This window comes from Colossoma macropomum, unplaced genomic scaffold, assembly GCF_904425465.1.
Source record: "Colossoma macropomum unplaced genomic scaffold, Colossoma_macropomum, whole genome shotgun sequence".
NCBI lineage: Eukaryota > Metazoa > Chordata > Actinopteri > Characiformes > Serrasalmidae > Colossoma > Colossoma macropomum.
In genome coordinates this window covers 41,863,733-41,935,821 of record NW_023494803.1, presented here as the reverse complement: position 1 = coordinate 41,935,821, position 72,089 = coordinate 41,863,733, and the positions used below count along the sequence as shown (strand labels likewise).

General features: G+C 39.4%; 1 protein-coding gene across 1 annotated transcript; it reads left to right on the top strand.

The window, feature by feature from the left end:
* Positions 1 to 14,964: 14,964 nt before the first annotated feature.
* emilin1b (elastin microfibril interfacer 1b) lies at positions 14,965 to 70,809 on the top strand. The gene is made up of 8 exons (XM_036592539.1): positions 14,965 to 15,370; positions 52,223 to 52,345; positions 60,628 to 60,842; positions 62,600 to 64,780; positions 65,043 to 65,168; positions 65,440 to 65,457; positions 65,761 to 65,895; positions 66,641 to 70,809. The coding sequence occupies exons 1-8, from the start codon at positions 15,237 to 15,239 to the stop codon at positions 66,961 to 66,963; spliced, it is 3,255 nt and encodes a 1,084-aa protein (XP_036448432.1). The 5' UTR covers positions 14,965 to 15,236; the 3' UTR covers positions 66,964 to 70,809.
* Positions 70,810 to 72,089: the final 1,280 nt, after the last annotated feature.

Genomic DNA, 72,089 nt, shown 5'->3' with positions numbered 1-72,089 from the left:
CCAACAGTTCATATATTACGTCTTAAAAGCCTTTATATCATAAAGATCTGTCCTCAGAGCTGATTAACTCAGTAAAGCTTTTCTGAATGTTTACAGTTGTGCATGCAGTGATTTAAAGGGGACATTTTTTCTTGTTTTATATTTTCCACTTATAACGTTTTGTGTGATTTTATGTACCAAAAACAATTCAAACCTTAGAATTAAACAGGCTGTTTTTGTTACTGTGACTTTAATAGTGATGTATGCAAATGAGCTTTGTTCTGACTGGCTGGGCCTCGTTCAGAAAGTAGTTCAGGCTGAAACACTCCTTTAACTTCTGCATGAATGGGCGGAGTTAAAGTGCTGAGTTAAATGGGTGGAGTTAAAGTGCTGAGTTAAATGGGTGGAGTTAAAGAGGCTGTCATTGTGCTAGCTTTAGTGACATCACAAAAACTATGGATTAAAATACAGGCTTAGTTTCCATTTATGGACTGGAAAGTGAACATTACGTTATGAAATTTAACAATGTTTACCTGCATTTGAGAAAAATTAAGGACAGTATGTTTTTTTTTCTCTGATATGGGCCCTTTAACTGGAAACTAACAACCATTACCAAACTTTTGCTGGGCAGTTTGGACCTGTGAAGGAGAACAGCAGGACCTGGGAAAAGATAAACGACAAAAAATGACAAACAATGAAACACAACCAGCACCACTTTCACAACAACCGCATCCAGTGAGGAAATGAAGGCACTGAAGCAGAAGACTGGACTGCGTTAAACAAACGCTTTCATTTTTCCATCCTGCCGGACAAAACATTCCTTTATAATTAACTCCATGTGTGGGTCATCACGGGGGTCTACGCAGGGTCTTCCGCTGCACTATGATATTTACACCTACATGATCATTACCAGCATAGTCATAACACCCCATTTGAGGTGTCTGGAAGCTGCTGACGATTTCTCTCTCCGTTTGACCGCTCTCTCCATCTGACCGGTCTCTGCGCTCTCCTGTTGCATTCCTGGCAAGACTTCCATTCACTCTGAGGGAAGCGCAATTTGTCAAGGATTAGTGATTGTAAAGGCTTCAATTACCTGGAAAGAAAGCCCAGTTTCGAGGAATTCGGTGGACAAAGGAGATGATTCCACACGTCACACTAAACAGCTACAAATGACACAATACAGCTGAATTTTTATTTGTTTTTTATTGGTGGAAGCCGTGTGCATCATTTGAAAACCCACAGCGCATGAACTACAGCAGCTGCCGTGTTTGGACACACCTGCATCCAAAAAATGAACCCACAGGCCTCAAAACTGAAAGCATGTCGACCTCAAATAACTCATGTTGTCTTTAACCCTTTAAGACCAATGCAAAAAAGCAGCCGTATCTGCCCTTTAATATACAGTTTTCCTTTAAAGGGGAATTCCACCAGTTTTTAAAAATTACTCATCTCTGCATGATTAAATGGTTAAGAAGTAAACAAACTGGTTCAGAGCGGTTCAGAGTGGTTTGGTGTGAAACGCTCTGTTCTAGATAAACTTACCGAGTCAGAACTGTTCACAGTGGTGGTGATAGGAACCAGACGTCCACCTCTAAAAGCTCCCTCACAAAGTTACTACACGAAATGAAATCTATTCATGGTGAAGATGTACATACAGGGCCTTGTGAGGAGAAAACGTATTATTTCCAGATTTTACACTATTTTTATTAGCACTTTCAAATCAAAGCACTCTAAATTACTTTAACATTTCGATGATTGAATTATACAGAAATTTTGAAAAATCAGTGAATTTCCCCTTGAAATCAACAGTAATAATTTTTGTTTTCTTTGTTTTTGTTTTGCTTTTTGCTCTTCTCAGTTACATCTGCCTCTCAGTGGTGTGCTAATTGGCTGTTCTTTGTTTAGTAAGTTTTCTTTGGGGACTATTTTGCCTCATAGCGCCCTGCGTGTATCCCTCCACCATGAATGGAGTTTAAATTCTCCAAACTATCTAGAACAGAGCGTTTGACCCCAGACCACTCTGAACCACTCTGTTTACATCTTAACCACTTAATTCTGCAGAAATTTAGAAGAATGAGTGGAGTTAGAAGCTTTAAGATGCTTTCACTCACCAAGATATCATCTGCAGTGTAAGGGTGTCCAGACCTTTGACAATAAAGTATTAGAGTGTCCACTTTTATGAGTGTCCATATAAAACTTTATCATTTCCTTCACACAGGGGTCAGTGACCCGTAACCGTGGGGTCAACGGGTCAAACTCCTCATGGACTTTATTAGCACGTCCTCAGGCTAGACTCACTTTCCAAAGGACTAGCTCGGAAAGCTTAAAGAACTCCGCCGAATCGTAAATGTTCCTGACATTTCTGACAACTTTAGGGTGAGTGGAGGACGCCCATGGAAATTCAGACCGCAGTGCATGGAAATGATGTTTCTTTCAGATTATGACTCACTCCTCTGTTATTCTATTGTGCCAAATTACAGCCGTCCAATAACATTAATCATCTGTACCTGAAATCTGAATAGCTCGAAAAAAAGTCGAAAACTTTTGAAGCCCACTTCTGTTTCTCGAGCTGTTATCATGCGCACTGTTATTTGTTAATTATAGTCTGTGATCACCTGTAATTTCTGGTCAAACTCTCACTCCTGTGCAGCGTTTCACAGCGTTGTTTTCCTCTGCGGGATCGCCAGGTTTCAGTCAGTGCTGGAAGTGACAAAGTTTAAGACGCAGCGCAGTGCTGGAGGCACAGCTATAAAACAATACTTACTTCTAATTATAATGCCTGGGTGGTCACACATTCTCAACCAGCACTGCTGCAGGAGGGTGGGGGGGGTGAAGGGCTCTATCTGGCTGCTTGCAGTATGACCTTTTGTGACTCTTATTATTTTATATGGTTCTATGTAACCCCATATGACCCTTTATGATTCTGTATGACTCTAAATAAATCTATGTGCTCTGTATGACTATATGGTGCTGTATGTCTCTGTATGACTCTAAACGGTTCTATATGACTGTGTGACTCTATGTGACTCAGTGTAACTTACATGACTCTATATAGCTCCATATGACACTGTGATTGTAAATGACTGTATAACCCTGTATGCCTCTATATGGATCTATAAGACTCTGTTTGACTCTGCATGAGCCTGCATGACTCTATATGGATCTATATGATTCTGTATGTCTCTATATGACTATCACTCAGTGTAACCAATATGACTCTATATCTCTGTATGACTATATGACTGCTTGGCTCTATGACGCAGCATAGCCTATATGACTCTATTTTACTCTGTATGATTCTGCTTAACTGTATATAACTCCATAGGCGTGCCTAGCCCCTTTTTAGGGTGCTTTTCTCATTGGGTGCACCCCTAAAGCTCTGATCCTAGAATCGCCCCTGTATGACTCTGAATGACTGTGTGACACAGCGTAACCTAAATGCCTCTATATAGCTATGTATGACTCTGTCATTCTATTTGACTCTGTATGGCTTTTTATGACTTTGTTTGACCTTACATGACTCTGTATGACTCTATCTGACTCTGTATGGCTTTATGTGATTCTAATTGACCGTATAATTCTGTATTATTCTATATAACTCATTATGACTTCAGATATTGCATGAAATTAACTTTATGTGACTCTATGGTTGCATACTGTATATTTTCCATACTGAATATATAATGCAACAGCATTGCATGAAAACAGTTAGCATGTCTGAACATGCAATGTTTATCAAACAATACATGAAAAGTCCCCAGGGTGACGTATTTCATCAGGAGACATTTTGATAAACACAAAGGATTTGCACAGAGCTGCTTCATGCTACATTAACTACATTTGCAGTTTTTTTATATAATAAAAAAGTTATATATATATATATGTGTGTATATAATTGAAAAGTAACTGTGAGAAAATTCAGGTTTTGGTGGAAGGAAAGATCCCCAAACTTTATACAGGCAATGTTTAAAAGAAAAGCTGCATGAAATTCATCAGAGAAATGTAGTGGAGTTACTGCATTACTAAAACTGTTGTTAATTATCAGTGCATTGATAAACAATACACACACAGATCTATTACTGCTGCTGTGGACCAACAGTTGGTTCATTTTCTCTATTGTCCTGCGCTCAACAGTTGTATAGTTGTAATTATTGTGTATATATAGAGAAGAGAAGAGCCATATTTAACCACTGAAGTAAATCTAAAATATTTTTTTATTGAGTAAAACAGTAAAAACTGAAATTAACAATATATAGTCAGATGTCAATATTGCTTTCTGACCCTAACAAGATAAAGGTGAGTGTATGTAAAACCCACAGCAGCTTCTCTGAGGGCGGAAAAAATGATAAGTTTAAGTCGGCTTCTTATTCGCCAGCTTCTTGTTTGAATTTTCCCATTCTACCTTAAATAAGCTGCTACATGAAAAGCTGGAACATGAAAATTTAAAAACACAGCTGGCAGATAAGTAGCTGACTTCAGCCTTGTAAAAACGCTGCTTAATGTAGTTCTCTGTCTGAAAGTCGTTTGACTCGTTTGTGCGTCTCTCACACTCGAGCTTTAATGTCCGAGCGTCCGACGCTGCTGGAATTCATAGTCTCCATGCTAGGCTAAAGGCTAACAGCTAACCCCAAGAGACTGGCTTTTCCTTCTGCTCTCTTCCTTGTTAACTCAGTAACTTATTACAGTCTGATTTCACTCCTTTGACAATAAACTGGACTAACTGACCTCAGGCTGCAGCTCAGTGCATGAGAGGTGAGGGACTCGGCGTGTTCTGACCTGTTTGTACGTCACATTATCTGCATTAAGTGCATACCAGTACAGGGACGTGGGAAGGTGTTTTAAGTTGGGGGAGCTGAAATTTTAAGCAGTATATATGTGATGTGAACAGTGACAGCATGCAAAATGATTTGCCTTTTATTATTTGATTTTTTTTGATAATTTACAAGGAACAGAGTGTGTCATGATGTGCTACAACGTGGAGAGAGACGACAGTTTACACACACAACTGACACAAAAAACAACCATTGTAGACCCGATTTATCTGCTCTCTCTCCTTCTGGAATAACTTTATGCAAATGAGTTGAGTGATGTCCAATCAGATTGATGTGTGGACCAGTAACCAATTGTGCCACGCCCGCAGTCACACACTCGAACCCACACCAGCAGGAGATATAATGGTTAATAATAAAAAAATATGGTGATTTTGCCTTCTGGAACTGCGGGACAAGACCGTGGACGTTTGTATCGTGGTTTCAGTCTCAGTTTCAGAATCGTTACACCCCAAATATTAATCCCTACATGTGGAAGACGGCACTGCTGAGGAAGTGAGCTTCAGCTGCACTTCTATAAAAGCAGGGGGCTCTGATTGGCCCTGATTGAGGATCTGCTCTGTATTTTCTGTTATTTACGGATCTCCTTGAGGACGGTTGCTACAGCAGACCCCACGGGTTAAACACACTGTTTTTTACATGTGCCGCTGCTTATTGCGAGCGTTTTCCAGGAATTTCAGTACTGCATTTCTGGCTGGTGACTCACGGCAGAGAGAAAACAGAAGTTGACAGAGAGAGTGGTGTCACAGCGTGCACTTTGCAGTGGGTGATTTCTCCTTTTAATGCCTCCGTCTCAGGTTCTGCCTCCCTAGAACAATTAAACACAGACGTTCCTGGAATCCAATACATTTATCACTGGGAGCAGCAGTGGCTGATTGCGGTCTGCTGCCTGATTCAGTATCACATCACTGAGTCTTATGAAAATATAAATAAGACATTATGCTGCTGCAGGTGTGTGTCTCCATCCTCCCTCACTCTCCTTCATGGACTTTTGGCATGAAAGCAGCAATACAGGCCTTTTCTTACAGAAACTGGTGTGTTTATCCAGTTAAGCTTCTGTTGGGTAAAATATATTAGCAATATTAGCTCACCCACATAGGACCACTGGAACCATGGGGGGCAAGCGGACATTTGACCCACCATTTTTCTAAGTACTGGGGCAAAGACCCACTACTTTCTGATTGAGTTAAGGACACTTACATCAAAAAGAAAATCTCCACTTTGACCTGAACTGCAAGGAGCGCTAATTTGTAGACATAATCAGAATCAGAATGAAGCTTCATTGGACAGGTTTGCTGACACATACAAGGAATTTGGTTTTGATTACAGGAGCTCACAGTGCACAGTACCAGACAGACATTTACATGTAGTGAATAAAATAAAATAAAATAATACATGCATTCCTACCATCTCACACACACACACACACACACACACACAGTCATACCTGTAAACCTTACAAAGTATGAGTCTAAGTTAAAGTGCTGAGTGCAGCAGCAGTTAAAGGGTGTACAGTGGCAGAGAAAGGAATCAGTGAGGTAACAGTGAGATAAGTGGGGTAATAAGGCAGGTAAGTGAGGTGCTAGAATAAACACTATTCTGAGACGATAGTTTCAGAGGATGGAATGTTGAATGTGATACTATATACCAATAATTTATACCAAAAATAAGTTTTTAGCAAAACTAAAACAAAAAAACCATCAAAATCTCCATTTCAGCTGGGTGACGTCTCTCAAACAGTAACGCCTTCATGAGTTTGTGTTCAGTGAGAGGAGCTGCAGCTCACCGATCTGTCCAATACTTTTAGACATGAACTAATGATCTTGACCACAGTTTGTTACTGCACTGTGTGGATTAACTAAATGTCTATTTGAGTATTTCTGAACTAAGGCCTTCACACCTACTTTGTTGTTGACATACTGAACTTTTTTGCGCCCACAGGAGTTGGAAAAAGTGTTCTCTTACAGTGTTCTTACCAAAATGGACAGCTAACATTAGCTAATAATACTCAAGCTATCTAGCAAAACATTTACATTTACATCATTTAGCAGACGCTCTTATCCAGAGCGACTTACAAAAAGTGCTTTGTCTATCCAGAGAAAATATCTTTGCTAGTTACCAATAGGTTGGAGAGAAAGCCAGTCCTGAGTTTAACACAGAGCAGTGCAATACAAAAACACACTGCTCTGTCATACTAACAAGAAATTGTGCTAAAATTAGCCAATAATGCTACATTTAGCTAAACTTGTGCTCTGTCCTGTTAAGGAAAGCGAACTTTAGCTTATAATGCTAAAGCTAGCTAGCTAAATAGAGTGTCCTTTCCTGTTAATAAGTGCTAACATTGGCTAATAATGCTAAAGTTAGCTAAACACTGTGTTCTTTGCTATTAAGGAGAGCAAACATTAAAGTTAGCTAGCTAAATAGGATGTCCTTTCCAGTTAATGAATGCAAACATTAGCTATTATTATTATTATTATTATTATTATTATTATAATGCACAGTGGAGTCTAAAAGTCAGACACACCAGTGCAAATGCTTCTATTTTGTATTCCTGTCTAATTTAATACAAAAAATCAAATCATATTGTCAGCAGAACATCTGAGTGAAAAGTAGATTCCTTAAATTTTAACATGAGTTTAAGAATTTAGTATTTGGTGGCGTGTCCCCTTTTTGCTTTCATGAGCTGAATGAACTCCACAAGTTTGTGTAAAAGTCTCTGATCAGCAGGTTTAATCCACCTGAGAGTCGCCTGAACTCGAGCTTCACTGGAAGAGACTAAATACACTCTGACCTTTGAGTACAAAGGTTACTATGGTCAGTGTTTTAAACAGTGAACTAGAAATGGTGCGGCATCTTCAATATTTCTTCATTTTATTTTTCTTTACTAAAAATTTTAAGCATTCTAAAATTTATAGTTGTTTATTAACAGGTCTAAATGAAAAATCTCAGATTTTGGATGTGAACCTTTTGAACCTGACTGTACACAAAATATCAAAATATAATGTACTTACACTCTCTCTCTGTCTCTCTGTCTCTCTCTCTCTCTCTCTCTCTCTCTCTCTCTCTCTGCCTCTCTCTCTCTCTCTCTCTCTCTCTCTCTCTCTCTCTCTCTCTCTCTCTCTCTCTCTCTCTCTCTCTCTCTCTCTCTCTCTCTCTCTCTCTCTCTCTCTCTCTCTGTGGTCAGTGTGGTGAAGTGGAGTGTGTATGAATTCGTGAAGAGCATGAACACATACACGCACTCAGTAAACACAGCTGTGGGGGGGGAGTCTATGCGATGCGGCCGCACATGTGGCAGCACAGCTGGGTCTGCTGGAGGTTGTTTTTTGCTGAAGTGGTTCAGTGTGACGCATGTGGGCTGTCATTTACATTTCAGACTGAATGAATATCTGACCAGAGTGTTCTGGCCTTGGACTGAGAAAGCTTAGCAGATCTTGCCCAATACTTTCTTTTTTCTGAACACAACAAAAACCAACACACACAAACTGATACTTTAAACACAAATCCTGAAATCTTTTTTCAATTACTTAAGTCTTATTAACAAAGTTAACATGCTTTTGTTTCAATTGCACAATGACTGTACTCAACAAACGCCCCATACACTAAAATAGGAGATATTAGCCCATAAACGACCTCACTAAACACTCCTATACACTAAAATAGGAGATATTAGTCCATAAACGGCCTTAATAAACACTTCTATACTGTAGAATAGGAGATATTAGTCCATAAACGGCCTCAATGAATACTTCTATACTCTAGAATAGGAGATATTAGTCCATAAAGCGACCTCACTAAACACTCCTATACACTAAAATAGGAGATACTAGTCCATAAACAGCCTTAATAAACACTTCTATACCCTAGAATAGGAGATATTAGTCCATAAACGGCCTCAATGAATACTTCTGTACTCTAGAATAGGAGATATTAGTCCATAAAATATAGAAAAAAGAAAAACTTTTTACATTTAATTCAAGAAATAAAAAGAGGTTTGGAAACTGATGTAGGTACAAAACACTACAGCAGCCGTGAAGCAGGATGAACTGTGTGTTCTGTAGCTCTGTGTTGTTCAGCCTGAGCTGAGCCTGTAAGAATAAGCCTGAGGAAATATGCAGGTTACTGTACAGTGCTGTTCTATATCTCCACTACACTGCATGCTGTTCCTATGAAAGGGAATGCATTTGTTTCTAATCGGACAGCAAAGTAATTGTAGTCTTTATGGGGAAAATAAAAGGCCCAGGCAGCAGAATTTCGCTCATTAAAGCCACACGTGCTTCCCTTTAATGATGATCCTGTTTTGCCGCCACACAGCGAGCTCAGCTCAGCCACGCTCAGCCAGCAGCGGCTAACTGCCTCAGTCCATTTCAGTAAACATACAGACCGTTTGTTTTCCAAACAAACAAGTTGCAGCCAAATTAGTAAAACAATGTATTTGACGCTCAGTAAACAGTAAAAACGTTCCTGTTCAGACATCAATTCGCACGCAACCTGGATCAGCCTGGACCTGTGCAGAGAAAACACCTTTATAACTGCATTATGTGCTATTAGTTGTGTTCGAATTCAGTTTATTGAGCTACTTTTGCTTATTTGTGTGTATAATCCTCCTATTTCAACTATTATCTTTGCTAGTTCATCATATCATTTAACCTAAAAGACTACATTCTTGTTTTCCTGTTTCCTGTAAAACTGCAATGACTCACATCTCCAATCAAAACATCTTTCATGTTCAATTTTCAGGACATATTTGTGAGGAAAGTAAATATAAGATAATTAACTTGCATAAGGAAGGAGAAACAGGAGTTTCCAAAACTGGATTTCAAAAGCTCCAGAGAAAACATGGCTCCTAACAACCACCTGGAAGAGCTGGTCGACCCCAAAACTGCCCCCATAAGATAAACAGCACTTAAAGCTTTCATCTCTGAGAGAGAGGAGAAAATCAAGCTGATCAGATCTGAAAACATCCACAGGTGTTTCTGTCCATCCTTCCACTGTGAGAAGACGACTCAGCGCTGTGGGTCTGAAAGGATGTGTAGCTGATCAAGAAGAACCTCACTGAGAAAAGGAGACGGACACTTCAAACAAAGAAGCTGAACGATGGACTGACCACCCCAGAGTCCAGACCTCAACACCACTGAATGTGTTTGATTACTTCAGAAAATGATCAACGAGCTTCTAAGACTGAACTTTGGAGGTGTGTCTGCAGATTCTTTGAGGAACTGAAAGTGAGTCTCCTGAAAAGAATAAAAGCTGGAATAAAGGGGAAGAGAGACTCACTGACTCACACAGCTGAGATTAGATTTAGCTGTTGAGGATTCTGGGTAATTTTCTGTAAGATATTCAGTTTTTTTCCTGATGCTGACTGCACATTTTGCACAGTACCATACACCAATCATCCTTGTTTCAGGACCCCCACTAACGCACCACCACCACGTCACTGTTACTGCAGTGCTGAGAATGATCCACCACCCAAATAGGACCTGCTCTGTGGGGGTCCATGGGGGTCCTGACCACTGAAGAACAGGGTAAAAGGGGGCTAACAAAGTATGCAGAGAAACAGATGGACTACAGTCTGTAACTGTAGAACTACAAAGTGCACCTATATAGTAAGTGGAGCTGATAAAATGGACAATGAGCATAGAAACAAGGAGGTGGTCAGAATGTGATGCCTGATCTGTGTATGTTGTAATGTAATCCATTCAGGTCTTTTCCAGTGAATAAACACATTTTATTAATATTTTGTTGGACACTGTTGGCCTTGTTCATCAAAGTTGCATAAAAAATGCCGTAATTTATTGACCTAAAAACTGCTCTGCATCTCCTTTATGAAACATTCGTATGATGTGGAGATTTGAGCAGAAATGATTAATCAGCTTCAGTGCGTGAAATCAAGCACCAGCCTACCAGCACCTCATTTACATATCATTTACATGAAGTATGCCTTAATTCATACAGATATTTCAGCAGGGAGCCAATGAAACGACAGCATTCAGCAGCTCATGAGCCAATGGCTGTGCTGGTAGGCGGAGACTGAGGTGGAGCGGAGAGTGCACTGCTCCCCCTGCTGACCAAACTTTATAGTGTTAAAATTACGACCACTAGAAAGAATAAAATGTGAAATAAACAAAACGTCTTAGTGTTTTTAAGATGGTAGAATGTTATGATTGTGTAAGTGTGATTATTTTTCTGAAATTGTATTTAAACGCTGTATTATTGCAGTGAAAGACACTGGCTGTGTTTTGGATTTTTTTGTGGGCGGAGTCAGTAGTACAAAACAAAAGTCCAGTGTAATGTGAATTGAAAATGGAGTATTTGCTGCATTTGTTTATACTAATGGTTATGTAAAATAAGTATATCCACTTTTGTACTGGATTATGATGAACACGAATCATTAGTATGATTGTTATTTTCTGTTTTTATTCCTATTATTGGTATTATGGATGATATTGATAATAGTTTTGGTTAGTTAACCACAAATCTATAAAACTATTACTCTTAAATTTATATGCGCTCCTATCAGACATGAGTTTGATAAAATTAATTTGTGGGTGAAATTTGCGCTCATTTATGATCATATTTGACCAACTTAAATGAATGGGGGCCATTATGTCTTATTTCAGTTTGTTCTGGTCTATGCAGTCAATCAGCTTAGAAATTTCATATTTATGATGCTCTACACACTTAATGGTTCTTCAAGGGTTCTTTAGTAAAGAAAATGTTTCTATATAGAACCATGAACACTCAAACAACCCTTTGCATTATTAAAGGGTTCTTAGCATAGTGAAGTGGTTCTTCAGCTTGATGGAGAATATGCTGTAGGTGGTTCTATATAGAACCTTTTTGAAAAGTTATGAGGTGAAGCTTGTAACAATAGAAGAACCCTTTTTTGTGCTATATAGAACCCTTGTCAAAAATGTTCTATATAGAACCACATACATTTTAAAAAAAGAGGGTTTTTCAGTTCTTTATGAAAAAAAGGGGTTCTTTTTTAGAACCATGAGCACTCAAAGAAACTTTTGCATGATTAAAGGGTTCAATGCATCGTAAAGCGTTCTTCAAACTGATGGAGAATGTGCTGTAGATGGCTCTATATAGAAGCTTTTTGAAGATGGTTCTATATAGAATCAAAAAAGGTTCTTCAACGTCAAGCTTGTATCAACAGAAGAATCTTTTTTTGCTGCTATATAGAACCATATACAATACATTCTCAATTCTCTATTGTTACAAGCCAAAAAAAAAACGCTTTTTTGGTACTATATAGAACCCTTTTTGCTAAGAGTGTGCAGTATATTTACCACTAGTCTGGAGAACCATTACACCATGCAAAAACACTTTAGACATGCAAATGGTCTTTTGAGTGTTCATGGTTCTGTAAAGAACAATTTTCTTTACTAAAGAACCCTTGAAGAACCATCTTTTTAAACAGTGTATAAGATATATACTGTAATATTTTGGCAGGTTTTAAATTGCATGTCTTGGCTGAGGGGGCGGAGACAGGGTGAAATAGGATGTCGAGAGGTCAGAGAGGTCAAGGAGGTCACCTGAGGACTCTGATACAGGACACTGTGTCCGGAGTCACCTGTGCTGAGTCATATTGCTGAAATACCCCACATACCACCCCCCACAACTCCCACCCCCCCAGCTCAGGCCCTGGGCTATTTCAGCACTGCATCTGCCAACTCCAGCCACTTCCTATTGCTTTGCTTGAAGGGGAATTCCACCCATTTTCCAATATTCCCCCATATTTCAGTGTGTGTGATGTAATCAGAGTGATTCAGAGTGGTTTGGTGTGAAATGGTTCAGATGTCTTTACACTGGTGGTGATAGGAACCAGGGGTCACCATGACTACAACACAAATATAGACATTTTATTTACTATCCAGAACCACCAGTGAACCTACACGAGTCTTCTGAGTTTATATGGAATGTTGATGATGGAAAATAGTGGAAGTTTTCTTTGGGGACTATTTTGCCTCACAGCGCCCTGCATGTATCCCTCCACCGTGAATGGAGTTTAAGTTCTCTAAACTACCATAAAGGCAGTGAATTCATAACCATTTCATGTAGGAACTTTCTGTGAGGGAGCATTTAGAGGTGGACGTCTGGTTCCTATCACCACCACTGTGAACAGTTCTGACTCGATAAGTTTATCTAGAACAGAGAGTTTCACACCAAACCACTGTGAACCACTGTGAACCACTCTGAACCGCTCTGAACCGCTCTGAACCAGTCTCATTACATCTCAACCACTTAATTATGCAGAAATTTAGAAAAAATGGTGCAGTTCCTCTTTAAGCCAATTGGAGCTGTCTAGGAGCTACTGTTTTTCCTAACACTGAAAAAGAAGCTCCATTATTGTTGGATACGGTGTGATTCATTTTGAGCACAATTCTCATCGCTATGGAAACACATTATTATTGATCTGTTTCATCAGATGAACAATAAAAGCCACTGAAGTGTAAAGAATATTTATATTCATTTATCTGCTCGTTAAAAATTGTAGTTTTTCAGCACAAACAAAACAAAATTCTGTGAGTTTTCAGATTTATTAGATTATGATCTTTACATATGAAAATAAATGCACTGACAGCATGTTATTAAAGGAGAAGTGCAGATTAAAGGGCAGAACAGCTGGTTTTTTGTCTCACTGGTGAAGAGTCGAACAGCCGCTGGGCTGTATATGTTGTTTCTTGAACATGTTCTGGTTTTCCTTGTTTTGATGGTGTAGAGAAAATGAGTGACGCCTCCTTAGTCGTCTGAAACTTAAAGGGCCCAAATTCTGGAAAAACAAATAGATTTAATGTAGTATGTAAACATCTAATTGTTTGTTCAGTACATATATGGAAACTAAGCTGCAAAAACAGCCGTTCTGAATTAATTGTTTTTGTGATGTCACAAAAGAAACAGAACGTTTACACATATCTGCCTTTTCAGCTTACAGTATAGCCCCGCCCATTCACGCTGAAGGAGTGTCTAAATCAGGACAGCTTTTTGGAAGGAGACAGATCAGCCAATCAGAACAGAGCTCATTTACATATATCAGCCTTAAAAGCGCAGCTTGTTTAACTGATTAAGTAAAAGAGATGTTTGCAAAATTGTCATGTAAAATGAATTATGACCGTTTTTGATACTTAAAGCTTCATAAACATCAAAATGGACCAAAAAAGAGAAAAGAAGTTTCCCTTCTTTTGCATGTTAGCTGAACTAAACATGCTAACTTGGCTAACAAAAAATGGAAGGTAGTAGCCAATTAATGAATTAGCATAAATGTATTTGCATAGTGTTAAGTGGTGGCTATTCACTTTCACTGATTGTTAGCAACGTTAGCTTATTTGACTGAATTATTTCTTTAAAGGGTTCATAAAATTTCTTCTATTCCATTTGAGGTGCATTTGAAGCATTTTTGCAGTTTGTATATACCAAAAAACATAGTTCAACATATTTACATGGCCGTTTTCTATTCTCCCTTCATCTCTTTATTTCTTTATCTCTCAGAAACAAGCAGGTTGTGCCTTTGAATAACAAATGTGTAACAAAAGAAAACTGATATGTAAAAGAGCTGTGCTCTGATTGGCTGTGACAGTGGTTGTTTATGTTGACAGTGAGCAAACAGTGGCTGTTTATGTTAATAGTGAACAAACAGTGGCCGTTTATGTTAATAGTGAGTGTATGGGTATGCATGTGTAAAAACTGTAATATTTCAAAATGAACTTATTTTTTCTTTTGAAGTAATTAAAGTTCAATAGGCAGAAAATGATTCAAGCTTTTAATCTCTCCTGTCTCACAAAGTTGGTGTGCAAACATTAGAAAGTTGCTAAAATTCATAAAATGAGCATAAATCATTTTTACATACTACATCAAACTCCTTTGCTTCAAGAAAAGGAGTAAAATGCAGTGTTTCTGTGATATCATCCCTTTAAGTGGCCATTCACTGTTGGCTTTTATTGACTTTTCCTTTAAAGGGCTCTTCTGTACTATCCAGATTGCACAGTCAGGTTCACAGACACGTGGCTTTTTCCCTCTTTTCCTACAGGCCAGGAGAGTGAGTTTCAGCAGTGATCTGCCCGTGTGAGAGGGTTTTTACTGGGATTAGTCGTTTGGGTAGTAGAGGAGGAGGGGAGAAAAGTGAGGGAGGGGAGAGCAGAGAAGGAGGAGAGAAGGAGGAGTTTCCACACAAACTGCTCTGAAGCTCAAATCTAACTCCAAACTCCAGCGAGCTGGGGAAGTGGGCGCTTGGACTGGATGTAGCAGCTGAAATTGCAGAGCGCTGGTAAAGAATGGCAGTGAGGCTGTAGAGGGCTTTGCGGGCACCGGAGGAGAGCTGGAGCGCTGAAGGAACGTGTGGGTGATGAAAGCTGGCATGAGGAGCTCAGAGAGGAACACTTGAGCAGATCCAGAGGAACTTATATCTGTTTTTTCTCCAAGCGAGGGATGGACCTGCTGCTGCTGCTGCTGGTGGTGGTGCTGGGGCTGTGTGGCAGTGCCAGGACTGTGTGGCACAACCAGCGGAACGGCCTGGCACACACACAGGCGGGCACGGCACCCAGAGCGGCCAGCAGACACAGGTAGGACACCTTCACTAAAAAAACCTGCCCTGTGTTGTACTGCTTATATGATGCTTATATGCGGTTGATCAGAATGTGCTGGAGGTGCATTTTCACAAATATGTCCACAAAAATGCTCATTTTTGGTGACCTGGTCACTCCAGACCTTCTTCAACATCTCAAAACCACACTTTACCAGCTTTTTTCCACTCTCATTTCATAAGAACTGCTCTGAAACACAGTTTTGACTTGATGACGTTGCTCGGCTGAAAGTTATACTCAAACCCCACACAAAAGAAATATGAATATATTATTTAATATACACCCCGTATAGCAGGAAAACTGGCACAATAATAATGTTTTAAGCTAATTTTATGCATTTTAGCACAATTCTAACATTTGCACATTAACTTTGTGACATAAGAGAAGATTATTTTTTGCATACTGAGCTCAAAAGAAACCAAACAAAAAATTAGGTTAATTTTGAAATGTTATTATTATTTTCACACATTCACACAAACCATTTGTTCACTATCGGCATAAATAACCACTATTTATTTACTGTTATCATAAATAACCACTAGTTGTTCACTGTTAGAATCAGTAACCACAGTTTGTTCACTGTTAGCATAAACAATCACTATTTGTTCACTATTAGCATAAAAATTTCACTGTTTGTTCACTAATAGCATAAACAACCGCTGCTTGTTCACTATTAGCATAAACAATCACTATTTGTTCACTATTAGCATAAATAATCACTATTTGTTTACTATTAGGCAAAACAACTACTACTTGCACACTATTAGAATTAGTAACCACAGTTTATTCACTAACATTAAAAACCACTGTTAGTTCACTTTTAGCACCAATAACTGCTATGTGTTCACTTATCATAAATGATCACATTCACTATTGGCACGATCTATCTTAGCCTTTTCCTTTATTAAGTAAATAGAGGCTTTGAGGGACAGTAATGCCCCTCGTACAGTGCTGGGGTCTCTGGTACCCTGAACACTGAGTAAATAACAGCAGTCTAAGTCTGAGGGTTAATCTAAACCAGCCTCTCAGAGCTGCTCGCCTTCCACACTTTCCCTGTAAAAGAGTTTATCTGCCTGAGGGAAAACTTTAAAAAGCTAAACACACATTTAAATATGCTGCAGACGACTACATGAAAGACTGGAATAAACATGGGGCTCCTTTGAATCCCACTGAGCCGCTGCAGGAGGCATATTACAGCCCCCCCAACACACAATTAGCACTTAATGAATTAAAGGCTGAGTTAGAGGGATTACGGTACAGTAGCACGGTGTGACACTGGGTTGTGCTAAAAGTGAACTAAATAGTGATTATTTATGCTAAAAGTAAACAAAAGGTGGTAATTTGTGTTAATAGTGAACAGATAGTGGTCATTTATGCTAATAAATAGTCAACACTAGTATGTACATTAACAGTGGACAAAGATTTACGCTAGTAGTGAACAAACAGTGGCTATTTGTACTGATCGTGAACAAAAGTGAATAGTGAACAATTTGTGCTGGTAATGAACAAATTGTGGTTATTTCTGCTAAAGGTGAAAATGTGTTAATTTGCGCTAATAGTCAACAAACTGTGGTTATTTGTGCTAATAGTGAATAGTTAGTGGTTATTTACACTGATAGTGAACAGACAGTGGTCAATTAAGCTTTATTAGCATGGCCAAAGCATCATCAAATTACAAAACCAAACATTTAGAATTCCATGAAGTTAAAATTACACAAAGATTGGAGTTAATAACAAACATAAGCAAAAATGGCAATTATGAGACTTGATATATCTTGTGTTGTGGGTCACTCACTGTCCCCCTCTCTCTCTCTCTCTCTCTCTCTCTCCTCGCCCTGCCGTGACGCGAGTATTGGGGTTTCCCCATCATCCACACTGACGCAATGCTAATGCTTTCCAAAGGGCGGATGCAGGCCAGTTGACGTTGCACACAGTTCAGAGGAGAAAAACAGAGGATTCAGATAAACACCGACACCTGAACTACAGCGCTTTACATCATTAACACAAACACAGGAGACCTTCAGCAAAAAATGAAATCCCCCATTCGAAATGTAGTCGATCGGTTTGGTGTCTGAAGTAGAGGTCTGTTTTTTCTGTCCCGCTCCCACATGATTTTATCCCACTCCCGCCCACTCCCACAGAAAAACGGAATCATTAGTCCCGCTCACACATTATTCTCTGCTGAAATAACAGGTCAGTCGTGGTCATCAGGCTCACTGTGAGTAAAACGAAACGCTGTTTATTCACCATTTAAACACAGAGCAGGAATTAAACCACAGAGGCGTTATTTTTGGTGTTTTGCTGGGCAGCTGTGGCCGTCGGACTGAAGGCTCCACCGTCTCTGTGAGATACGAGAATCTGCGTGTTGTTCACGTGATCGGCTGCTTCGCAGCTCTTTAGAATGACTTAAATTCATTTTAACTGTTTTACTGTCATCATTTTATATTGTTTATATATGACGTTCTACTTTATTTAGGTTTTTCATTAATTTGCGGGATTTCTCGGGACATTGTGGCGGTTCTTTCTACACTGCAAAAAAATGTAATCTTGGCAAGTTAAATGATCTTAAATCCAGTCAATATATCTAATATTCTTCAGGTTGAGATTGCTGTGTTCAGTGTCTCTAACAGACTTGATTATGTGGTTTTTAACACTGTACATGTCATAAAACTGACTAGTGTGATGCTAATTTGAGGGGTAAACATTTCTATTATGTTTTAGCTACATTAGCCTTGTAGCTCCAGTGTTTAAAGCAATCCTCAGACACCAAGTGTGTCTTGACAGACTATCACTTTAAGAGGCCTGCTTTGATGGACAGTAGTGTTTGTTTGAACACTAACATGTCATGGAATGAAGCCGCCTGTTTGGATAAGATGTTAATCTGCTGTTGTGTTTATATGATTTGTTATTACAGATGCGTAAAGTAGACAATGCTCTGTTTATGTATGTTTTGGTGAGATATGAGTAGTAAAAATCTAAATATAAACGTGTTTCTTGAAGTCATGCGTTCATAATATCCTCCTCTGTGTATAGATTGGCCGTTTTCATATTTAGGAGCGGATAGATTACGCTTCACTCAAATCCATCAAATTTTATTCCATTTCATCCAGCTGTGTTTCAGAGAAAAGCCACAAACCAAAATCACATTGCAGCAGGAATGTGTGCGTCACAAATATGTGCAAAAAAATGAACTGTACAGAAAGTAGAGTGGTTGCCAAATATGCAGCTTTTTGACCCTTTTCCTCGCAGCTGTACGCATCCCACATTCAGATGAACACACACAGATGTCAGAGGCGGGGCAGACTTAACATCTCCAGAGTTCATGCTTATCTACAAACTCCAGGATTCTGGGGAAACGCAGCGACACAAACACACGCTAAAGTGAAGTTTGTAACTAATCGGTGCAAAATTGAGTCATTTATTTTTGCACAATAGTGGCTCAGAGGATTTACTTTGGTGGAAACTACAGATTAGTGGCAGAAGATGATGTTTGACTGGTATTGGTCATTGTGGCTCTGCTCGATTAGCTGGTCACGTGTGTGAGTTGGATTTGAAACATCCAGGATGTTTAATTAAGACTTTTGTTTGTGGATTTTTCTATTATATTTGGTCTGTGTTGGAGCCTGTAAGGCCAGAACTGACCAGGAGTGAGGACACCTGTTGGTTACTGAAGGAACTGCAAGTTTGTCTATACAAATGATATCCATTCATTTACAGAAGCGTCTGTTTTATTGACAAGCTGTTTATGAACAACTTGAATAAAAATGCAGACGGCTTGAAATTTCATCTTATTTTTTTTCTTTTTTTTAGCAAATTATGTCAAATTTCTTTTACATATTTATATTACAACAGAAACACTTTTTGTAAATCTTGAGAATTTGTAGAATTTTTCACACATAATAAAGTCAGACAGGCCTGCAGGATTGTATGTGTTTGTGTTAAAGCGACTGTGTCAAACGCAATAAGACAGTTTACAACTAATACTGAACCTGAAACAGTGAAGAACTGAATAGAACTCACCACAAACTCTTACACTCAGCTGGATTGGACTGGAGGAGTGAAAAAGGTAGATGAGACGGAGTTTAGTGTACATAGTTTGAGGAAACTTCTTTGTTTTTGACTTAAAACTGCTTTTATATATCATTACTGTAACTAATCCTAACTATGGAGAAGATTAAAAAACAGGATGTTTTTTCAAAATTCCCCCACAATTCAGTGTGAGGTGTAATCAGAGTGATTCAGAGTGGTTTGGTGTGAAATGGTTCAGATGTCTTTACAGTGGTGCTGATAGGAACCAGGGGTCGCCATGACTACAACACAGATATAGACATTTTATTTACTATCCAGAACCACCAGTGAACCTACACGAGTCTTCTGAGTTTATATGGAATGTTGATGATGGAAAATAGTGGAAAATCTCAAAAAATAAGTTTTCTTTGGGGACTATTTTGCCTCACAGCGCCCTGCATGTATCCCTCCACCATGAATGGAGTTTAAGGCCAAAATTTTCTCAAATATGTGAGAGTATGGAGGCTGGGTGAGTGGGTGTGGTTATTCAGTGAGAGTATAGAGGCTGGGTGAGTGGGTGTGGTTATTCAGTGAGAGTATAGAGGCTGGGTGAGTGGGTGTGGTTATTCAGTGAGAGTATGGAGGCTGGGTGAGTGGGTGTGGTTATTCAGTGAGAGTATAGAGGCTGGGTGAGTGGGTGTGGTTATTCAGTGAGAGTATAGAGGCTGGGTGAATGGGCGTGGTTATTCAGTGAGTATGGAGGCTGGGTGAGTGGGCGTGGTTATTCAGTGAGTATGGAGGCTGGGTGAGTGGGCGTGGTTATTCAGTCAGAGTGCGGAGGCTGTGTGAGTGGGCGTGGTCAGTGAGAGTATGGAGGCTGGGTGAGTGGGCGTGGTTATTCAGTGAGAGTATGGAGGCTGGATAAGTGGGCGTGGTTATTCAGTGAGTGTATGAAGGCTAGCTGAGTGGGCATGGTCAGTGAGAGTATGAAGGCTGGCTGAGTGGGCGTGGTCAGTGAGAGTATGAAGGCTGGCTGAGTGGGCGTGGTGGGTCTGGTCTGGTCTGGCAGGTCTGTTTGTGTCTGTGCTGCAGACAGTGTGTGGACGCTGCTGGCTCTAAATGAAAGACTTCAGTCCTGCGTCTTTTCTCTGTATATTTAACCATTCAGATCTGCGCTGCAAGCTTTAATTTGCTGAACCCAGACTGGAGCGCTCTGCCACACGGTCACTCTGCCCCCTCTACTTTTTCCTTTTTCCTCCTTTCATCTGAAGTGAGTAGTAAATCAGCCGTGTGGGGGTCACCTTGCCAAATGCTGCTTGATTTTCTCTATTACACTTCAGTTAAACAGAGGTTATTCTTTGGGTGTATTTATCTTTATGTGGCGTCTGGGTGTGCAGAGTATGGACTAGTCTTCCTGAGCCAGACGTGACCTCGTAATGAGAACGTCTGTGGACAGCCATGAAAAATTTAGCGGTAATTGTGGGAGAACATAGATTTATTAAGGTGGGAACAAACTGAGTGTGTGATTTCTAGTCCAACACCTCATGAAGGCAGAGCTCACAGTAGGGGGCGCCAACATTGTTCATGAATGTAATGTAAGTTAGCATGGCTGAAAAGTCCAACAAAAAACTCCAACTAAGCATTCAAAACAGCTCCATTAGCTAATAACAGCTTACATCTAGTTTATTATGTTTATTTTATGAAGAACATGCACAAAATACATTAATCTTAAAAGAGAAGAGATGCTTTGCAGCAGAGTTAGCTAAAAAGCTAATTTCCACGTTCCACGTCTTCAGCTGCACTCCAAACATTAAAACAGTGAGGACTAAAGGGATTTGCAGGTGGGTGGAGGGGGAGTTTGCCTCTGTTAGCGATGCATTCCACCACATTCAAGCACCGAATGTTTAACGAGGTGTCCCCAGGTGTTTATTCTCTCATCTAGGTTTACATTCTCGTTGTGTTTATTCTCCTCCGCGAGACTAGCTGTGCACTTGCGAATGGGCCTGTAAATCACTGCTGCTTTTATGTTCTCAATATTTAATTGCCTGTGCTCTGTAACCGGCCCATTACAAGCACTGCCTCATTTTTAATATTTGAAAGCATTGTTTTTAATGAATGTGCCCCCTCCACCAACAACATTCACCCATTCCGCGACTCCCAGTCCGGCTCTATTTTCGAAGTCCTGATTCACACATGCTCCCTCTGCGTGGCGTGAGCAACAAGGAATGGCGCTGATATTAACAGGTCAGCACTTTCACACAGGTTGCGCAAGCAGAGCAGCAGAGCATCCCAACCTGCTTTCCCCATATTTGTATTCTAATATTTTATACTAATATTTTGTACTTTGCTATCCAGTGTCGACCAGAGAAGGATGAGTTCCCCTTTTGAGTCTTGGTTCCTCTCAGTGTTTCTTCCTGTTGCTCTTAGGAAGTTTTTCCTTGCCACTGTCTCCACTGGCGACGCTCATGGGGGCTCAGACCTGGATGTTTCTGTAAAGCTGCTTTGTGACACACCTGCTGTAAAAAGCACTATATAAATAAACTTTGACTTGACTTGACTTGACAGCTGCACTGAAGCAGCGCAGTATTTAGAGAATAGACGATGCACCAATTTTTCGGTGCGCATCACTCAGCAAAATACACTGAAATAAGCCATGAAAATCAGTGAGAATTAAACAGAAAAGTAAATAAACTTTATAAATGCTAATTCTTTAATTTAATTCTTGAACGGTTTTAAATGAGAAACTAGTTAATCATTGACAAAAGCAGTCAGTCGCAATAAGATAAACAAACGGATGCTAAAGGCTAAGGCTGCTGAGGCGGGGCTGAGACGAGTCAGACTCTAAAGAGTTAATCCACACGTGGGACCACATTTTGATCAAAGTGAGAAAATCTGAGTTTTATTTCTCAGGAGCCGAATTTCAGAATCAGGAGAAAACGGCTTCAGTCTCACTCTGATTTAAACTGGACTGAACTGTGTCCAGGAGAAGAACCTGAAATCAGGAGGAGATTCATTTAGAGTATGTCTTTCCTCTGGGAAAAAACAACACATTCTGTCTCTAGCCAGACACATCAGTGCGCTCAGTTGGAAACGACACATTTTATGTTACTTTTAACACAGAATTTGTTAAATCAGTAAAAAGTATAACAGAAAGTGTTAAAGTTGTTACTTAACTCATCACTTTTTAGAGTGTATATTTTAGCGCAGTAACCCAAAACATTCTGCTCTTCTGGAGTTCAATAAAAGCATCATCAAATATCAGGTAGAAATATTGGGCAAATCTAAACATTCGTCTGATCCTGATCATTTTTAAAGCAAATGTCTGCCGACACTGATGTGATTCTGATATCACTGTGCATCTCTGGTTTTGGCTTTTATGTTTTCTTCCACTGTATCATAATTACCTCTTTGAGAATTTTGCATCAGATTTTGCAGGACTTGCCTGTGATTGTGTACGTCTCAGATTAAGGGCGGCTCGGCCCAAATAGCTCTGCATAGGGGTCTTCGACACTCAGCTTCATGTGCAGCAAAGTATCTTCTTGGTATGAAGAGCAGGTTTGAATAATAATTCAGTTTTCAGTTTTCTTTTCCAGATTATTGTTAAAAGCTCATATTGAAACTCTTTTGGTCCAAAAATGGATTAAAGACCTGAAAGGTGTGAGTGCTGACATCACAACAGGGGGGTACAATGCATGTTGTTTGGCCTTATTCCCTGTAGCACCAAGATGTTTAAAAGGAAAATGGTAAGATCTGAACAGCTTTCTGTTTAAATGGAAAATGATCGCAAACAAACGCAAAAAATCATGAAAAATCATTAAAACATTTTGAAACACTGGATGTCCCCAAACTTTTGATGTGCAGTGTATATATCTGATTCCTTTCCATCTATTCTTCTTCTGTCATCTATCTGTTCACACACCGTTGAGAAGACAGCACAGCTCCTTTTTATCTGTCCAGTCTGGTTTAGTCGTGTATCCTCAGCATGGCCGAGCTATTCTTTCCTCTCTTTTGTCCCACTGAGTGAATGACGGAGGGAAACAGCAGCAGAACTCACCCAGAATTCATTGCAATCTGATGCAATTCTCTTTTCAAACATGAAAGATTAGCAGACAAAGCTGTTGATAAGCAAAGAGCTCAACATACATTAAAATACTTAATATTTAACTACTGTAATTTTAACTTGCTGTGTTCAAGCTAAAGGCTACAACAACAAGAAGAAAGCTAACAGGACAAATCAGTGTTACATCACAACAGCAAAGAACTGGCAGAGCAGGTAGCAGCACTGATACATTAGATACGCCAATCCTGAGAGTTATTTAACCAGGAAATCAGAAAAAACGGAAAACATTTTAAAACATATCAATAATACGGAGCTGCTAAGGTGACACAGTGATTATTTATTTAATAAGGCATGGCCACAAATTAATACGTTGAAGCAGTTAATTTTCTCATGGCCACTTGGCCTCAATATATTAACTTGTGGCCTCAATATAGTAACTTCTGGCTTCCATATATTAACTCGTAGCCTCAATATAGTAACTTGTGGCCTCCATATATTAACTCCTAACCTCAGTATATTAACTCGTGGCCTCAATATATTAACTTGCAGCATCAATGTAGTAATTTGTGGCCTCAATATACTAACTCATGACCTCAGTATATTAATTTGTGGTCTCAATAAAGTAACTTGTGGCCTCAATATAGTAAATCATGACTTCAATATATTAACTCATGGCCTCAATATAGTAACTTGTGGCCTCCATATATTAACCTGTATCCTCAATATGTTAACTCGTGGACTCAATATATTAACTGGTAGCCTCAATATAGTAGCTTGTGGACACAATATATTAACTGGTAGCCTCAGTATATTAACTCGTGGCCTTAATATAGTAACTTGTGACCTCAATATATTAACTTGTGGCCTCAATATAGATGTGACCTTAATATAGTAACTTATGGCCTCAATATATTAACACGTTTGCTAAAAGTTAAAATTAATACTTGAAAAAAATTTTGGGACACTGCATTTTTTCAACCAGCCACCTGTTTTTTTTCAGAGGACCACCTGGTTAGTGACCCACAGGACATTTGAGTTTCGAGAGCCATGCTTAAGTCCTTACATTACGATCTTGCAGCTTTAGCATAGGAGATCTTTGTGCTTGTTTTACATATTGTTGTTTTTGACAGTAACATCAACCTCAGCGACTGAGATGCAGAACTCAAACAAAACGTTTTTTAAAAAATGCTTCTAAATGTCAGCATTTATATCTTTTTATTTTATAACACTTCATTTTTTTCTGCTTTTAATTTTTTAATTTGTAAATTTTACAGTGCTCTACACACATATTATACACAAATATACAAATATATATTTTGTAGAAGGTCAGTCTTGGCTGATCGGCAACTCTGAGGTAAAAGGGTGGAGATTATGTAAATTAGACCTTTCACTAAACTTTCCCTTTAATACAGTTTATCAGTGAGCTGGTCTGAGCTGAGAGATGCTGCGCTGTTTTAAATCAGCCGTTCGTGATGGATCACTCTAAGCTGGAGTGATCGGGCTCAGGAGGACCACCCTGTGGCCGCGTGTGCAGACAGGAAGTGCAGGCTCATGTAGCAGCGCCTCCACACTGCGGGAACTTCCTGTAGCTGGACGTTTCTTACCATGGGGTGCGTATTTAAGCCCTTTGGTATGCAAATGAGCTCCCCTCAATGTGTTCATGCTTTCCCTAGGAGAGGGGCCCCAACTGACCGGAGCCTTCTGTGGAATACACTACAGAATATATCCAGAACAGTTTCTGTTAGGACTGATCACCCACCATACCTTACACACTTAAACAAGATGGTTCTTCAAGCATTCTTTAGTAAAGCCAATGGTTCTTCCGATTGATGGAGAATGTGTTGTATATGGTTAACCTTTTTGGTCACAGGTGAATGCCACTCTTTTAATCCTTTGTTGGAACATGAAGACTAAAAGCCAAGAGCTGATATCAGGAATTCTGGGTTATTTTTGGGCCAGATTACTCACTAATGCTGACATCACAGCTTGATGATGTCACACTGGCTAGTGAGGGCCGGGTCTGCTGAGTGAATCATGTCTGTAGCTGAAACCGTTATGACGTCATGAAGGCTAGGAGACAGTTATAAACGTTGGCTGCCAAATGTGGGCTTTGGGTTCAAGGAGTAAAACATCCAAAGGCTTCTTTCAGTGTTCATAGTTCTCTATAGATCCATTGTCTTTACTAAAGAACCCTTGAAGGACCATCTTTTTAAGAGTGTACCGTAGCACAGATATATAGGACACTCCAGGAGTGCTGGCTGTTAGTAGTGAGTCTGTGCTGCAGTAACAGCCTCTACTCTTCTGGGAAGGCTTTACACTAGATGTTGAACATGGCTGTGGGGATCTGATTGAGCATTAGTGAGGTCAGGTACTGATGTTGGCTGGTCAGTTCTGGGTCACTCCAACTCATCCCAGAGGTACTGGATGGAGCTCCATCACTCCAGAGAACACAGCTCCACTGCTCCACAGCCCAGTGCTGGGGGGGCTTTATACCCCTCTAGCCCACGCTGGGCATTAGACATGGAGACCTTAGGATCATGTGCTGCTGCTCCAGAGCGTCCCATTCTATTGGTCAGTGCTTTTCTATGGAGATTGTACAAGCTGTGTCAGCAGTAGGTGCACCTTAAAGAGCCCATATCATGGAATGTAAACACTGATAAATTTCAATAAAACACCGTTCAGTAGTTTATATGGTCTTTATGTCGTTGCTGTCCAAAAAAATAAGCATTTCCATTTTTTTCGATTTTTCTTTTGCTTTCTAAATGTCAGTGTGACAGCTGTTCTTTATACTGTGTGAAAATTTCATGACAATTTCACCAACAAAGATGCAAAATTGCTCTTAATAAAATCTCTTTAGCTTAACTTACATTGAAAGTAAAGAACAGTTTTGCCTTCTCCTGTAAACTTGCCACTTTGGGGATTTTTCTGGAGCTTTTCTTTAACATTCTGGAAACAAAGCTGCAAAAACAGCCCATGAACTCAGTTTTTGTGATGTCATGACAGCAGTTAAGCTCCACCCATTCACACTGAAGTTATAAGGAGTGTTTCAGCTCAGACTTCTTTTGAATACAAAGCAATACAGTTGATTTAGCTCATTTATATATATCAGTCTTGAAGGCACAACAACAAAGCATCCTGTTTAATTCTAAGGATAAAGAGAGGTCAGAAATTGGTCATGTAAAAATAAAGTATGACTCTTTTTTAAACATTGGATTACATTAATATTAAAAGTGAAGCTCAAGAATACAGGAAAAAGTAGGATTTGGGCCCTTTAAAGTAACTACATACACTCATTAGGAGGGGCTGCAACAAATCAAATTGTTAAATTTTAGATTCCATGACGCACTAAATTGTTGTGGGTGCAGATTTAGACCCTAAGTGTCAGGGGAATGGGTATTTTTGAACTGATATTATTTTCTAAAAGCTGTAAGTTAGCTTTGATGTGCTGCATCATAACGTCACATTGTTGGAATGGCTGTGTAATGACGGGAGGAAATGGGCTGCAATAACTTTGGCTCTTACTTTTCACTGCAGTGCCCCTGAGCTAGTGCTAGTAGAGCCACACCTAAAGCCTAATGCACCGCGCTCTGTAATTAGGAGTGGACTCCTGAGTGTTTTAGCTAAACAGAGGGTAAATAAAGACCAATGGTGGTCAGGAGATTACAGCCTGTGATCTGGTGCGAGTCACAGAGTGAGACGCAGGGAGGAGGAAGTCTGCATTTCAGCGTGTTTCGCTGAGGTGCTGTGGCCTTGCATGTGAAATCATTCAGACCTGTGCTGGTATACGTTTACATGCAGAGGTCCATCTGCAGAGTCAATTAAAACACAAAGAGCCCAGTTTTACTTTTCACTCGACTAAAGTGGTCCATTCGCCGCCCGCTGCCGAGATAGAAAAGCTACAATGAAAAATCAAACGCTAATTTCTTCAGAAAGACACTAATCCAATCAAACTGGACCAAAACCCCACGTTATCTTTAGAGCATCACTGCTTCTCAGGGTTTTTTGGTGAAACTAGAGGCTATATTAGGCTAACAGTAAGCTTCAGCAGCAGTGTGGACCATATCCTTCATCATTAAAACTACATAACTACTACATAGCATTAGAAATGTATAGCTTGGCCTGCTGCACTGCTGCTCAGCTGGTTTATATAATATATGTTGTGGATTATTGTAAATATTCTATCCTAACAAAGTATATATTGAGGTCAGCTATGGCCTAATATCTCTTACACTAGCTTAAAGGAGCATTTATGGACTGATATCTCTTATTCTGATGTACAAGACCACTTAATATGGTAATATATAGACTAATATCTCATAACCTAGCTTGTTGGAGTGTTTATTGAGGTCATTTATGGACTAATATCTCCCTATCTAGCATATATGAGTGTTTATTGAGGTAATTTATGGACTAATATCTCCTACTCTAACATATAGAAGCATTTATTGAAGTTATTTTTAACCAATATCTTATTATGTAGCATATGGGAGTGTTTTCGAGGTCATTTATGAACTAATATTTCATTATCTAACGTACAGGAGCATTTATTGAGCTTGTCAATGGACTAGTATTTCGTACTCTTGCATAATTTGAGGTAGATTATGGGATAGATTATGAACCAGTGTCTCCTATTCTAGTGTATAGAAGCATTTAGTGAGGTTGTTTATGGACTAATATCTCCTATTCTAGCATATAGGAGTGTTTACTGAGGTTATGTATGGACTAATATCTCCTATTCTAGCATATAGGAGTGTTTATTGAGGTTATATATGGACTAATATCTCCTATTCTAGCATATAGGAGTGTTTATTGAGGTCATGTATGGAGTAATATCTCCTGGTCTGGCAGTAACTGAGCTATAGTACATGATGTTACTTAACATAATAACATGATTATGCAAAATCAGCTGCACAAAAGTAGAAAGGCTTCGTTGTGAGTTTAAAGGGGAATATTCAGCTCAGCTGCCCTTTAACCACGAAGCTGTTCAACACGACGAGTGCAGTTTATCGTGTTTTTGCAGGCTGGAGGAGAGACCCTAACCCAAAAAGGATAGGAATGCCTCAGTGCACTCACTGGGGGTTTGTATTCTGGCATGTTTGAGACACATCTGCAGAGTTTCTGCTCAAACACCACACCTCCTCCTTTAGCGGATAGATGCAGCGAACCTGCAGCTGTTTCTGAGGCGCAGCAGAAAGCTCTCTTCCATTAAAGGAATAGTTTGGCCAACAATCACTGTTACATTTTCCCCACTTACCCAAAATGTAGTCGATCAGCCGAGGCATGTTTGGTGTCTGAAGTTTGCTTCCTTAGTTGTAGCACTTGAGCTATTAGGCTAATGTAGATAACAAGTAATGGAAGCTTATAAGTTAGCATTGTTCAAACTGCATGCTTAATGTACCTAAGAAGTAATGAAGGCTTATACCCCACCAGTTAGTCCCACTGTTACAGTAAATAATCTCTAATAGACTTCCTGTGATTTCTGACACAATTCATGCTTCCAGGTGGCTGCTACTGTTTTAGCTTTGCTAATGTACTTTAGTCTATTTCGTAGATGTATGTTATATTAAGTGCCGTCACTATTAGAGCTCGGCCTTCAGTTTGGGACAAAAATGTCAAAACTTCATGAAAAACCAAGGAAATAAACACCTCTACAATAATGCTAATTTCTGCTAGCGCCACTTTGAGATTCTAGTCGTATGTTAGCTCTAAGCTAAACACAATTCATATTAACAATTTGGCTGTCCTAGATTAAACATGGATATTTGAAGCTTGTGAAAGTCTTATGTAAGTTTTATCTGAATCTTGTAACAGACATTATCATATATCTGAGCTTGTTTGTACCAGTGTTACAGTGACTCTTTCAGTAAAACACTGTAGACTGGGGTTTAATCCCCATAGAGCTGCTGCTGCTGTTTTACATTCCTAACAACTAACCTGCCTAGACTATAACTCATATATGTCACTTCCAGAAGGACTAGTGTTACTTTTTGTAATTATTTTTACAAATGGTCAAATTATTGAAGCGTCTGTATCATGGAAAAACATTTTTTTCCTCACTTTCTTGAAATAAGAGTTTGATGTAGTATGATTTTCACTCTCCATTCCACACAGTCTATATTTGGAAACTAAGCTGCCCCCTTTTGAATTAATTCGTTTTTCTGATATCACATTTACCTAGATTGGGCTTTAGCTCCGCCCATTCATGATGAAGTTATAAGACGTGATTTAGCCTGGACTACTTTTTAAATTAGGCAAAGTACAAGGCAACTAATCAGAGCAGAGCTCATTTACATATGTCAGACTGAAAGGCACAAACAAACAGACTGTTTAATTCTAAGAGATAAAGAAAGACTGGAAAATTTTCAATTATCCACTTATTTGAATGTTCTAAGACACTGGGTTATTCAGATGTCTTCTCATACTATTTTTGGATTAAAAGGAAATTCTACAGATTTTTTAAGAATTTCTGCATAATTCAGTGGTTGAGATGCAGTCATTCATACGGGTTTGGTTTTTCTCACAAATTAAAGCCTGATTGGTTGATTCCTCTGTCAGTTCCTAATTATGTTGGTACAATCTTAAAAAGATGGTTCTTCGAGGGTTCTTCAGTAGAGACAGTGGTTCTATTTAGAACCATGAACACTCAAAGAACCCTTTGCATGCTTGAATTGTTCTCTGCATGATGAAATAGTTCTTCAGATTGACAGGGAAAAGTGTTGTATATGGTTCTATAGAGAATCCTTTTAAAAAGGGGTCTAAATAGCACCAAAAAGGGTTCTTCTATTGTTACAGGCTTGACATCGATATACCACGTACAACACGTTCTCCACCAATCTGAAGAACCCTTGAAGAAGCATCATTTATTTAAGAGTGTATTTAATCTAATGTTTAAAGCCTTCAGTTCAGCTCCTGAAATCCTAACCAATGGGAGAGCAGCTTGGTCTTTTGGAGCGATGTTTGAATTTTTTAGAAGGATCTGTGATGTGTAGGGAAGACATCTGGATGAGGGTCTTTGTTCATGACACAGCTTAACCCTTTAATGTTCCACTCAACCATTTGGTGGAGCACATTTTGAGTCACTTTATATGCCACAAAGTGCCATCTCGACTGTTTGGTAGATGTGAATATTTAAAAAATTGTGGGGTCAAAAAAAAAAAGAAAAAAAAACACCAATTGTTTTTATTATTGCCCCAAACAAATAAAAAATACTAAATATAAAGTTCCGTTGCTTTTTTCTTGGTGAGGATATTAAAAGGTTAAGTAGATAAGGAAGGAAAAGGAGTGAACACAGAGTGAAGGAAAAAGATTAAATAACAGGTTCTAACTACTGCCCAGAAGTTTAGAACCTCTTATTTTAATCATTCATATTCAGTAATAAACAGTGTAGATTGAAACATGATAAATTATACACGTATAAAGATGGTTCTTCAAGGGTTCTTTAGTAAAAACAATGAATCTATATAGAACAATGAACACTCAAAGAACCATCTGCATCCTTAAATGTGTCTCTGCATGGAGAATGTGTTGTATATGGTTCTATATAGCACCAAAAACGGTTCTTCTTTTGTTACTTCTTTTGTCTTTTGTCAAACTTATAACAATAGAAGAACCACTTTTTGGTGCTATATAGAACCCCTTTTTCAAAAAGGTTCTTATAGAACCATATACAACACTTTCTTCATTGCTCTGAAAAAACATTTCACCATGGAAAGAACCTTTTAAGCATACACAGGGTTCTTTCAATGTCTATGGTTCTATACAGAACCACTGTCTTCACTAAAGAACTCTTGAAAAACCTTTTTTTAAGATTGTACCAGCAAAGCTAGGACACGGCAGATGAATTAACACTCAAAGAACCATCTGCATGCTTAAATGGTTCTTTGCATGATGTAATGGTTCTTAAGACTGATGGAGAACGTGTTGTTTATGGTTCCAAAACCTGGAACCTTTTTGGTGCTACATAGAGCCCTTTTTAAAAAGGTTCTATATAGAACCATCTACAGCACAGTCTCTATCAATCTGAACTATCTCACCATGCAAAGAAACATTTAAGCATAAAAAAGGGTTCTTTAAATCTTCATGGTTCTATATAGAACCACTGTCTTTACTATAGTTACAGACTGCAGCTCATCTGTTGATGTGCAGACCTTTATCAGTGGTCAGTTTTTGACCACAGAGCCACTGTTATCTGGCTATTTTTGGGTGGTGGACGGTCCACTCTGGACCTAGCAGCACTACAGGTGCTGTCATCATCCGAGTAATGTCTGGACAGCAGTGTTCTGGTGCACGTCTTGGCTGACTGACCACGTTTGAGGGGAACTATCGCTTTAAAAGAGCAGGTTACTGAACAACTGCAGGGGGAAACTTTCCCACGAGCGAAGCTTTCCAAACATCAAACACACCGTCCATTTGGTGAAAATCTGACCCCACATCTGTTGGAGGATAACTGATAAGAACAATAATAACATCATGGCTTATCTGGGAATCAGCGTGTGTAAATAAAATCAGACACGATCACCGAGCGAATCCAAATATTGTCCTGAGCGGACGGTGGAGTGGACAGCTGCTCATGGAGATCTGTGTGCTTACACTGGCGCCGGACCACAGAGTTCGGGTCAAACGCGCTCTGTAAAGCTTTAACACTCTTCGGTTCTTTATTGAATAGCTTACCTCAGGGCAGAGGGGTGAACAGTCAACATGCTTTGTTAATATTCCTTTAATATAAATGTAACAATTAAACAATGATGGTCCTTGTTAATTGGTACAGGCCATCACCTTCAGGACACCTTTAGATGGAAACTATCAAATGCATTTAGAATCAGTTAAACCATTAGGATCCTTCACACTGTGATATCAACCCATTTAAACAGACAAAACACATTACAAAACCATCAGGAACCAACACAAACACTTAATGGTTTCTATGTTTTTTTCAGCAGGGAGAACATGTATTTATATTTACTATAAATAAACTTATTATTAATCTCATTATTATTGTTGTTATTATTATTATTATTATTATTATTATTATTATTATCATTCAGACCACGTGCCTCATGCAAACTTCAAACCTGTCTTAGCTGATTGGCTATGTGTGTGATGGGGGCGGGGTTTGGACTAGCAGAATTAGATTTTCACTGAACTCACTTTAATTGTTACACTCACAGAGCTTCCGTATCAAAGGCTGAGATATTTTCGTTTTTAAACTCAGGCGTCCATCGCAGTGAAGAATGTGCTGCTCTGTCTGTGACGTTTTCACTGTAATTACAGGCTCAGAGCAGCAGCTCATTTACAGGCGCATACTTTCCATCACCTGTATGTGTTTTTAACACGTCTGTCAGTGAGGCAGTCAAATAACATCAGGAGAAAACGGAGCTTTAAAAAATGACTTTTCCTCTGTTGAAAAAGCTCCAGATAATAATGAACACTGCACTGTGAGCTCGAGCAGCCCCTGGAACCGCTCACAGCACTGCAGCTGTGGCTTTCAGCCAGATTCTACGGGAAAAATGAACTGCAGAGTTTCTTTCTTTCTTTCTTTCTGCACTGGAAACATCTCACCCTCAACTATCTCACCCTCAACTATCTCACCCTCAACCATCTCACTCTCAGCTATCTCACCAACTATCTCACCCTCAACTCTCTCACCCTCAGGTATCTCACTCTAACTATGTCACCCTCAGGTATCTCAACCTCAACTCTCTCACCCTCAGGTATCTCACTCTAACTATGTCACCCTCAGGTATCTCAACCTCAACTCTCTCACTCTCAACTCTCTCACTCTCAGCTATCTCACCCTCAACTATCTCACTCTCAGCTATCTCACCCTAACTATCTCACCCTCAGGTATCTCACTCTCAGCTATCTCACTCTCAGCTATCTCACCCTAACTATCTCACCCTAACTATCTCACCCTCAGGTATCTCACCCTCAGGCATCTCACCCTCAGCTATCTCACTCTCCACTATCTCACCCTCATTTATCTTACCCTCAACTACCTCACCCTGTATAATACACATCAGACATATTATTACATTTATATACTTACAGTAATAGCAGTGCTGCTGGAGTTTTTAAACACTGTGTCCACTCACTGTCCACTCTATTAGACACTCCTACCTTGTCAGTCCACCTTGTAGATGTAAAGTCAGAGACGATAGCTCATCTGCTGCTGCACAGTTTGTGTTGGTCGTCCTTGAGTCCTTCATCAGTCCTGACCACTGAAGGACAGGGTAACATAGTATGCAGAGAAACAGATGGACTACAGTCTGTAACTGTAGAACTACATAGTGAAACTATGAGGTCAGTGGAGCTGATAAAGTGGACGGTGAGTGTAGATACGAGGAGGTGGTTTTAATGAAGTGGCCGGTCGGCATCTGTACAACCTGATCTGCAGAAGTTGTATGAAAACAAACAGGCTCCACTCTCACTGTGACTCAAATAAACTGAGCTGTAAAAACAGGCCAGACGTCCAACCACAGCTCAGCGCCGGACACCACAAACATTTCCTGTTCTCCACATCAGAGAGGGGTCAGAGGTCATGGCCAGAGCAGCCTGGGGGTTCACTCGGGCAAAGGAAGTGTGGACAGAGAGACAGAGAGGACGAGGTCAGGAGGACAGAGAGAGCGCAGCACAGAGAAAATAACCCAGTGAAAAACGTCATGTGTCAAAGAACAGCAGGCAGATAATAACCTAATTAGGATAATTAAGGTAATTAAGCTCAAATCAAAAGGATCCTCTCTCGCTCTCTCTCGCTCTCTCTCTCTCTTACTCTCTCTCAATATTATTAATTTTATTTAATATTATTGTTCTGTACATTTTTATTTGTATGTATGGAAGCACAAGAACAAATTATTCTTTGTTTATTATTTATCACAAACAGGAAAAAAGCATAAAACACTCTATAGCTGATTCTGCTCAACTGATTCAGAGTCAGAGCTGAAACACATTTGGGACTTTTTAACTGATCTTGGACTTTAGGCTAAAATCTTTTTGCTCTGAGTGTCTCTAAACCGTAATTATGATTATTTTATTAAAACTAATAATTGAACATTCCATTTTGTCTCTACCAAAACAATCATAACTCTACCCAAATTTTACCAGATGTGTCAGTAGTGACTGTTTCAGTAGTGTCTGTTTCAGTAGTGACTGTTTCAGTAGTGATTGTTTCAGTAGTGTCTGTTTCAGTAGTGACTGTTTCAGTAGTGATTGTTTCAGTAGTGTCTGTTTCAGTAGTGACTGTTTCAGTAGTGACTGTTTCAGTAGTGATTGTTTCAGTAGTGACTGTTTCAGTAGTGTCTGTTTCAGTAGTGTCTGTTTCAGTAGTGACTGTTTCAGTAGTGTCTGTCTCAGTAGTGACTGTTTCAGTAGTGATTGTTTCAGTAGTGTCTGTTTCAGTAGTGACTGTTTCAGTAGTGTCTGTCTCAGTAGTGACTGTTTCAGTATTGTCTGTTTCAGTAGTGACTGTTTCAGTAGTGACTGTTTCAGTAGTGACTGTTTCAGTAGTGACTGTTTCACTAGTGTCTGTTTCAGTAGTGACTGTTTCAGTAGTGTCTGTTTCAGTAGTGACTGTTTCGGTGACACAGCTCTGAACAGCTGTTCACACAGAAAATCATCATATTTTACATTAAAACACTAAAAAGTGCTGAACTGCAGAAAATATGGCGATTCTTAATGTTCCACACTGATTTTCAGACTTTGGGACTCATTTACTTCAAAACAATGGGATCTAACTGCTCACCATGTGGCCATGAGGGACAGGGATGCAGCCTCACTTCCTGTTCTGAAATACAGGGCGTGGCTAAAATAAGACTCCGCCCACAGACTAAGCCTTTCAATAATGATATGAGCATTTTTTTCAATTATTGAAAGTTTTTTTAATGTAAGAATTAACCTCATGAAAAAAATCCAAATCTTTAAAAGAAATCAAAGGATCTTTGAAAATGTCAGATTGATGGACTATTCTCTCAGTAGAAACAACCCTGTAAATGATGGTTTTGTATATATTTAGCTTATTGCTATCTCTATTAATAACTTGGGTTTAAACAGATCAGAATGTAATCCTTAATTACAAATAAATATCTAAACTCTGAATATTTTATTGTTGTTTTAAATAATATAAAATCACATAGAATCCTCAACAACTAAATCTAACATCAGCTGTGTGTGTATATATATATATATATAATATATATATAGATCCACAGTCAGTTGCATAAAGGCACATATAATGTAAAAAGTGCAGACAGTGAGTTGCGAGTTGGACCATGTGGTGCTGGTTTCTGCATGACGTTAGCTGCAGTGGAAGCAGGACTCCCTCTGGCCTGGCCTGTGTTTCTGGGTAGCCTCTGGCCACTGCATGTGTTAATGATTCTCTTCAGCTCCTTTACTCTGTAAACATATCAGTATCAGAGAGGCAGCCCTGTTACTCTGCACCGAGACGGTACAGCCTCACACTAAACCCATTAAACCTGAGCTGAAGAGTATCTGAGGTGGCATTAGAACTTCAGGACTCAGAGTGATTCCAGCAGCACCCTGGAGATGATAGAGTTCATGTGAAACCCTGTAGATGGTTAGCAGGAGTGAACCTGGATTTCAACAAATGTTTATCAAAGTATTAGCTGATCAAAATATATATCATATACAGTTGCACTCAAAATTATTCAACCCCCACTGAGACTGTAAGGATTTAGAAATACAAGCTTTTATGAAGACCTAACACTACCTGTGTTTCAGACCTATTCAAATCGACAGTGGAAATGTATGATGTCATATTCCTGAGTAAAAGGATATTTTCTTAATCGAGCCATGTCATATTTTTCAAATCACAGAGTCTGCAGGCTACAAAATTGTGCTACAACACAGTTGTGATTTTTGGAGCTGTATACTGACAGTTAATTATATACATACACACACATATACATATATATATATATATATATATATATATATACATATATGAATCCCACCCATGCAGGTTTTCAAGCTCAGCTGGAAACATGGCAAAGAAAAAAAGCTCTTATAAAAACTAAGAGAGCAGAAAAAAGACAACAGCTACAAGAAGCTATGCCAGACACTTAGAGTAGAAAAAACACAGTTTGGAGTATTATAAGTATCTCACTCTCAGCTATCTCATCCTCAGCTATCTCACCAACTATCTCACCCTCAGCTATCTTACCCTCAACTATCTCACCCTCAGCTATCTTGCCCTCAACTATCTCACTCTCAGCTAACTCACCCTAGCTATCTCACCCTCAGCTATCTCACCAACTATCTCACCCTCAGCTATCTCATTCTCAATTATCTCACTCTCACCTATCTCACCCTATCTGAACCTCAACTATCTCACTCTCAGCTATTTTCTCACCTACCTGGGCGTGGAAGAAAGAAAAAAAATGTCGCCAAGACGAATGAGATATTTGGACAAAACAGCTGAAAAAACCTCACATTACTGCCAAAGCCTTCAGTATGACCTGGTGAAGACAGGAACAAAAATATTAGTGAAAACGATAAGAAAAACACTACACAAGCAAGGACTTCATGCCTGGACTCCTTGTCGCACTCCACTCTTGACCAAAAAGCACATAATAAGTCAACTTGAATATGCAAAAAGGAATTTGGACAGGCCTGTGGAGTTCTGGGATACAGTTTTATGGAGTGATGAAACTAAACTAGAACTGTTTGGACTCATGGAACAGTGATATGTCTGGCATAAGAAAAGCAAAGCTTATAACAAAAAGAAAACCATCCCTACGGTCGAGCATGGATGTGGGTCAGTCCTGCTGAGGGGTGTTTTGCTGCTGCAGGAACTGGCAATCTTGACCGAGTGACTGACATCATGGATTTGTTGAAATCTCAGGCCATTTTGGAGAAGAATGTGATGCCTTCAGTGTGTAAATTGAAGCTTGGTGATCATTGGATTTTCCAGCAAGACAGTGATCCCAAGCATACGTCCGAGTCTGCCAAAGCGTGGCTCAGGGATAGGTCCTGGCATATCCTTGAGTGACCATCTCAGTCGCTGGATTTAAATCTCTCTGAAGACTTTTGGTGGAATTTAAAGAAAGCTGTGGCAGTATAGAAACCAAGGAACATTAAGGAGCTGGAAGCTTTTGCACCTGTGAACAGACAAAGACTCCAGTAAAGAGATGTTTGTGAGCATCTACTAGAAACATTTCTTTGAGGTTATAAAGTGTAAATGTTGCACCATGAAATACTGACTTTGAATAGTTTTGCACACTGACATTTTTGGAGAGGATGATTTGTTATTGCTGTTCCAACACTTCAAATCAAACTACTTTGGGAGCCACAGCATTTTATGTCCATTTTACCATGTTGGCTGTAAAAATGTCTCAGTATGTGCTAAGGTGCTATAGGATAAAAATACAAACGAGAATGCAGACTTGCTTTGCTCTGCTTTAAGCTTTAGCTCAGCTATAACTGCTTTTCTCGCATCTCCGGCAGGAAACTTTTCCAAAAATAGAACAGTTTCTTGTAAAATTTCCCTCAACATTAAACCTTTTACGAGGCTGAAGTCGCTTCTCATTCGCCAGCTCCTTGTTCGAATTTTCCCGTTCCACCTTAACCAATCACATTCATCCCCGCCTGGTGCACGGTAACCAATTATGTTCGTTCTACCTCGAAGGTGGTGCTGCCTTCAGAACCGCTTTGAGTAGCGATTTCACACACGAGCGTAATGATTTGTAATTCTAAATTGGCCATAATACTGTAGTGACCCGCTACTGGCTGGTGCTGCCTCCGAGAAGCTCAGGGGGCGTGGCCATACGAGTGGCCACATGTGGAGGCTCATGGTAGGTGCAGGCCTCCTGAAAAGAGACTTTTGATGTTCTTTAATGTTGTTGTTGTTTGTTAGTGTAAAGATGTGTGTGGTTTGTGGTTTATTGTGTGCTCTGGGTTGGTCACTGTGAGGGTGAAGCCTGTGGTTAGTGATGACCTCCCTCGTGAGTGCAGTGCTTTATAATGTGCCTGGTGAGCACTTCTCTTGGTGGAATCAAGGCTCCCGTGTGTCACTTTACGCCGATGCCACAATACAATGCTCGTTCCCCATTTGACTGAGTATGACTTTAATCTGGGAAGCTAGACTTTCTCATGGCTTTCACACCTGCTGTGTAAAAACCCAGTCAGACTCTCACAGATGTGAAGGAAGAGCTGAGAACAGGAAGGATGCAGCACTGACAGTCAGAATGGCTGAGGACGCAGTTAGCCTCAGGGTTCATACAGCTGAACAAAAGCTCTTGTGTGAAACCCCTGAGTGGACGCGTCACCGCGGACAGATGAACTAAGAACTAGTGCCGTTATTTTCACTGCGTGAAAATAAACTGTTCATTCTGCGGTAACGGCAGCTTTGGGGGAACTAATGACCGACTTTACTGAGAAGATGAGGAGAAATAAGCTGTAAAAAAGGAACAAACCCTATAAAAATGAATCTAAATATGCTGTCAGTATATTCCAAAATATTAATAGAATACATTGTAATACTTTAAGGTTTGAGATGTGTTTGGATGATCATGTAAAGCACAAAGACAGAATTGCCATCAGAACAAAACCTCGTATGTCTAAAATGGTAACTTTACAGGGGAAGGAAAGAACGTTCTTAACTTGTAGTAGAAGTTAATGGAATATTTTAGATCTTATTCTGTCATGTTGGACTACTTTGGTTGGTTTATTCATCATGAAGGCTGTTTTTCAGTTGTTTAGTGATTTATTGAGATGCTTCTCTTCCAGCTCTTTGTGTTCTATGTTGACCTAAATAAAATAAATTCACAGCTTTGAATGCAGAGCTTGAAAATTACGCCTGATCAGTGTTGGCTGTGCTAGCTTGCTAAATGCATGATGAGCACAGCAATAACAGCCATTCAATATGTGCCTGATGTGGTCAATTCGTTTCATCTGTGCACTTAAAAAAGATGGTTCTTGAAGGGTTCTTCAGTAAAGACAATGGTTGTATCTAGAAGCATGAGTTCTATACAGAACTGTTTCATGCTTAAATGGTTCTTTGCATGGTGAAATGGTTCTTCAGACTGATGTAGAATGGGGAAATGGTTCTATATAGCACCAAAAAGAGTTTTCTAGTATTACAAGCTTGGCATCATAACAATAGAAGAACCCTTTTTGAACCAAATACAACACGTTCATCAATCTGAAGCATTAAATAGTTCTGTATAGAACTTATGCTTCTAAATAGAACCATTTTCTTTACTAAAGAACCCTTCAAGAACCATCTTTTTAAGAGTGTATACTTACAGATATAAGATAATAAAATAATAACCATCAATATTGTTAAAATTGACATCTTTTCATATTTGTGGTTTTTGAAATCCTAAAATAAGATCACATAACCAAAATCAGACTTAGAAGACTCCAAAATATTGGATGTGTATTAATCAGGCGGCTCTGTATTTTTTTTATTTTTTGCTCCTTGTGAAAACAGCTCGATTATAAAGTCGTTATATTGAGCTGATTTGCCTTCTTTTCAGTCGGAGCTGCAGAATCGCAGCCAAATCCACTTAATCACATATTTCTGTTTTAGTAAGACATGATGGGAAATGTAATGGAAAAACCAGCGTAGATCATGACGGATTTGGAAAAAAAATGTTTTTGTGAGGTCTGATTGGTGGGTTTAGAGGGGCTTCACTATAATGGAATAAACGTGTAAACGTGAGGTTGCCAAATACGCTCGGCTCGCTCCTTTGTTTTCTCTCCCTGTCTTACTCAGCCTCAAACACAGAAACTCTGCTCCCTTTCTGACGTTCTGCCTGGGTTTGCAGACGGTTCTCCGAAGGTTTCAGAGCTGAGATGAAAGCAGGAACGCAGAGAAAACGGCGCATGACGAATGAGTTAAGAATGCAGATCCGCTGCTGTGACCCAACACTGATCCAGCCCTCTGCAGATAAACAGTCGGCCTCTCTCTGCTCTCCAGAACACTGTGACAGTCTGAGTTCCTTCTCAGTCCGGTCTGTATTATCCTTATTAAGAGATGAGTAGTAAATCTCTCATCACAGATTCAGATACAGAGCGTGCTGTTATGTGAGGAACAGTCTGGTTTCAGCCTGAAAGCTTAGTCTCCTTATTTGTTTCTGCCGTCTGCTGGGCCTCAACTGCAGGATGTGTTGAGAATACGCTGCAAACAGGCCTGGAACAGACTTGACTCTGTAGTTAAGTGTTATTTAGGAAGATTTTTACTTGACTTGAGTATAGAAATTAAATATTTGTAGTTTTACTCAACTGCATTTCCAAGAGAAAACACTTTTACACTATTAGCCAAAGCAGAGACAGTATAGGACCAGCAGGGGGCACCTCTGAATCCAGAGACACTTTTGAGGAGGACTTAGTTTTCAGCAGGTAAACTGTAAATATTTAAATCATTGCTAGCTTTACGTCTGACGTTACAGCCCCAAACTATCAACTATCACTTTTGGGCATTGTGTACATGATGAGACCCTTATTATACAAACGTCTACCTGATGGGCTACAACCACCATAAACATGCTGCTCGAACAACTACGCTGGAGCAGATGGTTTGGGCGGGAGGGAAATGATTGTTTGACGTTGCGTAGTAGCATAATTGACCACAATTTCCATGAGCACATGAACTTGCTTACTTAAGTATTATTTTGTAAGATTTTTACTTTATTTGAGTATAGAAATTGAATATTTGTACTTTTACTCAATTGCAAAATACTTCTTTTCTTCTTGAGTAACTGGTGGATGTTGATACCACTAACGACATGTTTTATTCGTGAGGATTTTATTCCAAAAACAGAAATACAGCCTGTTAGTGTTGGTTAGTGAACGCCTGCTTCTTCTCTCCTCTCCTCACCTCCTCATACCGGACAAAAATAAAGAAGAGTGGCAAAGCTTATAGAAAAGAAAACAACATGATACAATTCAAAAACCACAGCCGATTAACTGTATAATTACTTGGCTTTGTCAGAGAAGACGGCCTCATACAGTCTACTGCACTCCGCTGCATTAGCATAACCACATACTCTTTAAAAAGCATGGTTCTTCAAAGAACGCTTTGCATGATTATGTGGTTCTCTGCATGGTGAAATGGTTCTTCAGATTGATGTAGAATGTGTTGTACATGGTTCTATATAGTACCAAAAAGGGTCCTGGCTATGCTGTCTCCTCTTGGTGTGTGTAATTTAGCAGCGTTTGGAAAAAATAAACAGCTCACAGTGAGAGCCAGACAGGCTAAAGTACAGCCTCCACACGGGGGGTTAGTTTAACACACTGTTACAACTAAGACCCCCAAAATACACAATCAGAGAACTACATATAATATCCCCCCATATACATTCAACAGAGTCAGTCTTGATGAAGATTTTAGGCACCGACTCATCAGAAACGTAGCTGTCATGTAAATATATTTCAGTTTTTTGTGCTGATATTTGCTGTTACACTTTGTGACCTAAAATTAAAATGTCAGCGATTCTCTTCTTAATGATCATTGAAAAGATATTTTCATGTGTTTATGTTGGAGAGCTTGTCTAGTTCAAACAGCACACAGTCACATCAGATTAACTGCTTTTGCATTGAGGTATCAGACTTTTGAGAAAACAGATGATGTTAAAGAAAGAGGTCCAGTGTTTTTTCCTTTCGTCTTAAAATCTCCCCTCTGGAGAGACGGCGCCTGGACTCGCCCAGTTTGGATTGGTTCATTCTGGCTCCAGCTCCACTCTGGCTCCGCCCACTCATCATCATCACTCACCTGTAGCTGATTTCAGGACTGTGATTTACTCACATATATAAACACCTGGGCTCCCTTTGCAAAGTTTTGCCAGTTTCTTTGTGCTGAGCTGATCTGGTTCTTTGCTCCTTTTTTTGTTTCTGCACTTTTTGTAGCAGATCACAGTGCTTTACAGATGAGTGACAAAGTTTAGTAACAGCAATAAAAGAAAAAAGTTTCAATTTCTTCATCATCATCAGCAAACTGAAATCTGATCTAAAAACTGATCTCATCGCCTCTTTACTTGACATGAAGAAAGAGAAAAGCAAATACCCTAAAACTGAACCTTGTGGGACTCCACAAGAGATATTTGATGAATGATCTCGCAATGCAATCAAAAGCTGTCTATTCATTAAATATGACTTTAAACTACTGTAAAACTGTGCCTGAGAGGTCTGCACACTTTTCAACATAGTGGATGAGAATTTTGTGATCAGTGGTGTTGAAAGCTTTGCTAAAATCCAATAAGACTGAAAGAGAATGCCTCAGCACTAACCTGAGGTCAATCACACCACAGACCACACTCATCTGTTTGATACCAGAAATGTTTAATTATTCAAAAATAACTTTCTCTAAAATTTTACTTCAAAAGGAAGGTTTGGAAACTGGTTGAAAGTGGAGTATGGCAGGATTCTTAAGTCTGTAGTCCTTTTTTCCTGATATTATTGTCTGTATAAGCATCAAAATAGGAAATCCACAAAGTTATTCTTGTTTTAATGGCAATGAAGGTGTCTAATTCCATTAAAACTATCTGAGGAAAAAGAGAATAATTGTCTTGCATTGTATCGTATTGCAGAGGTAACTCCAGGGTGTCCAGTACTGTTTGGTAATTTCCTCTCAAGGCTTCTTATTTTTATTACATAATGCAAAAAGCAGATAGGTGAACCAAGGCCACTTGGCATCAATGTTAGCCCACTATTAAGGAAGCTATTTAGCTTGATTTCATTAACAGTAGATTAGATAATGCATGATTTAATGCTTTGTGATGCAAAGTAGCCCACATTTATAGGCCTGTACGTAAAGCAGAGTGTAGTTAAAATTGTGTTTAATTTGGCACACATGCAATGTACATTATAAACAGCCCATTTATTTCAAGTATTGTTACAGCCAGACTGTTTAATTGATTTATTTGGTTTTTGTGCCCATGGTAGTGGCAATGAAAGATGACAAAGATGGAGGGCCCCTACTTAGGGCCCCCAAAGGGCCAGAGCCAGTGCTGCTACAAATCAAGGCTAGCTAAGTAAGTTATGGTCACCATTTCTCACCACATTCCTGCTCGGATATGTCCTCATCCTCCTTAAGTACCTTTTTCATTCTTGTCTTCTCGGTTCCAGCTTGGTTTTTGCAGTTCTTGTCACTGCTGTCCATCTTCACATGATTCACAAATACATAATTAATGCAGAAAAAGTAATGAACTCTGTAGAGCAGCCTGCTAAGTCAGATCCACCCTGTCATGCTGAACTTAATGTGCTAATTTCTGTTATTAGTTTCTTATTCAAATTTCCATTCCACCTTAAACAGCGCAGCAGTTACACACAAGCACCTGTTAAGGCACCTGAATGTAGTTAATATATTATTTAAGGTGGAAAGAGAAATGGGATAAAATTGCTAACTTCAGCTACACTCTTAAAAAAGATGGTTCTTCAAGGGTTCTTTGGTAAAGACGGTGGTATATCGAACAATTAACACTGAAAGAGCCATTTGCATGATAAACGGTTCTTTACATGGTGAAATGGTTCTTCAGATTGATGGAGAATGTGTTGTATATGGTTTTAAATAGCACCAAAAAGGGTTCTTCTATTTTGAGGTCAAGCCTGTATGCAATAGAAAAACCATTTTTAGTGCTATATAGAACCATTTAAACACATTCTATTACTACAGATAAACACTTGGCTGTAAATTCTATAGTTTGTGCAAACATTCATGTGTTTACACTGCAAAAATGTTATCAAGTGAAATTATCTTAAATCTAGTCAATATCTCTAATTTCTCTTTGAGAGTGTTGTAAGCTTATTATAAGATTATATAATTTTTTTCTAGACATTTTTCACTTGTTTTGAGTGTTTTATTTAGTATCTGTTTTGGCAGATAATTTGTCTGGTTTCTTACAGCAAGCAAAATTATCTGCCAATATAATGAGACCATTTGACTTAATAAAATCACTGAAGACAAGTAAAAAATGTCTATAAATAGTTAAATAATCTCATAACAAGCTTACAAGACTCTCAAATTGAAACATTTTAGATATATCAACTGCATTTAAGATCATTTCAGTTGATAAGAGACCATTTTTTGCAGTGTAAATGCGCGAGTTCATAGATTCGCTCATAGTTCGGCCCAAAACACTGCCAGCCCACCAGGAATTTACCTGATAGCCCTCTCCAGCGTTGCTCCTGACTCACCATATCACCTGATGTTACATTTAGGTCACTGAATGAGCGCCAGAGAAGAAAGGAAGCAGTTTTTATTAGCAGTAGTGGTGATCATTCCCCTTAATGGAGCTGAATGGAGTCCATTCTAAAGAACTTGGCTTAGACCCTCCGTCCTGCTCCGCTCAAAACACTGCGCTATTCTCCGCACCCATTACAATTAATTACAAACATCCTGCACTTCAGCCACGCCAGCCTGCCCCCTGACGTCACTCTGTCATCTGGCACCAGCTGCGCTGAACACGCAAAGCCCGAAACATGACATTCTGCTGGCAGGCGGCGTCAGCAGCTGGACGGGCAGGAAATCCTTCACAGGTCAGTGATGGTCAGCAGGAAGTGGAGCTAAAGGCAGGTGGGCAAGGAGGTCCGCAGAACTGGAGGAAGTTCAGGCCTGCCTCATGTTACTGAAGAATATATGGTGTGGTGTATATTTGCGTGATTAAGGGTTTTAAACAGAGCTCAGTAACAGCATTTGTGCTTCTTTTTATCTGTTGGCAACAGTAGATTCTGAATCAGACCACACACTGGAACTGAGCTGTGTTAAAGCGATAGTTCAGAAATCAAAATTGACCTACAGAATCTTCCTCTTAACACAAACAGACTCGTGTAGGTGGTTTTTAAGCACACCAGCACCAAAATCTCCATTTTTATTATTATGGTTATATGAAAGATGCGAAATGATGAGCTAAAATACTAGAAATAGTCACTGAATTTGAGGAGAAAATGACTTAATTCTAGTGAAATTATCTGTCTGTGCAGCAGTAAAATCTTAAAATAAGTCCAATCTAGAAATAAGTAGCTCTGATTAGAGTTCAAAGGTTTGAAATAAGTAGAAAAAGCTGCTTTTTACATCAGTTTACTTGAGACTCGCTACAGCTGAGTAATAAGTGAAATACACTGAATATTAGCATATAAATCTTAATTCAACTTATTTGCATTGTGAATTTTAGCACAGTGAAAAATGAAGGATAATAAATCAGTAATTTAGTGTAACAGATTCTGCTGTTCTGATGTTGAAACAGGTCTAAACCTGTTTCTAATTTAAAAGTAGTCCTTAATCTCAGAGTACACTGCAAAAATGGCATCTTGGCAAGTTAAATTGTCTTAAATCTAGTTGATATATCTAATATTCCTCATGTTTAAATTATTGTCAGCTTATAATAAGATTGTTTATCTTATTTCTAGATGCGTTTTCAGTAATTTTAATAAGTAAAATTAACTCACTATATTGGCAGATAATTATGCTTATAACAAGAACTTAACTTTAAGAAATGTGCTTGAAACAAACAAAATTATACTATATGCCAATATAGTGAGATCATTTTCCTCAATAAAATTACTCAAAACAAGTAAAAAAATCTACAATCTTATAATTTTCATACAACTATCTGAACATGAGAAATATTAGATATTTAGACTAGATTTAAGATGATTTCTCTTAAGATATCATTTTTGCAGAGCAGACATCTTACAACAGGACACTGATTTCACTGTCATCACAACCAGCACTGCAAGAGGAACATTTACAGACCACTGACCAGAGAGAGAGAGAGGACTTTGGACCATTGAAGAACAAAAAAGGTTCTACTGTTTAAACATTAGAGAGAAAATCCCTCTGAATGAAACAAAACCGCTGTCTTAACCATTTAGTTATGCAGACAATTTTCAAAGATTGGTGGAATTCCCCTTAGATGAGGCCCTGAGTGTAAAACTACAGAATATCAGTGCGTGATGGAGGTCATGTTGTTATTTTGTAGTCCACAACGTGCCCGGATGAAGAATTCTCGATCTAGGCTGCATTTCTCTGTGAACAGTGCTTCTGAAAATGACTCCTTTCTCAGCCTGTCATAAACGAAGATGTTCCAAAGTTGATATGTTTTGTTCTCGGGGCATTTTATACCCTTGAATGTCACCGGACCCTCTGAATGAGGTTGTATAGCAGTCCTTGGGCCTTGTTCAGACTGCCAGCCCGAATCTGATTTCTGTCGTATCCGGATAGACTTTCGATAGTCTGAACAGCAAAAAAACACATGAAATCTGATTTTTGCAATGTTTGCAGATCAGATCCAAACCACATTTGGCGGAGTTTTGAAATTCAACTCCAGTTGGATTTTTACAGATGTGTCTCAGTCTGGACCGCCTAATCAGATTTCAAAGTGTCTTTTGCGTCTCTTACATTGCAACAAACGTGTCAAATCCAGAGTGATGAAGTGCTGGGATTGAAGAAGAGCTCCAAAGATTCATGATGATGAAGAGAGTTCTGAAGAGTTTGGAGGGCGAGATGATGCTCCTCCATCTCTCCTGCATCCGCATTTGAAATCAGCAGCAATTATCGATGCGTATGTTGTTACCATGGCAACCCATGCAGATAGACTGGTGATGTCTGGACACACGAATCCGATCTGATCACCCACAAATACCAGCCTGGACAGTCGCAAACAAATCAGATTTGCCTGCAGTCTAACACAGCCTAAAAGTGAATACTGCCACATTTCTGCTATAAACCAGCTCACACTGAATTGACACCTCATGAAACTATGCGTGCTGCTTTAACTAGAGTACTTTTATCATGAAACAGTGCTGGCTACTCAAACTGCTGCCAAAACCACTTAACTTGTCACAGCTTGCTGGTTTGTGTGGGGTGTTTTGGGGAGGATGCCAGTTTTGTGATGTCAGTTCTGCGTAAAGGCTCAAAAATGCCTTTTGTTTTTCCCCATACTCACACATTAGCATATTTGGATTTCCTTTATATCCAACTTATTTTACACACATATGGACATATATGTGACACATCCCAATGTATTTGAAATTGGCCATTTTCAAATATTAACATATATCAACATATATATTTATAATATATACACAATTTTGGCAAACGTATTGGGACACCTACAGGAGCTTTTATGAATCCAATTCTAAATCCACAGGCATTAATATGGAGCTGGTCCCCCTTTGCAGCTCTAACAGCTTCCACTCTTCTGGGAAGCTTCCTACAAGATGTTGGAGAGTCTGTGGGAATTTCTGCCCATTCATCCAGAAGAGCATTTGTGAGGTCAGACACTGATGTTGGACGAGAGGGTCTGGCTCACAATCTCCATTCTAGTTCATCCCAAAGGTGTGTGGATGGGGTTGAGGTCAGGGACTCTGTGAGGGCCAGTCAAGTTCTTCCACACCAAACTGACCCAGCCTGACTTTATGGAGCTGCTTTGTGCACTGGGGCTCAGTCATGCTGGAACAGGAAAGGTTCTTCCCCAAACTGTTCCACAAAGTTGGAAGTGTACAATTGTCCAAAATGTCTTGGTGCTGAAACATTAAGATTCCCCTTCACTGGAACTGAGGGTTCTAGACCAACCCCTGAAAAACAGCCCCATATCATCATCCCTCCTCCACCAAACTCTACAGCTGGCACAGTGCAGTCAGGCAGGTAACGTTCTCCTGGCATTCGCCAAACCCAGACTCGTCCATCAGACTGACAGATAGAGAAGGCACTGTGCACTTCAGCACTCGGCGCCCCCACTCTGTGAGTTTGAGTGGTCTACCGCTTTATGACTGAGCTGTTGTTGCTCCTAGATGCTTCAATTTCACAATAATAGCACTTACAGTTGTCTGGGGCAGATCTAGCAGGGCAGAAATGTCACAAACTGACTTGTGGTAAAGGTGGCATCCTATGACAGTGCCATGTTTAAAGTCACTGAGCTCATCTGTACAACCCATTTTAGAGCCAGTGTTTGTCTATGGAGACTGCAAGACTATGTGCTTAATTTTATACAGCTGTTAGCAATGGGTGTGGCTGAAACACCTGAACTCAATAAATAGGAGGGGTGTCCCAATACTTTTGTCCATATAGTGTATTTCTAACATATATTTAATAATATATGATGGAAAACATTCATACATGGATGGCATATATTACTCAGCTTCATGTTATATAGTATACGGTCTCCTTTGTTTCTTCTACATACGTCCTAATGTAGTGAAAATGAATACCTACATAACTAAACTCTAACAACATGCATAATGAGAGCCATGCAATAAAATAGTTAAAACATGAAATAAATGAAAAGAAATTAAAAACAGATCATGTAGTATCAATTATAACTGTACTGAGATGTTTGCAGCTATGTGTCAGATATATATGTACTCTATGGTTCATATATTATGCTTGTAAGTCCAATATTTGATGCTTATATGTAAGTACACATATTTTGAAATATATGCCTGACCCTTTATGATGTGTGTGCATGTATAGCCATGTGTCAGATTTCTGAATGGGTAAAGAAAAACAAGTGTTCCTCATTTGGGCCTTGTTGAGGCGACACATTCTCAGAGGTCTATAACTGATTTCAGCACGTCAGCGTTGCTGATCAGAGCTCTGAACACCAGACAGATGATTCCTGCTTGGTGTGGTGGAGAGAAGCTGATGCCACATGTGGTTTTTTGTCTAGTCTTTTTATGATGCAATGCCACCCATGTTGCTCTCATAGGGCTGGGCGAGTACTGTTGACAATGAATTGGGAGAGATAGGATTTATCCTCTGAGATTACATCATATTTTCCATCAGAGACCTTTTATACACACAGAGAAGCCCTTGTCTTCATGTATAAGAGCTTTTTGGGAAATATATGCTGAATACAAACTGAATCAGGACAGAACTGCACTGGTCAGGAACTTCTGGGCAGCTAATCGGCTTGTAGACAGAATGGGACAATCGCTGCCTTCATAGTAAAGCAACAGTTTGGCAAAAAAAAGCCAAGATGTGTTCGGTGTCTGAAGTTTGCTTCTTTAGTTTTAGCACTGGAGCTAATGTAGCTAACAAGTAATGGAAGCTGATAACACACCAATTAGCACGGTGCTAACTGTGTTCCTATACAGACAAAGCTCAGGCTTACTGAATGTTTTATATATTAGTACTACATTATCTACATTACTTATAATAAATCGTTCTTTACATGGTTAAATAGTTCCTCTCTGTGATGGAAAACACAGATCATTAAATATTTCACCTGTAAAGGTTCCACCAATGTTCCAGGTCGTAGAACTTTTTTGGTACTATATAGTAGCCTTTTTTATGGAGCCCCTAAGGTGATATGGTAAATATGTTTTAATAAGACATTGCCACAAATTAGTATATTGAGGCCACAAGTTTCTAACATGGTCATTTCTGGCCTCTAAATAGAAACCTGTGGCCTCAATAAAGTAATTTGTGACTTCATTGTAGTATTTTGTGGCCACAATATAGTAAATTTTGGCTCCAATATAGTAAATTGTGATTCCAATATAGTAAATTGTTGAATCAATAAAGCAATTTGTGGCCTCAATGTAGTAAATTGTGGCCTTAATAAAGTAATTTGCAGCCTCAATTTAGTAATTTGTGGCCTCAATAAAGCAATTTGTTGCCACAATGTAGTAATTTGTGGCCTCTATATAGTAAATTGTGGCCTCAATATAGTAATTTCTGGCCTGAATCTATAAATTGTGGCCTCAAAGCAGTAATTTGTGGCCTCAATGTAGTAATTTGTGGCCTCAATAAAGCAATTTGTTGCCTCAAAGCAGTAATTTGTGGCCTCAATGTAGTAATTTGTGGCCTCAATAAAGCAATTTGTTGCCACAATATAGTAATTTGTGGCCCCAATATAGAAAATTGTGGCCTCAATATAGTAATTTGTGGCCTCCATACAGTAATTTGTGGCCTCCATATAGTAAATTGTGGCCTCAGTATAGTAATTCATAGCATCAGTATAGTAATGTGTGGCCACGCCTTATTAAAGTAGTCACCATGTCAGGTTAGGGGCTCTGCACTTTTTGCTAAGCGTGTCAGGTTGTTGTGTCTGTGCTTTTGTCAGTGTCAGAAACTACATAATGGAGTCTATCAGAGATCACTGAACAGCTGTGTACACTGCGAAGCTTGTGTGTGGTGACTGCAGTTAGCACCATGCTAATGTTGGAATATAAGCCTCTTTTACCTGTTAGCTGAATTAGCCTCTTAGCTCCAGCGCTAAAGCTAAAGAAGCACTAAACATGTCTTGGCTGACTGACTAAATCTGGGGTAAAGAGGAGAATTAGATTTTTGCTGAGCTATCGCTTTAAAGACAGATGGCTTGTATGCTGGTCAGGTGTTTGTTGATTTTGCTAGCAGACTAAAACAGAACCAGACAGAGGGCTGATTGGATCTGCGTGAAGATCCAGAGCAGTAGACCAGAAGATTCTGATTTTGATAAAGCTGCTTACTGAATAAAAATGCTGTTTACTTACAATTATTTGCTAATTTATGACACCAGGAGATGACAGATCTGCTCAGAGTGACTCAGAAACACAATAAATCTGACACTGAGCTCAGGAAAACAGTGGGTTTTATCCTGAATCTGCTCCTCCTGCCACTCTAGTGTTGGAGATCTCAGTGGAAAAATCCTTCATGCTTCTGATTCTAATGAATGGAGCTCTTTTCATGGTTCATTTCAGAGAGTTACTGTAAATTTCTCATTTGTAGTCTGTTAGTCCTCCGGGCTCCTCCATGGTGCTCGTGCCTTGAATCGCCTCTTCCTACAATCTATTAAATTATTTCCGACTCACAGAAATGAGCAGAAACATTTTGTGCAAAGTACAGATTCTAAACTTTGATTTCATCATTTTATTATGATTTAAATTTGATGCGAGAAAAGGACAAACATCCTTAACGTTTTGCCAAGTTTTTGTCAGGAAACGGGTAAATTTGGAAGTGCAGACTCAAACAAAACAATGTATATCAAATATAAATGTAAGTGATTATTAAAGTAACTATATATTAATTGCTTATAAGTGTATACATAACGATGTACAGCAAAATGACAATAACTTATAAAGGTTAATTGTGTGTTTGTGTGTATTTCTCAGTATTGGGATTATACATCTTCCATATCAATACCTAAATTATTTACTATCTTTATATATAAAATCTCCATTTACATCAATTTATGTGGTGCTGATTTGTATGAAATGTTCACTAAACACAGCAGCGCTTTTTCTTCCTCTGACTTTCCTTGTTCGTGGACTTCTTTTATAATCTGTACCATACAGTATCTGATTAGTGGTGGTCCTATGGTGGTCTCTTCTCAGTAATGCATGAGGTAGGGGGGGCTGGTAAACCGTACACCTACATAGTGGAATCACAAGGTAGGCATTTCTGATAAAGTGGCCAGTTAGTGAAAGCACAAAGTAGGCGTTTCTAATAAAGTGGCCAGTGAATGGAATCACAAAGTAGGCGTTTCTAATAAAGTGGCCAGTGAGTGGAAGCACAAGGTAAGCATTTCTAATAAAGTGGCCAGTTAGTGAAAGCACAAGGTAGGCATTTCTAATAAAGTGGCCAGTTAGTGAAAGCACAAGGTAAGCATTTCTAATAAAGTGGCCAGTGAGTGAAAGCACAAGGTAGGCATTTCTAAAAAAATGCCCACTTAGTGGAATCACACGGTAGGTGTTTCTAATAAATAAAACATAATTCATAAAACAAAATCAGGCTTGAATTATGAGAAGTTCTGAACTGATGAGTAATCATTATGAGTTTAATGTATTAACTGTGTGTGTGTGTGTGTGTGTGTGTGTGTGTGTGTGTGCAGGAACTGGTGTGCGTACGTGGTGACGAAGACGGTGAGCTGTGTTGTTGAAGACGGAGTGGAGACGTACGTAAAACCTGAATACCAGCCGTGCACATGGGGGGTGCAGTGCGCACGCGCCGTAATGTGAGTATATCTCTGTGTGTGTGTGTGTGTGTGTGTGTGTGTGTGTGTTTCTGTGTTTGTTCTCATCAAACATTTGGACACATCTACTCATGAAGGGCTTTTCTTTATACTCTTTTATACTTTATTACTTCCACATTTTAGAATAACAGTCAACCCGTCAAAGTCAACCTAAAACTAGTTTTTTTTTGTTCATGCTAATCACGATTCATCATATCACACCATTTAAAAGACTAAAGTCTTATTTCCTGTAATCATCCATTGTTCAGTAAACTCGTATAATCAGAATCAGAATGACTTTATTTTACTGAGTACGTTACACATATGAATAATGTGTCTTAGTGAGTGCACATATTTATGACCTGCACCTCCATATATAAACATGAGGAAGCATTTATAAAGAGCAAAAAAAAAGAGCTCATTAATTTTGAACTCACTCAGGAGTGCCCTCTAGTGTCTGACCAACCTGAAAAACATTGAGAGGCAATTCTGTGTGTGTAATTGTGTGTCTGTCTATATAAATAAAGACAGATATCATAGTTTTGTATTATGTAGTTAAGTAACACTATTATTAAAGCAAAAACTAGCAGTGAAAAGCAACACTTTAGGAGTTGAGGATTTGGAGCTCAAAGAGAACTAAACTGGGTGAAGGAGCGTCTCTGAGGATGTGAGTGAATTATCTACTATATTCATCACATCTTCATCAGTGTGATGTTGATTCTGAGATCGTTTGAGGCTGAAACATCGAGTCAGACCTTCTTTTTGAGTCTGTGTGTGACGTTAATACGTAAAGACGTACAACGTGGTGTGAAAAACTCGGCGCCTGACTTTAAATGATGATCTCAGGCTTTACAGGGCGACTCACAGCAGCTCACGCTCACTATATTTTAGCCTGTTTATATTCTCCTCACTCAGTAATGATACTTATTTCAGTTTTAACAATGAAATCTTACATAGTGCAGCTTTAACTGTAACAAAACTAAAATGACAGTTTTCAAAAACACGTAAAAAACTGTAATGTCTGCTACTAAACTAAAACAAAACAGAATGACTGAGAAATAAACTTTGGTGTGAATCAGAGTTTAGAAGTGTGTTTCTGTGTTTGGTCTTTGAGTAAAGCTGGAGTCGAGCTGAGCTCAGTCTGCTGCTGGGTTTATTTTATACTACTCTTATAAAATGCCTGCTATCACAGTGTTTACCATAATACTAAATACTTAAACTATTACTGTTCAAAAAGTAAAAACAAAACTATCAATGTATGCTTAAGACCAGCGGTGGACGAAGTACACAAACCATCTACCTGAGTTAAAGTAGAGACACCCAAGGTAAAATATTACTCCAGTAAAAGTAGAAGTTCCTCCATTTAGACCTCCACTTGAGGAAAAGTACAAAAGTATTTTCCATCAAATGTACTTAAGTATCGAAAGTAAAAGTACTAAAAGATTAATTATGACTTTAATGTCCTGTTATCATTTTTATAACAAGACTCGCTTCATTAACTCATTTTAGGTGAAAATACTCCAGTGTCTCTCTTGGTAAACCAGTCTTTTAATAGAATGTCATTAATTAGTGACGCTGATGTCTATTAAAATTATCATCAGCACAAAACACTGAAGGCGAACAGTTTCCATCAGGTAGAACTGAGTGTCTCTGAAATCACTTTTTACAAACAAGCAAAGTTTCAGTTTAAGATTTATTTGCAACTTAGTTACAAGTTTAAGATTAATAAAACTTTGAACTCAGATTCACAAAATGAGTTTCCTTTACTAAACTGCATCTGTAGGTCTCTGTTCATAAACATAAACTAGCCAAAACTAATTTACTATAAAATGAAATGTGTTTGTATAAATTCAGAATAAAGACACGTCAGTCACAACTGCATATGAGTACATATTTCTATATTGTGGTCTGTTTACACAAAGTTAGGTTAGTTCATCATTTATGTTGAATAGACTCTCCCAAAATTTTACGCTGCTGCGCTGATGTTGAACCGTGTGCTGCACTGGGTCGGTATGACCAACAGGTCAAAACAAGCTCAAAACACAGTGACCGCTGTGCCCTGATTGGTGTTCTTGCTTTGCGCTTCTTTCATTTTGACATGTTATGTTTTTATAAATACATAAACCAAAAGGAACGACAAATTTCTCATAATGTGGTGGAGTAAAAAGTGAGATAGTTGACTTTGAAATGTAGGAGTGAAAGTAAAAAGTCACCCAAAATGGAAAAACTTCAGTAAAATACAGATACAGGAAAAACTACTTAAGTACAGCAACGAATTACATTTACTTCATTTCTGTCCACCACTGCTTAAGACTAACTGAAAAAAACAAACAAACTAAATAAAATAAAAACTAGTGGAAAAGTTTTAATAACCCTGGTCTGGTCTTTCATCAATCACCCAAATGCACTGAAGTCGTATTTCCTGGTTAACAGTCCTCCAGTGAGCACCTGAACGCAGCACTAATGTGCGTCTTTGGCTCTCATCGGTTTGAAAATCATCTTAATGGCCAACAGACGTTTAAACATTCTTTGTAGGTTTTGAGAGGTTTGCTGAGAAGAGGCTGGTTTGAAGTTTGGCCTGGGCTGGTTCTTAATGCTGATGTGTGTGGTTACCCGCGAGTCGTACGATTTAGAGTGAAAACAGTTCTGTTTTTATGCTCTTTATTTAGTGCTGTCTGAGGTTCCGCAGTGCTGAGTGAAGCTTCGCTGTGTTTCTGTTGGAAAGCCGCTGTTTAAAGCCATCAGTCGTATTATCACACTGCTCCTCACCTCTACACTTTGCTGGACATCTGAGGTGCTTATTAAAGCGATAGTTTGGTAAAACATCAACTTGACACTTTCCATCTTACTCCAGAGGTTGTCAGTCTGCCAAGACACGTCTGGCCTTACAAAAAAGTCACATCTCACTTGTGAAGTGCAGAAAACGTGTGTGCTTTATTCATGTGTGAAAGTCTTTCTGTACAGGTGGTGTCTGAATTTGCTTCTTTGCTTTTAGCACTGGAGCTACAAGGCTTATGTAGCTAAGAAGCAACAGAAGCCTATACACCACTAATCAGCTTCATACCCAGAGGTGGGAACAAGTCACTCAGTTTCAAGTAACAAGTAAGGCCCAGTCCCATTTCACCCCTCGCCCCTACCACTCAGCCCTACCCCTCCGTTTTGCGCGTTCCCGTCTAGGTGTAGGGTGTCCTGATTCTTGTTGAGATAGAGGGGTGGGGTGAAGTGTTGGGGCTACATGACCCTCCAAACTGAGGTTTTTCAGAGACTCCAAACAGAGAGATATGAGAAAAAAAGAAAAACTAGCGAGACGGCTGAACAAGAGACCAAAGAGACCCACAAATATGAGAATTTTCTCTGTTAAAATTCTGATATCCACTGTATTATCTCAGTTTAATGTCGTTTCAGTGTATGCAAAAAAAATCACTAATAGCATGCTAATGTCACGGTAGCTAGCTAACTAACTTTCCCTGTTCCACCTTAAATAGTCCAGCAGTTCTGACGCCTGAAGCACCAGAATGTAACTGCTGCTCCATTTAAGGTGGAATGGGAAAATTCGAACAAGAATCTGGTGAATATCTGACTTCAGCTTCATATCACTGAAGAATTAGGGGTGGGCGATAATAAATAATTGCCCCCCTCTTTGAAGATCATATGATGTCCTAAATGTAACTAAAGCCCAGCAGTGAGGAGCTGAACTTTACCCTCCTCTGCTGTCACTGCAGACTGGCAGGGTCGCCTACAGAGCAGCGCTGGTAGCTGTTAATGAAGTGATGCTCTTTTTATTTGAGGGTCCCATTTCAGAGGGAAGATTTCAACCACTACCCCGTAACTCAGTTCCAAGGGGCAACACTCGAAAACAAGGGGTGGGGGTAAACAGAAGAAATGGGACTGGGCCTAAGTCTCAAGTCTTGACCCTCAAGTCCCGAGTCAGTACAGGCGAGTCTCAAGTCAAGTCCCAGGTCAATAGTCCTAATCCTCGAGTCCTAAACAAGTCAGTCTTCATTCTTCTAATTTAAGGCCACAACACTGAATAATGGTAACAGTACTGTAGCCTTTTCATGGCAGCATGTTAGCAGAGTATGGCTGTATATTAATTTTTTATTATATGTATATATTTTTACTAGTGCAACTACATATGAAAAGAATTAGACAGAGTACTATTGAACTTAAATATAGTTTGTTTTAAATTAAATAAATAAAGTGTGACTTTTGCACAGGTTCTAATATTCTGTTATTTATAAACAGGTCCAAAGGTACAAATAAAATTCAGGTTTTAGATGCTGCTACTGTTTTTGGCTATGCTAATATACTTTAATCCATGTTTATAAAAAATAGAGTCCAGTCCTCTCAGTACTAAGTATAATTATAAGTATAAGCCTCAGTTACTTATTAGATACATTAGCCTTGTAGCTCCATCGTAAAGACTGAAGAAGCAAGCGTGGTTATGGAAAGTTGTCTTTTTTGCTGAATTATCGCTTTAAGATGATGACGGATGGCGGAGATGAACAGAAGCCAGTGTTAAAATGTTTGTTTGGTCAGGAGGTGGTTGGGTTCAGGACTCCAGCGGCTGGCGGCGCACACAGGGGCACCCAGCTGGAAAATTTTTTATTCCTCTTAGACAGAACACATACACGGCTATGTATGCAAGGAATGGGATGGCACGTCGATCCAAACTCCACAACCAGCTCACCGCAGGAATTAGGCCTGAACCCTGCTAAAACACCGACACTTATTTTTCCACTCCGGCTCTCCTGAGGGCGACCTGCTTTCCCTCGGATTTTTCTCACGCTGCCTGTGGAACCAAACTGAGACGCAGAGACGGGTGTTCGGTGGCTTACAGAGTGTAACCAATAGCCCTGGGAAAACAGCGACCAAACTCAAATTGGAAATCCAACCATGTGTCAGAGATTTGTCTTGTAGGATTAAGATAAAGAGGCTGAAATACATTCATATCTGAAACACTCACATGTTCGGTTGGTTGCCAATATAGAGCTTAAAATAATAGTTACCAAATGTTGCTAATGTATGTAATAAGAGGCACCATTGGGATGCTAATTTAATACACTAGCATTGCTAACCCCTCCTAGAAAAAACAGCACAAACTAGCACAGCAGGTGACCAGCAAACCAGCATGTGTTGTGGATGTTGGTACACTGGCTAACCAGCATGACCAATCAGTCAACCATTATTTAAACCCGGAGTACACTGAGAGGGAGCCTCGTTTACAGTGTAGCAAAAAAATATATAAAAACATTATAAATATGTATAATCACAAAATTAATAATATAACAAAAATTATATAATAAAATCAGAATTAACTTATATATATAATTAACAAGTCAAATACATGTATTAGGAACATTAGTAATTAAAATAAATAAATGAAACAACTGAGTAGGGTAAATAAAAAAACACAATAATAATCATAGTACTCATAAAATAGTAAAATGATAACAAAAACTATATCAAATGACACCAAAAAAGTTTTAATAACAATAAAAATAATAAATCAACAAAGACAAAAACTAAAAAACTAAAACCAAATCATCTAAAACAGTTGCAATCTGAGTGGAGTTGGTTAGAGATTAAAGTAACAGTTTAAAATGATTAGACCAGTTTAAACCAGATTAGTCCAGTATGGAATTCATGCTGGTCTGTGCTGATCTTTTCAGCAGGGACTTCAGGCTAAGGCCTGGCTATATGATGCTATAGCTTCATGCTACCTTCTTGCCTTAGAAAGTGTGAGAGCTAATTTAATACTGCTTATTTGGTAAATCTAACGCTGGGATGCCAATACTCACGCCTAACTCTGAGACGTCAGCTCCATGCTAACCCAGGTGGTTCACTGAGGCTTAGAGAAAGGTTCAAAGCTCAGGTTCTCCTGATTTTGGTTAATCTAGCATGGAGATGTTAACTTAATGCTAATAACTTTCTGAACACATTAATACACAATCTTGATCTTAAAATGACTGTAAGAGAAAACTCATGTTAAAATATTGATGTATAAAAAGTTATTTGGATAAAAAGTGTGTGATCTGTGAACATTCCCTGATAGCAAGAGGATGGCGTTTTGCTCAGTGTTTTCCGGGCGGCCCACCGGTGGTTACACAGAGTAATTGACAAAATTCCACTTATCATCACTCATTTTCCACTCACAGTCCAATTTATTCATTTTTCCTTCCTTCCTCTCTTTAGTTACACTTTGTAAATTAGTCTAGTAAATAATTTTTATCCAGCTCAGCGTCAGCAACAACATTTACTATAAAATCATTTTATATCAGGCCCTTTTTCTCTCAGTTGTTTGTAATATTTGTCTTAGTTTACTTTCTAAAATAAAATGCATTTAAAACCTGTTTGGGCTGTCTGCAGGACAGTAATCTGGGTGGTCTGAGGGTGGACCAGCAGTGGCAAACAGAATCAGAATCAGAATCAAGCTTCATTGGCCAGGTTTGCTGACACTTACAAGGAATTTGGTTTTGGTTACAGGAGCTCACAGAGCACAGTATCAGACACACATGTACATGTAGTAAATAAAATAAAATGGAACATGCATTCCTACCATCACTCACACACACACACACACACACACACACACATACACACGTCATACCACCCACATTGTGCAAAGTATGTGTCTTAAGTTAAAGTGCTGAGTGCAGCAGTCAGTCAGGACTGATATATACTTGCTATCTGGGTTATTTTTATAAATCAATCAAACTTGTCTTTAATACAATTTAAAATGAGAGTAAAGTACGTTAAAGCACCCTCTTAAACTAGTGCTGCAATGCTAACTACATGCTAACAGCTAGCTTTGGGGTGCTAAATTGCTCCCATTAGCTGTTATTCAGTGGAGAACCGAGTTGTTGCTGAAGGCTGCAGAACGTGTAAATGTGAACTCGCTCCTCACTGCAGAATTACTGCTCTGCCAAGTGACCGTGCTCCAGCTTTTATGACCGCACGTGTCGGGTGACTGTTGACATGGCGTTAGCATGTTTGTGTGTGTGTGTGTGTGTGTGTGTGAGCTCTGTTCTGCTGTCAGCGAGACCAACACATCATCACACACAGCTGGGCAGCAGATGGTTCTACAGCGCGAGTCCTACACAAACATAAAGAAGAATAAAGACTACACTGTATGCTGCTCACACAGGGAATTAGTTGTGAAATCTGTTTCCCTCTTAGCTTTCGGGGTAGAAAATAAAATTCTGCCTACAAAGTCCAGGCCAGTGTCTGTGTATCAAGAACGCATTTGGCTGCTACGCTGTGTTTCGACAGACAGTGGGTTCTCAGAAAGGCAGCACGGGACGGTTTATCTCGGGAGGGCGTCGCTAACAGAGCTTGGAAATAAAACTCAGAGCAAAGAAATGGAGCGCATTAGTGTGGTGATAGCAACATGAGGTCAAAGGTGATCTGAGAGTATTCGAAAGGTTTGTGTGTTTTTAGGATTTATAAGATTTTCAGATTCAAAGAAAATACAAGAGCAGCCCAAGAAAGCATGTTTTTCGTAACATGGCTAACATTTGTTCTACGCTCGGGGTTTAACCTCTTATGCTCGTGGGTATATTTTGTTTTTTCCATCTGAATTTGAATGCCCAGGCATTTTTTTTTTTGTAAAAGTTTCCTCTCAAATTAACAGAACGTGTTTTATGATCATACACATATTGCTATATGCTTACAATTTTCTGCTGAAAGCTAAAAATCTTAGACGCTCTTTGTATTTTTAATAAAAATAATATTTACACAGCAGATCACTGAAGAGACGTTTATCTGAGATCCAGTTTGTAGCTCAGATTTGTGGAAAAATGGGTCGACTTTCAGTAGAAAAAAAAATTGTGAGTTCAGCTTCTTTTATTATAAGGGTTTAAAACTACATCACCCATCTATTTGACTGGAAAGAAGACAGTTACAGCTCTCATACGACCCCCACCTTTAGAATGCAGCTTATGAAATATGAAACGTTATGAAGTATAGAATATGACAGTGCTGTTTTGGAACCACCGGTGGTTCCAAGGAGTTAAAAAGGTTAAATGGAATTATGGTCCCACTTTATGTAGATGACCCACTGTAGCTTATCTACAAATGCTCAAATGGCTGACAAACTATCGGCTGGGACTGTTGATTATCAAAAATCTGGGTTAAGATTAAGAGGTGTAATTAAGTGTTAGGTTTAATATCACGGTGTCAAGATGAATTTAATAGCTGTTAGATAAGGTAGGCATCTATGAAGTGTCTGCAATGTTGCCTGGTTGGCTTGCTTTTGTTCATACAGTACTTTTTGTGTGTTGAAGGTATCGAACCTACATGAGGCCCAGATATAAAGTGGCCTACAAAATGGTGACAGAAATGGAGTGGAAGTGCTGCCATGGATTCAGTGGAGAGGACTGCAATGATGGACCCAGCCCTGGATCTGGCACCCAGATATCCACAGCTAGACCCTGGCCTAAGCCCTCAAACCCTGGACACACGGGTTCCAGTACAGGCAACGGGCAGAGTGGAGCCACTGGTAGGTATTTCACACACTGACTGTCTTCACAAAGCACATAAATAAGCAATTGAAAGGTCTACTAGATTAGTATGCTGCAGGATAAACATTCTGGGGACACCATCTATCTGTCACCTTTTAATTATAATCCCGTTTACAAAAAAAATGGGATGCTGTGCAAAATGTTAATAAAAACAGAATGCAATGATGTGCAAACCTTGTATTTGATTGAAGGTAGTACAAAGACAATATATCAAATATTAAAACTGACTAATGTTATTGTTTTTTGAAAAATAAATGCTTATTTTAAGTTTGATGCCACCAACACATTCCAAAAAAGTTGGGACAGGGGCATGTTTACCACTGTGATTCATCACCTCTTCTTTTAACAGCACTCAGTAAGCGTTTGGGAACTGAGGAGACCAATTGCTGTAGTTTTCAGCTGCTCAACAGTTCAGTGTCTACTTTGTCATATATTTAATTTAACAATACACCAAATGTTTTCAGTAGGCAGGCCAGTGTAGCACCCTAACTCTTACCATACATCCATGCTGTTGTAATACGTGCAGAATGTGGTTTGACATTTGACGGTTTGGCTCTAAAACCTGTATACATCATTCAGCATTAATGGTGCCTTCACAAATGTACAAGTTACCCATGCCATGTGCACTAAGGCCCCCCTGACCATAAACGATGCTGGCATTTGAACTGTGCGCTGATAACAAGCCAGATGATCCCTCTCCTCTTTAGCTTGGAGGATGCAGCATCTATGATTTCCAAAAAGAGTTCCAAATTTTGATTGGTTGGATCACAGGACACTTTTCCACTTCGCCTCAGTCCATCTTAAATGAGCTCAGGTGCAGAGAAGGCGGTAATGTAACTAATTGTGAGATTTTCCTCCACCAGGTGTTTATTAGCATTAAACAACTTTATCAGTCTTTTGTCGCCCCGTCCCAACTTTTTGAAATGCGTTGCTGGCATTAAATTCAAAATGGGCATATATTTTCAAAAACAATACAATTTTTAGTTTCAACATTTGGTATGTTGTCTTTGCACTGTTTTTCTATTTAATTTGCACATCACTGCACTCTGTTTTTATTTACAAATTGCACAGTGTCCCAACTCTTTTGGAAAAGAGGTTGGTAATAACATTCAAGGCCAATGCATGTCTAGGGATGCACCACTATGGGAATTCTGTTTCTCGGCTGATGCTGATGCCCAATATTTTTCATGCACGTATCTGCTGACGCCAATAGATAAACATTTATATCATGCAGATATTGGGACTACCCTTACCTGGATTAGCATTTCAAAGAAATGTAACATTTTTGTAAGGTTACAAATGCAGTACAGTGAATAAAATGCAGACATTTTAGAGCAGTAATCCAGGGATTTCAATAAGTAAATAAATCATCAAATATCAGTTTAAAATATCTGTCCGATGCCATTCTCTTTTTTTAAAGTGAATATCTTCCCCCATCTAAATGATTCTGATATAATCAAGCATCCCTACACTCAGCCCCTTTGTTGTGATCTTAGCACTCAAACCTTTCAAAACCAGCTCGTTCTACCAAGGAAGATGATGAACATGAGGCTGTGTTGAAGCTAAATATAGGCAGAGTATAACCAAATAGCTGTTTTGGTTCATAAGTCCTCTGCAGAGGATTTTCTCCCTAACTTTTAATGGACAGTATTTCTATAAGTGAAGTAGAAAACTTTGTAAATCATATATTATGTGCTCTGTAAATAACGTAATCCTGATTCTGATGTGTATTTAGGGAGAGGTGACAGTGAAAAGATGAAGCAGCTTGAGGACAAAATTCAGAGTCTGACAAAAGACCTCCAGGACCTGCAATCAACTCTACGTGGCATGAACGAGAGGTTTCAGGAGGAGATGCGGAAGCCTGGCTTTGGTAACGGTGCCAAAACGCCAGCCGATGCAGCCCAGCCTGAGATGAAAGAGACCATTCACATCATCCAGGCCAAGCTAGACCAGCTGGATAACAGAACTCAAGCTCACGATAAAACTCTGGTCAGCATCAACAACCACCTTGTGAATGGCAGAGGAGGTGGGAATGATTTGGATGTGGAAGGTGGTGCGGGAGGTGGTAGATTTAACACCATGAAGGAGGAGATTCTACAAGAATTGGAGCACAGAGTCACTGTTTCATGCTCTGCTTGCCAGGCTGGGGTGGAAGACTTGAGGAAGCAGCAGCAGAGGGACAGAGAGCGCATCCTAGCTTTGGAGAAGCAGATTAATGCCATGGACCAACGGCACCGCCAAACTCTGGACAGCTTGCGTAGAGATCTGAGTCAATCTCAAAGCTGCTGTGATTCAGTCACGCACCTCAAAGAAAGACTCGACGAAGTGGACAAGAAGCTAATCCAAACGTCAGAGACTTGCGAAGGTCTGCAGGATCGCATGGACAAGGAGCTGAGAGAAACTGGAGGTGGTGGAAGTGTCGGAGGAGGAATAGGTGGAGGTGGGCCGGGACCAAGAGTAACAGAGGATACCTTCAATGGTTATTTGAGAGATCTAGAAAGGCGGTTTAACAACACCATTCAAAGAACGGAAGACAACTACGCCTACTTGGAGAATGACTTGAAGGATTTGTTCCGCAATGAGCTGAGAGACCTGCGGAATGACATCAGCAGTCGCCTTGAAGACCAAGATGACAAGATTACAGATGTGGTCTTGGACCTTGGGGTTGTCAAAGAGACTGTGTTTGACCTGGACAAGCGCTTGTCTCGGCTGGAGAATGTCACATCTCATCTAGACAGGAGGATAAATGAATGCTCTTTGTGCTCTGGATCTGGGGGCGTCTCTGTAACTGGCACTGGTTCCAAACAACCCCCTGGAGGAAGTGGTGGCAGCAGCCCAGAGGATACAGTGAAGTCCCTGGAATGGAAGGTTATTGCCAATGAGCATGAGATCAAGAGGTTCGACACAAGACTAAAAGACCTCTCTGTGTCCGGAGACTCTCTCATGGACAAAGTAATCGACCTCAGCCACGATATCCGCAAGATTAAAGCACTGACTGGAGACAACGGGGAACATTTCAACAGAATTGTAACTGAGATTGAGAACTGTGATCTTTGCAGGTCAGTGCAAGATGACGTGAAGAAACTGAAGAACATCACAAACCATGTTCTTGACAAGTGGCAAACTGATATGAACTACATTAAAGGGAAAGTCGATTCTGGACAGACAGCGTGCTCAGAGGTGTGCTCTAACCTGCAGGAGGAAGTCGGTAAACTGAAGGAAGAGGTACAGAAGTGTGGAGGGCAGTGCAAGATTTCTTTGGAGACTCCCACTGGAACAGGAACAGAAGGTGACCTGGATCACTCTCAGAAACCTCTCGATGGACACAGTGTCATCAGCAGCAACAACGGCAACCTCAGGTCTATCCAGGGACAGTTGTCGGAGGTCATCTTGACTTTTAGCTCCATCAATGACACTCTGAAAGGGTTGGAGCACAACGTCCACAAACACGATAGCGTGATCACTGATCTGGGTAACACCAAGGACAAGATTATCTCAGAAATTGACAAGATCCAGCAGGAGGTGACGGAGCACATAGAGGACAGCAAGCTGCGCTTTGACAACATGGACCAGGACGTGAAGCGCTTTGGGAACAACTTTGTGGTAGAGATGGGTGACTGCAAGAGAACCGGCGATGGCCTGGACAAGAGACTTTCCAAACTTGAAGGAATCTGTGGCCGGCTGGACTCTGTTTCTGACAACTTGCAGAAAATCAAAGAAGGCCTTAACAAGCATGTGTCCAGCCTGTGGAGCTGTGTCAATGGACTTAATGCTACGGTGACCTCCCACAGCAGTTTCATTGATACCATCCAGGACACCCATCTGGACGGCATCCACGGCAAGATCAAGCAGCTCAACTCTTCTCTGCTCCACATTCTCAAGCAGTTCCAGGGCATAACAGAACTAGACCTAACAGGTATGTCTCATCAGTGTTATAACATGCTGAATGCATATAGTTCGATAACACCAGCAATTACAAACATATAGCCACGCTTTACCACTTAAAAAATCAAATGACCACATAGAAACAGCATCATTCATCCAGCATCCCGAAATTTCAGCCCAATCCAGACACAAATTCCTATATTACACTGGCTTCAAGTCTCTTTTAGGATTAGGGTTAGGCTTCGGGGTTAGGCCTCTGACAGACTAATTACCAGCATGATGTCTGATTGCAGGTCTACCTGGACCACCAGGCCCTCAGGGAGAAAGAGGATATCCAGGACTTCCTGGACCACAAGGGCCACCAGGAAAGGAAGGACCACCTGGCAAACCAGGTGTGGAGGGACCAAGAGGACCACAAGGTAACAGACCTTCAGTACTCTGATAAGACTCAGTTAACTGGTGGATTAGTGCTTTGTTAGTGACAAAAGAGTAAAGTGACATCATCGTGCCACTAAACAGCTGGATTATAAACAGTTAACTTCACATGTTGTTACTAAAACAACATTTTTTGGCCTTATATTATTGTCACATATTATTTTACTGTCTGTATGGCGTGGTTTGCAATCTTATCTGACTTAAATGACAGTAATGTAACAAACACACTCACCATTTGAACTTTCCTTTTTACAGGTTCCACGGGGGCACAAGGTATGAGCTTTATTTTCCCCAAATTCCTCTGCCAGCTGAACTTTGGCTCAAGCCCTCAGGCTATTTTAAATCTAGCAGATGTTGCCAATCTTATTACAACTGCTGGCGAGGGTCATTAGAAGTCAGTGGGATGAGGATGTATGCATTCAAAGAAGTTTTTGTTTGTGTGTGGCGGTCACTTAGTTTATGATCTGTTTGAACAACTGTGTCAAACAGCTGGGTGTTTTCATTTAGAAGCCTGCATTTATTTATCCAATAATCTGCTATAATGTACTCATCTTTTGTGTTTTTGTAAATGTATAGGTCCTCCAGGTGAAGATGCCACCATCCCGAGTATCTCTTTCTCTGCTGCTCTCACCAAACCCATGGTTACTTCTGGAACTATAGTCTTTGATAAGATCTTTGCCAATAAGGGAAAATTTTATGATCCAGAAACAGGTAAATATAGCAGTGGATTTAAATAACTTGTACAGGTATCTAACTGTGGAATGATTGTGTGCTTGTCTCAGATTTTCTGCAGCTCATTTTTCTGCTGAATACCAAGGCTGTCCTGAATGATAAAAACAGCTACTTAACCATTTGTACATAATTATATAACAAAAAGTCAATGAAATGCGTGTATCCCATGCTTTATTTTACTATTTTTGCAAATATTTAATGCAATATTAAAAAAAACAGTGATTGCAAATGATCTTTATTTTAATAATACCTTTGTTTATAAAGCACTTTTCATACCAGTGGCAGCTCAAAATGCTTTACAGATGAGCCTAATAGCCTAAGCCTAATAATAATAATAATAATAATAATAATAATAATAATATTAAGAGAAATTAAGAGTAGTTCATTAAAATCATATAACTGTGTGACTGCGGCCAAAATTCAAAGGTGGCGTTGCTATGGGAACACTATAAGATCCAGAGCACTTTCTACTGCACATTCTGTATAAAATGTGTTTGATCTTCTAAAATAGTTTTATTCTGACTGATTATATTAAGACTTTAAGAAGTTAATGTACTGAAAAATGTTACAATTATTATTTTTAGATTTTTTATGGTTATATCTGTAGTCATACAACTGACAACACTGGCACGTTTATTTTGGGTTAATTTGTGTCCGTGACCTATACATTTTAAAACAAACAAATAACATAATAAACTAAACTTCTCATCTTTCCATCATGCAGGCATCTTCACCGCGCCTCGAGACGGGCACTACTTCTTCAGCGCCATCCTGACGGGCCACAAGAATGAGAAGATCGAGGCCGTCCTGTCCAAGGCAAACTACGGTGTGGCGCGCGTAGACTCCGCAGGATACCAGCCCGAAGGCCTAGAGAACAAACCGATGGCCGAAGCCAAACCCACGCCTGGTTCTCTGGCTGTTTTTAACATCATTCTGCCCCTGCAGGTGGGCGATCCTGTGTGTGTTGACCTGGTGATGGGTAAACTAGCCCATTCGGTGGAGCCTCTCACCATCTTTAGTGGGGTTTTGCTCTTTGAGGACAAGTAGGAGGCTCTGAACTCCTGGCTGGTAGGAGCAAAACTGCCTGCGTGGCACAGAGGTGAACGACGACCAGCCAGAAAGAACGACGGGGCCAGAAAATGACCCACAGAATGACGTTTGCCAGCTGGAGATGCAGATGCACACTTGGTGCGTTGCTTTTTTCCCACTGAACCCTGTGAACTCCTTGGAGACAGAATATAATTTTAAAACAGAGGAACGTGCTCTCAATATGTTATCCTACCCCCCATCCCCCCATCCCCCCCACCCCCCCCCACCCTACAAATTTGGAGAAGTGTTTTATCAGATACTACTGCGAGTTTTTTACATTTTTTTATTGTTGATGTTATTATTGATACGCCTCCATTTTATAGGACTCACAGGCATGGGGTATGAATTTGAGCTCATGCTCCAAATCCTTTGACCATGAGGTCTGTTTGACTTCCTGTGTACGCCGCTGCCAAGTACAGTATTCACCTGCCAAAGTGCTAAACTCACAGTCAAGGTTTAGGGCTAAGCTAGCAGGGAGGTTTGAAGAGGTTCATTTGTTCTGATAAAGAAAAAGCAGTTCATATAGTGAACGTTATTAATGCTGTGCACCTTTCAGACGTTTGACTGTTAGACTCCTGTACATGTGCCTCAGTGACGTTTTTGGGGTAAAAGCTTTAAACCTGCATGTGCCTTCGGGACCACGAGTGGCCTTTCTCAACACAATAAACCAAAACATTACTCAACGTTGAGTAACAGTTAATCCATTAGTGTTTCAACAATCATAAAGGTTGACCTACCTGCACTACAAAAGGTGCTCTTTGTTGTGAGGTTGGACTAGTTGTACAGAACGCTGGTTAAAATTAGTGATGCACTGATATGGAATTGTGCACCGATGTCGATATCTGATATTTTTGATGTACATATTTGCTGACCCTGCTGAAAAAAGCCCAACAGAAACCATTAAACATTTCTTTTGGTACTGCTGGTGTCCAATAGTCAGTAATGGTATTCTGTTTTCTGATGGGTTGATATCACAGTGTAAAGGGCTCTAATGGTTTAGCAGCTGTTTTGATTCCAGATGCATTTGATGGTTTCCTAATGGGATCTAAAAGTGTCCTACAGGAAAGTAGTGGTCTCTAATGGTAAACATTATGCCAGTTCCCATTAGCAAAAGCAATACCATCAGGTTTAATCCTAACTGTTCTAATGGTTCTTTTTTTAGCAGGGCATGTCGATACATAAAAATCTATAAAACGTAGGAACTGGAACCAATCCTGGTTTAGCATTACAGAGAAATATAACTTCATTTCTGTAGAGTTACAAGTGCAGTAAGTTTAAGAGAAAGCAGATATTGCAGTGTCACCTAATCATTCTGCTCTTCTGGAGTTCAATAAACAAATCATCAAATATTGGTTTGAAATAAAGGTCGAATACAATCATCTGTTCAGTGCTGATATGTATTTTTTTAAGCAAATATATCACATGAAAAAAATCTTCCTTAAGATCGTCTCAGAGAAATAAAGCAGATCTCAGTATTATATTAACGATCACTGGTTTCTGAGCTGTTCCTCCTGAACCTCCTCAGGAGAAAAGAGGAGATTAACTCCAGCGTCTCACTGTGAGACGTTCTGGTGATGAAGGAGAAAAGCGTGAGTTCTCCTTCTGCACTGACGGACTGCTGAGAGGGTTCTGTGATCTAGAACAGAGCTGTATAAGAGAACGATTAGATCTCACACTGTTCTTATGGAGATGTTACTCAGCTGAGACGGGGCTGAGACGAGTCAGACTCTAAAGAGTTAATCCACACGTGGGACCACATTTTGATCAAAGTGAGAAAATCTGAGTTTTATTTCTCAGGAGCCGAATTTCAGAATCAGGCTCAGTCTCACTCTGATTTAAACTGGACTGAACTGTGTCCAGGAGAAGAACTTGAGATCAGGAGGAGATTCATTTAGCGTATTTCTCATCTCTGGGATCAGCCAAATGATTCCAGTATCATTGTGCATAGTAAAAATCCCATTTAACATAATGAGAAAATGTAGAACGCAACTAAAGTAAGACTAGGGTGATAGACTAGGTAGATTTGGATAAACATCTAATTTACAGACAGTTCACTGGCTTTATTTGTTTTAGCTTTGCTAGCTAGCTAAGTTAACATCGTGGCCTGCGTGCTATCTACCGTAGCGTAGCTGAAATAATCAAGCTACATGTAGCTGAATGCTGAAAAGATGCAAATTTCTTTTTCTCTGTTGTTGTCGCTGAGTAGCTTGACTTTATAGCTTGAGGCAATGTCACTTTCTGTTTTTGTCCTAAAGCCAGATGGCAGTATGATAAGAAAATGTTGCTGTTCCTTAGAGTAAAGTCAGCCATGCTGTAGTGTAGATGTTAACTAGCAAAGCAATGCTAAAACACCTTTCTGCGTTTGAGTTGTTGCACATATTTAAAATTGAATATCATTTTAAATTAACAATATATGTAAGTATTGTGGCATCAATATATGCCTGAATTCAAAGTGATTAAAAATAAGTGTATAGCTGGTTATCTTAAAGTTTGTGTGTGCTAACACTAGGTCATTTGAACTGTTATATTGTGTTAGGCTGAATGAATAACCGACTCTAAATGTAGGTATTGTGATATAAACTGAGTCTGTTCTACAGTTTCTCATTAGGCTGAATGAATAACTGACTCTAAATGTAGGTATTGTGATATAAACTGAGTCTGTTCTACAGTTTCTCATTAGGCTGAATGAATAACTGACTCTAAATGTAGGTATTGTGATATAAACTGAGTCTGTTCTACAGTTTCTCATTAGGCTGAATGAATAACTGACTCTAAATGTAGGTATTGTGATATAAACTGAGTCTGTTCTACAGTTTCTCATTAGGCTGAATGAATAACCGACTCTAAATGTAGGTATTGTGATATAAACTGAGTCTGTTCTACAGTTTCTCATTAGGCTGAATGCCAGCATCCTGTAAAACCTGTACAACCTCACAACAGTTGCTATGTAGGAACACATTTGTGGGCGGAGCCTGAATGGACCTCATCACTTGGGCTCTGAAGGGAAACCCTAGCAGAAGAGGAGAAGCTGCAGATGCAGTCTGTCCATTACGGAGCCAAAAGAAGAGAATTCCCAGACTTTTCCGCTTCTCCTTACTCTGGCACACGATTATCTAAAACTGTGCCAAGAACGGCAAGAAGTGATCTTATCATAAACATGGCTTTCTGCTTTCTTTAAAAGGACCGATTGCCATCATTGATGGAGGGTCACTAAAGTGATTACAAGAGACAGTATAAAACAGCCGTCGGACAATTAGGTTTTTCCTGCTTCTTCCAGCTAATAGGGGCAATAAAGCCGAAGCTCAGACGGAGGAGTGCTTGATTACAATCAGAGATAATTGTCCTTAATATGGATCAACTTCAAAGTGCTTATAAAGAGTAACAGCATTAAGATTAAGCAGAGTTCTCTCTTATGACCAGGTATGTTTGAGTGGCCTTGGGAAAATGGCGACTGTAAAAATGCCAAAGAATGTTCTGCTTTGCTACAAGCTGTAAAAACTTGGATATGAACATCACGGAGATAAAAATTTCTTTGGGAAGCAGATGGAAATCTGCTCTTAAGAACTGAACAGATTATTCCTGTTATATATTGAGGCTGCTATCTCAGTGTAATGAGCTGTTTTTTTCCCATTGGCCCATGCTGCAAGGACTTTTAATTTGTAAAATGAAACCAGACCAAATGAGTGAATAAACGAACCCGCACCACCTTGGCTCATGTGAACTTCCTCTTCACGGTTTAACCTGTGACCTTGAATGTGTTTGTTGGCAACACGTGTTTTGAATAAAGATATTTAATTTTACACATCTCCATCTGTCCTGCGCTCTGGTTTTACTCCCAGTAGCAGCCAAAATTATTTGGACTGTAACTACACATGGCTCTCATATTTCACTGTGGAATTTCCCTCCAATTCCATCAATTTTACACCAGTTTCTCATCTCTCAAAAGGACCCATAAATTCCAAAAATCAAATGTTTCCTCACTTTTTTGGAATAAGAGTTTGATGTAGCATGTAAACAGTGTTAAAGTTTCAAAACCAGTGGTGGACGAAGTACACAAACGATCTACTTGAGTTAAAGTAGAGACACCCAAGGTAAAATATTACTGCAGTAAAAGGAGAAGTTCCTCCCTTTAGACCTCCACTTGAGTAAAAGTACAAAAGTATTTTCCCTCAAATGTACTTAAGTATCAAAAGTAAAAGTACTAAAAGATTAATTATGACTCTGATGTCCTATTATCATTTTTGTAACAAGACTCGCTTCATTAACTCAGTTTTAGCTGAAAATACTCCAGTGTCTCTCTTGGTAAACCAGTCTTTTAATAGAGTCATTAATTAGTGACGCTGATGTCTATTAAAATTATCATCAGCACAAAACACTGAAGGCAAACAGTTTCCATCAGGTAGAACTGAGTGGCTCTGAAATCACTTTATACAAACAAGCAAAGTTTCAGTTTAAGATTTATTTGAACTTAGTTACAAGTTTAAGTTTAATAAAAACTTTAAACTCAGATTCACAAATGAGTTTCCTTTACTAAACTGCATCTGTAGGTCTCTGTTCATAAACATAAACTAGCCAAAACTAATTTACTATAAAATTAAATGGTGTCAGAAAAAAAGAAACATGACAGTCACGACTGCATATGTACATATTTCTATGTCGTGGTCTGTTTACACAAAGTTAGGTAAATTCAGCCTCGTAGTATTTTTGATAAGGAGTTTTAGCCTGAAAATATCCCACCCAGAGGTTTTATTTACGGGTATAATATTTACTGTAATTAAGCGCTACGGTAGAACATTTCGATAAGGTAGCACAGCTGGTCAGAGCACCGCCACAGCCCGCCTTAGTTTAGTGTAGCTTAGTGACATCAAATTGATGCGCAGTAATTTTAGCTCTCATGTAGCAAAATTAGTATTAAGGCTCTTTATCGACCTCGTAGTTTGGAGGATCCAGTGATATTCGGGAGAAAAATGTATCGGGTTCTGAACATTTTTAACACAGGGGGCGATAGAGGTGATTTTTCAAAAACCCTATTCATTCTGGCCATAGGGAAACGGAGCTCAGACCCAGAGTTCCTAATATGGGCA

What these genes read in the sequence shown, in the direction of transcription:
- emilin1b (XM_036592539.1), top strand. Translation starts at nt 15,237, where the DNA reads ATGGACCTGCTGCTGCTGCTGCTGGTGGTGGTGCTGGGGCTGTGTGGC. An exon ending in CGGGCAGAGTGGAGCCACTG is followed by an intron (nt 60,843 to 62,599) that starts GTAGGTATTTCA and finishes ATGTGTATTTAG; the next exon opens with GGAGAGGTGACAGTGAAAAG. An exon ending in AACAGAACTAGACCTAACAG is followed by an intron (nt 64,781 to 65,042) that starts GTATGTCTCATC and finishes GTCTGATTGCAG; the next exon opens with GTCTACCTGGACCACCAGGC.